At 38.2% G+C, this 72,089-nt stretch overlaps 1 protein-coding gene and 1 pseudogene across 3 annotated transcripts; one reads left to right on the forward strand and one right to left on the reverse strand.

Moving 5' to 3' along the window:
- Window positions 1-17,477: 17,477 nt before the first annotated feature.
- On the reverse strand, window positions 17,478-52,007 carry Iws1 (interacts with SUPT6H, CTD assembly factor 1). 3 transcript variants are annotated; one of them, XM_026388728.2, is made up of 15 exons: window positions 51,715-52,007; window positions 49,840-49,955; window positions 37,940-39,086; window positions 36,998-37,187; window positions 36,408-36,465; window positions 31,581-31,678; window positions 30,215-30,365; window positions 29,531-29,613; window positions 27,378-27,507; window positions 26,393-26,510; window positions 24,390-24,501; window positions 23,734-23,790; window positions 21,405-21,516; window positions 20,757-20,912; window positions 17,759-17,846 (listed from the first exon to the last, which is right to left on the reverse strand). In XM_026388728.2, exons 1-14 carry the CDS (start codon window positions 51,746-51,748, stop codon window positions 20,784-20,786), a joined length of 2,535 nt encoding a protein of 844 aa, XP_026244513.1. In that variant the 5' UTR covers window positions 51,749-52,007; the 3' UTR covers window positions 17,759-17,846; window positions 20,757-20,783. The 3 variants fall into 3 exon arrangements, with proteins under 3 accessions (XP_026244523.1, XP_026244507.1, XP_026244513.1); XM_026388738.1 differs by lacking the exon at window positions 20,757-20,912 and having other exon boundaries at window positions 17,478-17,846; window positions 36,998-37,184; XM_026388722.1 differs by lacking the exon at window positions 20,757-20,912 and having other exon boundaries at window positions 17,478-17,846.
- A 7,849-nt stretch (window positions 52,008-59,856) lies between these two features.
- LOC113182126 (transcription initiation factor TFIID subunit 13-like) lies at window positions 59,857-60,385 on the forward strand (annotated as a pseudogene).
- Window positions 60,386-72,089: the final 11,704 nt, after the last annotated feature.

Genomic DNA, 72,089 nt, shown 5'->3' on the forward strand with positions numbered 1-72,089 from the left:
AGATTATATATGGGGGAAACCAGCTCGGATCTCAGTTGATTTCTCATCCTAGACCCTCAAAGCTAGGAGGTCCTGGAATAACATACACCAAGATCTGAAAGAAAATGTATGCCAACCAAGAATCCTATAGCCAGCAAAATTAAGCTTCAGATTTAAAGTAGAAATAAAAACTTTCCAAGACAAACAAACATTAGAAGAATTCACAACCAGAAAGCCTACACTTCAGAATATTCTCAACAAAATATTCCATGAAAATGAAATGAAAAAAAAAGTGAAAATCAGCAAAGGGAGGAACTACATTAAAGGAAAAGCCAATCAAAGGAGAGACCAAAAATAAAGCAAAATGACCGGAAATATTAACTATATTTCAATAATAACCCTGAATGTTAGTGACCTAAACTAATCAATCAAAAGACTTAAACTGGCAGATTGGATTAAAAAACAAGACCCAAAAATATGCTGTCTCCAAGAGACTCACCCTATAGGCAAAACCATCCAGACTGAAGGTGACTGGATGGGAAAAAACATATCACTCACATGGATCATGTAAACAAGCAGAGGTTTCTATCCTGTAAAATAGACAAGTTATATAAGCTATATAATTGTAATTATATAATTGTAATATTACCTTAATACATTTTTAGTATCTGTAGGGTAGTTTTAATAGATCCTTTTCCATTGATATTTTTTCTTGTTTTTTTTTTCCTTGATTAGATTTGTTAGATTTTTATCAACATTTAGCTGTATTACTTCTTTTCTATTTCACATATTTATGTTCCTAGTCTTATTTTTTTCCTTCCTACTACCTAATTTGAAAATACTTTATTAATCTAGCTTTTTTCTGATACAAATATTTTAAGTCATAAGTGTTCATCTGAGTACTTTTTGTCCAGAGATTCTGATATTTTAAGCTTTTATTATCACTTAAGTTCAAAGCCCTTTTATTTACTTTTCTTGTGCTTTCTTTGATCTGTGAGATATTTATAAGTGTGCCATCTAATTTTGAAGTAGTTGAGACATGAGGGTGGGGTTCTATATATCTTAAGGTGATTGAGTTCTAATGTAATAAATCATGCAGGAAAAAAGAGTGATTGTCACTTTCCTTTGGAGCCAACACCCCTTCTTCTCAACATATCCTTTCAAATGCATTTGGCAGCTGCCCTGGAGATTTTACCTTTAAATCTGGAGGGTCCCTCAGTTCCTTGAATTCTGGGTCTTGGATAAGTTGTCTTTTTTTTTTTAAATTTATTGTTAAGATGCCCAATTGTTGTATGGTTTCCCAGCCAGAGATCTCTGCAAGCTACAGAACCATGCTGTCTCACTCTGATCCCCAGGGCTTGCCACAGGTCTGGGGTAAGTAAATGTACTCACTTTCAAACTCTGAAAAAAAAATATATATTTTTTTTTTAAAGCAAATACCAGGGGGAAATGATCTGACAGTCAGGAAATGCTTGTGGTATTCTTTGGTATGATATAGCTTAGATGCTAAATTCCTCAAAGTGCCATAGTATTTGTGAGAAACGAGTCAGAATCTTTAAAATGATGGAAATCACTTGATGTACATCCCAGAGACTCATGAGTAACTGAACCGACAGCTAAAATGAAGTAGAGGTTTGAACTTTTTAAAAAGTAAGGCTTAATTTTACAAATATTTCAGAATTCAAGCCAGCAGAGCCCTTGGTCCTGTCAGATGTCACATTTCTGTCCATGTTACCTGTGTCCAGATCTGATTGCCTGAGCTCCGAGGCCAAGGCCAGGTCATGAGTCCCAGAGCTCCTGAGCAAACCCACTTGACCACAGGCATCCAGGCAGGCTTAGCTGGGTTTTGTTGTTTGCACTGAGTTGTCATTTTTGCAGTTACCCTTGTACTATGAAAAGTTCATTCTTTTTTGCCCTTTTCTCTCCAAAAGAAGCCCAATTATTAGAACTGGCAGTAGAGGTTACAAAGTGGTTTAAAAGAGAGGCAGAAAATAGAAATTTTAGAGTCAGGAACTGAGGCAATGCTACCATAGTGTTTAAGAATCTGGGAAGTCCCAAAGCCTGCCTTGGGTACCCTGTACCTCTCTGCAGGGGGCGAAACTTCAAGAGGGCTTCATACCCTCAGGACTTTGAGTGGGAAGTGCAGAGCAGTGTGCACACCAGGCTTCTCCGTTTTTTGGCAGGTGCTGGGGATGGAACCCAGGGCCTCATGCATGCTAGGCAAGTATTCAGCCACTGAGCTACTTCCCCAGCAGCCACTTGCTTTTAAAAGGAGCCCTACAGAGCTACGTGTATGGAAACATGAGTGGAAACCTGAATTCCACTATGTGGTAGGGATATTTTTCCACTTTACCTTTTTGAACTGTTTTAACCATGAGCAGGTTCTATTTTCCAACTACATCTTCATGGGTTACAAGAAACATTGGTTTTGACCCCACAGGTAATTATCTTGATTCACTGCCTTCTTGAATCAGCAGATTTGACTCTGAATAAGTGATTCCCCACCAAACTTTCTCTTTCTTGAAAAAATAAGACCAGGTACGGTGGGGCATGCCTGTAATCCCAGCTGCTTGGGTGGCGGAGGCAGTAAGATCTCAGAGTTCAAAGCCAACCTCAACAATTAGCGGGGTGCTAAGCAACTCAGAGAGATGAGATACTGTCTCTAATATAATACAAAATAGGGCTAGGGATGTGGCTCAGTGGTTGAGTGCCCTGAGTTCAATCCCGGGTACCCCCCTCCACCAAAAAAGAAGAAAAAAGAAGTTGAAGAAGAAGAAAAAATAAAGTTGGTGGTTTTTGTTTTTGCTTTAAAAAAAAAAAAAACATTAGAGGGGCTGGGGTTGTAGCTCAGTGGTAGAGTGCTTGCCTAGCATGTATGAAGCACTGAGTTTGATCCTCAGCACCACATAAAAATAAATAAATAAAAAGTATGTGTCCATACAACTAAAAATATTTTAAAAAAACCCAAAACATTAGAGGGCTGGGGATGTGGCTCAAGCGGTAGCGTGCTTGCCTGGCATGCGTGCAGCCTGGGTTCGATCCTCAGCACCACATACAAACAAAGATGTTGTGTCTGCCAAAAACTAAAAAATAAGTATTAAAAAAATTTCTCTCTCTCTCTCTCTCTTTAAAAAAAAAAAACCAACATTAGAGACTTTCAAAGGACTTTTTTAAAGACAATGTTGAGAATTATTAAGTCAATGGAGAGCACTAAATTTGAAATAAGTACATGAGAATGTGCCCTTTCAGGGTAACCATGTTCACTAAGACAAACAACATGTTATTTAAGTGTTGACCATGTGCCAGGCAGCTCCCATGCACGACATCTTATCTGCCCATTCACTGCTGCCCCACCTTTGGTACTAGGAATTGAACCCAGGGGTGCTTTACCATTGAACTATATCCCCAGCCACTCCCCCCCTTTTAAAATAACTTTATTTATTTATTTTTATGTGGTGCTGAGGATCGAACCCAGGGCCTTGCACGTGCAAGGCGAGCGCTCTACTGCTGAGCCATAACCCCAGCCCCCCTTTTTATTTTTTATTTTGAGACAGGGTCTTGCTAAATTGTTTAGAGCCTTACTAAATTTCTGAGGCTGACCCTGAACTTGCGATCCTCTTGCCTCAGCATGCTGAGCCATCTTAAAAAGAAAATAAGATGTAGCTACTACACCCAGCTACATCTTCTTTTAACATTTCTATAAGGTGGGTGCCTTCCTCATTCCCGCAGGAATTAAACAGGAAATGGCTTATGCCAAGTCAGAGTTAAGCTGGTAGAGTCGGCATTTGTGGCTAGGTCTAGTCAAATCCCAGAGCTTGGGGACGTGATATACTATTGCTAACCATGGTGTTATGATTTAGTTATGAGTTGAACTCCCAAAGCTTCTGTGTTCATGCAGGAATGTATGGAAGTGGGATGATTGGATTATGAAAGTTGTAGCCTAATTAGTCCATCCTGGCTTGAACGAGCTGAGGGGTAACAGACAGGTAGGACATGGCTCGAAGATGTGGGTGCCAGGGGGCTGCTTTTCCCTTCCCTCTCTGTGCTTCCTGGCCATCCTGAGTTGAGCAGCATTCCTCTACCCCATCCGTCCACCATGATGCTCTGCCTCACTGTGGACCCAGAGCAATAGAGTTAGCAGACCACAGACCCTAATCTCTGAAACTGTGAGCCAATATAAACTTTCCCTCCTCTAAGCTGTTCTTGTAATATATTTTGGTCAAAGAAATAAAAAGCTAACTAACAGATATAGTAAAGGAAACACAAAGTCACACATTACCAAGTCCAGTGCCATTATAAGCAGACAGGTGGAAAACATAATGGCATTGGAAAATAATCAGTGAGATAGCTCTATTGGGTATCTACTGTGTGCTGGGCATCCTGCTGGGCACCTTTATCCCTGTGACCTTCATCCTTCTCAGGGAGGAAGAAACTGGGGCTCAGGGAGGTGAAATGACTCTTGCCCTAGGTCATAGTGTCCATAAGTGGCAGAAAGGGATTAGGATTCAGGGTCACATGACCCCCCCAAAGCACCTCTCTTGCTATTTCTATTCTTTTTCCCATTCATCCACTGACATGATCTGGACAAGTCCCTGAGTAGGAGGATGCAAAGCAGATAGCCATGAAGAATGTTCTTTCCTCTTCTCGTTACAAATGTGCCCCAGGATTTGTCTGGGACAAACATATTCTTCTGTACTGCCTTCCCAAACAGAATCTGAGACTCTGCTGAACAAAGAGGGGGACAATGATAGGAAGTAGTTGGAGCTCTCTGTCTTACCTCAGGCCTGTTTCCCACCTTCTCCTGTGTATAGATTTGCCATTTGTGAACATCTGGAAAAAGGCAACAACCCAGATCCTCACTGACAGCAAGTTTGGTGCTGGGTGCCTTCTGACATGGAAGACTCCTACAGGGGCAATGGTGGGGTCCCTAGCTGGGTTTCACCTGGACACTTAGTACTTGGTGGGGACTTTGTGCTTGGGAGAAGGTTGAGCTCAAATATATATATTTTTTTAATTGTAGATGGACACAATGCCTTTATTTTGTTTTTATATGGTGCTGAGGATCAAACCCAGTGATGTACACATGCAAGGCAAGAGATCCACCACTGAACTACAACCCCAGCCCCGACTGAAGAGATTTCTAACTCTGCCATTTTGCTCAAGCATCAATAGAAGAAAACGCTTCAAGGAGGAAAGCTCATGTTTTTAGATAATTTTGTGGGTGTGGTACTGGGGATTGAACTCAAGGGCAATCATCAAATGAACTACATCCTTAGAATTTTTTTATTTTTTATTTTCAGACAGGCTCTCACTAAATTGCTCAGACTGGCCTTGAATTTGGCAATTTTCCTGTCTTATCTTCCCAAAAAGCTGAGATTACAAGCCTATGTCACCATGCTTACCTCAGATGACTTTTGTTTTTAAACTAAGAAAATTTCCAAAAAATTCCCTTAAAGGTTTAGATAATATTTTTATCCGTTAATGATTTCACAACAGATCATCTGAAAACAATACAATGCCAGTTCACAGTTGTTAGTGCCAAGAAGATTCCTAAAACCCACAGCTGGTGTTCTCACATGTTGGGGCTCCTAAGGGTCTGACCCTGGTCTATTGCTGTGTACCTCTGGATTCTCCTGGGAAATATCTTAAATTCTGTGAGGCTGCTGTTTGTCACCTGACTCTACCCTGAGATCTCACCTTTGACATCAAGCTCATCACTGGCTAAATCCTCTCTCAATGAGCCACAGGCCCTTCACATCAAACTCACTGTTCATCTCTGGCTCCCATCAGCTTTTTCTTCATGTTCTGCTCTAGTTACAAGCACTTCTGTTCCCTCACTCAATCAGGCCAAGCCTCTTACCTCCCCAACAGCCATGTGGGGATCAGGTTCTAGCAATCCTCTCTCTGAAGATCTTTTCTGTCATCTCTCCTTCATTCTCACAGTTATTGTCCTATTCCCACCTATATGGACCACTTCAACCACATAGTGAATCACCTGCTTGAATAATGGAATTCTTTCTTCAGATCGAAGAGTAGTGAGAGCAAGTACTCTGGGAGGAGGAAGGAAGCATAGGAATAAAAAACTTGTGCTGTATTAATCCATTTTCTTTTGTTACAATAAAATACCAGAGGCTGGGTACTTTATAAAGAAAAGAGGTTTATTTAGTTGATAGTTTTGAAGGTGAAAGGACCTCCTTGTCTGTATCATCACATCATGATGGCACATAACAAGAGCAAAGGAGAGTGAGATCACATGGCAAGATGGAAGCCAGAAACGGAGTAAATCTTCCTCTTTTTACAACTTACTTTCATAAGACGTATCTTAGGTCCTGCAAGAAATATGTGAATCCCTTTCTAGGGCAGTAACCAACCCTCATGACTTAATTACCTCCCACTAGTTCCCACCTCTTAAGGTCCTACCATCTCTCACATTAGCACATTGGGGATCATTCTCCTGAGACACAAATCCTTGGGGCACACACTCAAATCATGTCAGACCACAGCATATGGCCTATAAGACTACCTATAAGAGGTATGTGTTCCCTCCTACCTCTTCTGTTTCCATATTTCCTAGAATCCCTATAGTTCCCTGCAAATACTTCATGAAATTTCAATACTTGGGATATTGTTTCTTTTGCTCAGAGTCTTCCCTTCTTGGCTGCCCAACATATAGTTAAAGAAGAGATCTAGAATCAGAAAAAAACAGGTTTGAATCTCAGCTCCAAGTAGTAGCTCTAGGACCTTGGTTATAAAACTGGAAAACTGCATTAAATGATGCATTTTTAAGCTGCTTAGCAGAGAGACAGCAAATAGTGAGCACTCAGCAAGTGTTAACAAGTCATAATTATGCTTGCCCTTCATGACCCAGCTTGATACCACCTCTTCCATGAAGCTTTCCCTCATTTCCTCCAGTAGCGTCCTCTGAACAGTGTTATAGTTAGGACATATATAAGGTGTCCCCCCAAAGCTCCTGTGCAAATGCAGGAATATTCAGAGGTAAAAAGATTGGCTCGTGAGACTATAAGCTCATCAGTCCATCCTAGTTTAAGTGGCCTGACTAGTTGGTAACTGTAGGCAGGTAGGGCACGGTTAGAGGAGGTGGGTTGCTGGGGGTGTGCTCTGGAAGAATTCATCTTCCCTGAGGCCCCTTCCCCTTTTCTCTCTCTGTTTCCTGACCACCATGAGGTGAGCAGCTTTCCTTTGCAACGTCCTTCTGCTGTGATGATGGTCTATCTCCTTGGGCCCAGGGCAATGGAGTCAGCTGACCATGGACTGAACCTCTGACCACGAGCCCAATGAACTTTTCCTCTTCAAAGTTGTTCTTGTCAGGTGTTTTGGTCACAGAGATGAAAAGCTGACTAACCCCCCACCCAACACACACACATACTGCATTTAAAGTGAGTGTTGCTTATCTGTCTCCCTCCTCACAGTGTGACCTTATCAAGGGCAGGGACTATCGGTTTTTATCTTTGGTTCTTTGCTACCCAGTAGGGCTCAGTGAATGTCCAATTAATTAGTGATGAAAGAAAATGGAAAACAAAGGCCACTCATAAATCAAATTTATTTAATGTGTACGTGTGACAATGTTTTGGTTGCTGGGGGCATATTAGTGAATAATTAGTTCCTGCCCTCACAGGCTCCTATTCTAATGCAGATAGACTCTATGAATAAATAAGTAAATATATGGTTTGTTAGACAGTATGAAGTTCTTAGGAGAAAAATGAAGCAGATTAGTGGGAGCAGTTGTTGCTCTTTTCCATAAGGTCAGGGAAGGCCTCACAGATGAGGTGACACTTCAACAGATACTGAAGGAAGCATGGGAGCAAGCTGCAAGGACATTTGAAGAGAACAGGCCAGGGGTTGGGTGGGAGAAACATCATCCATATCAAGAAAAAAGGAAAGTGCAAAGGCCCTGAGGCATGAATGTGAGGTGAGGCTGCCAGAAGGTGCTGGAGTTCACATGAGATGGGATCAGAGAAACAGTGGGGGCAGTGAGGGCTGGGGTACAGATCATGGGCTGTGTGGGACTAAATTCTTTCCTTAATAAAGAAGTAAACTATTACTTTCTTGGTCACTTTTTTTTTTTGTGGTAGAGCTGGGGATTGAACCCATGGCCTTTTGCATGTGAGGTAAGCACTCTACCAACTGAGCTATATCCCCAGCTCTACTTTCCTGGTCATCTTGAAAATACTGTCCATTTGCCTATTTTAAGATGTAGCAGAAAGGAAACTTTCCCAGCCTTAATGAGGACAAATGAAATTGTTTCATAAAAATATCTAAATCTCAATGGCTATGCAAATATAGTCCCACCTCAAGGAAAATCCTTCTTCCCCAGGTTTTTCTAGGAATCCTAAGAATATGTGCCTCAATATAAGGCTCCTACTCTGGTGAGGTGAGAAAGTTCTTTCTAGGTTCTGAAGAAGGAAAACTTTTTGAACTTCAGTATTCCATTGTCTCTTGACACACTTTTGGTTCATACCCACAGCCCTTCCTTCCCCAGGGAGTCCACCTACCTTTAAGGTAGCTGGGTCAGGATATACCTGGAACTATGGCTCACCTCCAGCATTGTACCTTCTTGGGAACCTGGGCTTGATGTCAGATTGCTCCTGCTCTTTTGGTAAGTTTCCTCTTGGGACTCCCATTACCTGTGCAAGTGGCTCACTCCAGCCTGTTTAGACCTGTTGATAAACAAATCCAAAGATAGACAAGTTTAAGATTTCCACCCAGGATGCTTAGCACAATGAAATCAATGAAGGTGATGTTCAAAGACTGCAATCATCTAACCATGTACCAGTAAGGCCAAACCCATCTCCTGCCTAGCTGTGCCCCACTGAGTCTAATCATCAGGATATTAGCTTATCAATGTTCTAACATTTTCCATTTATTATTCAATGTGATTATGTTGAGTGGTAACAGCAAAACCTGAAAAAATGAATATAAGATATTCACTTCATAGGGTAAAAGCTTCACAAGGTCCAAGAACAACTTGAGGTTCAACATGAAAACTCTTATGATATATTCAATCCTAGTATTTCGTTGGGTGCCGTGATGCACACCTGTAATACCAGCGACTTGAGAGGCTGAGGCAGGAAAGGAAGATCATAAGTTTGAGTCCATTCTGGCCAAATTAGGGAGATGCTGTCTCAAAAGAAAAAAAAAAGGCAGGGGGTAGGTGGGTGCTAGGGATGTAGCTTAATGGCAAAGTGCCCAGGTTCAATTTACAATGTCAAACAACAACAACAAAAAAATGTCTCATTAAAAAAAAAATCCTAGTATTTCATCCAGAAACCATCATATTATAATAGACAGCTTTGGGGACAGAAAATATTGACTTTAGATCCATGAATGGCTTGTTACTTACTATGTGACTATAGGTGGCCAGTCATTTGGACCTATTTTTCTCACTTATAAAAAGATAACAACTACTTTTAAAGATGAAAAAGGGTAATACATAAAAAGGTCACAGAGGAACCTAACACCTAATAGGCACAAGGCCAGTTCTAGTTCTTCTCCCTTTCCATAGATTAAGTCTATGATATTCCTTATAATGCCATTTATGCCACGGGATTGACTTATGAGGTTTTCCTTTAAAGGGTTTGAAAAAGGAAAATTGGTTGCTAGAAGATAATTTCATCCTGAATTCGTCTCTAATATGGTTAGACTGAAATTTTTATATTTGAATCCTCTGATTTGATTTTGAATATTATATTCTCAAGAAACCCTTAACTAGCTTTATCTATCTCATGGTTTTCTTCCTTCCTTGATAAAAACAAATAGCAATAATTAGGAAAGATCAGAAAATAAAAGCAGGAATGAAAACTCTGAACAATAAAAGTTACTAGATGCTCCATGTAGAAAAGATCCGGCCAATTCATTAGCCAGAGGAGCACATGGGTACATGTTTTGTTTTTTACAAAAATTGACACTTGCTCAGATCAGGAGATCTGAGCTGGAATTCTAGGTGGCATCTTGGTCTCTCTGTGCCATTTTCCTCAACTCATAGAATTACGATCTACATAAAAAATGAACTGCTAGTTCAACTCAATGAATTAAATAGAAACTATTAGATGGACCTGATCCCTGCCTCGGGAACTCACACCTCTTTGGTCTATTTCCTCCTGACTTGTTCTTCAGAGAGGGCAGCCTGGAATAGCTACACATAACTACACTGGTTGACTTCCATGAGGACCCCCAATGCTTACTGACCTCCTAACTTCTGCTGCTCTCACACAGACGCGATCTTGGGAACTCACTCAATTTCCATGCTACCTCAGCCAAAACACTTCTTAACTTCTTGCTCAAAGAGCAGAAAACAAAGAGAATTTCAAATAAACTACTCTTCCTGCAAATCTAAAGGGCTGGGAATCCTCTCTTTCCTCTCCTGACTCTCAAACAAGGAGCTTTGAATTCCCTCACTCACAAGAGATCCTCACATTTCGGAGACCAAACCCCAATCTCTTTACTGACAACTCAATGCCATTCAAACAGGTCATCATAATAAAACATTTGTGAATGTTTCTCCTAAAGCCCCACCCTTGCTCCTTTATCAAATCAGGGAAATCCAGCTGCCCTTGGGTCCTCCATCCTTGCATTCTTAACTGCAGTTAGACTATGAGAGAAATCTTCAGGTCCAGGACTCCAGGCTTTGTAAGAGCACAGGCCCAAACCCTCTTCTAGCTATTCTTCAAGCTCTGTAGTTCAAACCCTTCTTTAAAACAGCAGGAATGTTTTAAAAGAATCTTCTGATAAATTCTTTTACAAATTATCACCTCCAAGTTTTGGGAAACCTTTACTTCTATGTATTGAGCTTCCTTAAAACAAAGCAGGTAATCCTGTGACATATTCCACCATTTTCTTCAAAATCTGACAAACATGGAGTACATGTCTATCGCTAATAGTACCAAAATTAGCCAACTTGAGACCTGGACTCTACAGGAGCTCAGGTGTTTTCGCAATCCCAACAGGCAATCCTTCCTCTTAGAACTTCTCTAGCATCTCTACAATCTTTCATATATAGGCAACGAACGTTCACATCATGCAACATTACAGTCCACCTGATCCACAGTGAATCTAAGGTTGGAGGATTCTGCTATCACAATAGAAAAGCATAAAACAGAGATGGTAATGGGTTTGATGCAACCATTTCTACCTGAGAGGAATAATATGCAGGTGGGTAGGAAAAAAAATCAAGCAATGGTTAATCCAATTCCCCACCCCCACCTCCAAGTGTATAGCATTTCAGTAGTAAAGGGGTGTCCTTCTGCCTCCCAGGACATCAGCTCAGCAGAAACCTTCCAGGCAAGAAGCAACTGGATGATACATTTCAAGTAATAAAAATAGAGCATGGGAGTCTTGTCAACCAAGAATTCTGCATCTTGTAAAACTGTCCTTCAAAAATGAGGGAGAAGCTGGGCATAGTAGTGCTTGCCAGTAGTCCCATCTATTGGAGAGGCTAAGGCAGGAAAATGGCAAGTTTGAGGCCAGCATGGATAACTTAGAGAGGCCCTGTCTCAAAAAATAAGGACTTGGGATATGATGCAGGGGTAGAGTGCCCCTGGATTCAATCCCTAGTACTAATAAATAGACAAAATAAGAAACTTAAGGCATAAATAAAGAAAAATTGAAGATATTTCATTACCACTAGATCTGTCCTATAAGAGATGTTAAAGGGAGTCCTTTAAGGTTAAGGAAAGTATGTTAGATGAACCCAAAGACATATAAAATAAAGGTAAATACATAGACAAACATAAAAACCCACATGATTATAATTTTTGTTCATAACTCCACTTTTTATTCTGTTACAGGATTTAAAATAGAAAAGCATAAAAAATTATAAATTGATGCTAGTGGGTATACAATATATAAAGATGTAATTTGTGATATCAGAAACAAAAAGGGGGCAGAGCTGTAGAGTAGAAGCTTTGAATGTGATGGAAGTTATCAGTTTAAAATAGGACTGGGGATGCAGCTCAGTGGAAGAACTCTTGCCTGGCATGTGTAAGGCCCTGGATTTGATCCCCAGTACACACACACACACACACACACACACACACACACACACAGTAAATTAAATTTAAAAACAGGTTATTATAATGTTAGGATGTTGTTTTACACAAGCCCCACGATGAAAAAAAATATGTAGAATACACAAAAAGATATGAGAAGGGAATCAAACATGGCGCTATTAGAAAAATTAACTAAAGACAAAGGCAGTTTGGGAGAAAATGAGGAACAACAACAAAAAGCTGTGATATTAACAGAAAACAAACAACAAAACGGCAGAGGTAAATAAGTCCTTCCCTATCAGTGATTCCTTTATATGCAAATGGATTTAGCTCCCACATAAAATATATAGCTTTGCAGAATAGATTAAAAGCCGAGAAGATCCAACTATATACTGCCTATAATGGTAGAGATTCACTTAAGACCTAAGCACACATTAGTTGATGATAAAAGGATGAAAAAAGATATTCTATTCAAATAGTAACTAAAAGAGAGCAGGGATGGCTAATATTACACAAAAAAGACTCATGTCAAAATCTATCACAAAGACAAGAACGTTACATAATGAAATAAAGGTCAATTCATCAAGTACACATAACAATTATAAACATATATACACCGAAACACCAGAGCTCCTAAGTATATAAAAGCAAGTATTGACAGAATTGAAGGAGAAATAGACAGCTGTATAATAATAGTTGGAGGTTTCAATACTCTACTATCGATTACAGACAGAACAATAAGATGGAATATAAATAAGGAAATAAAAGATTTGAACACCACCACAGATCATCTGGATTTACCACACATAAATAGAACATACTACTCACTAATAAGTCGAATACAGACATATCTCAAGTACACAAGGAACATTCTCTGGGATATATTAGGCCATGAAACAAGTCTTAATACATTTTAAAATGTTAAAATTGTACAAAGTATATCTCTAGGCAATATATTAAAATTAGAAATTAATAGCAGACAGATATTAGAAAATCCACAAATATGTGGAAATTAAACAGTAATTGGTCTTAAACTAATTGGTCAAATAAGAAATCACAAGAGAAATTAGAAAATATCTTGAGAGAAAATAAAACAAAATATCAAATATGATGGGGTACCACAAAAGTAATGCTATGAGAGAAATTTATAACTGTAAATGCTTACATTAAAAAAATATTTTGAGCCGGGCATGGTAGTGCACACCTGTAATCCCAGCAGCTCAGGAGGCTGAGGCAGGAGGATCATGAGTTCAAAACCAGTCTCAGGACCTTAGCAAAGCCCTAAGCAACTCAGCAAAATCCCATCTCTAAATACAACATAAAAAAAGGCTGGGGATGTGGCTCAGTGATTAAGCACCACTGGTTTTAAAAAAATAAAAAACTGAAACAATAGTCTAACCTTAAGAAAACAGGAAAAGAACAAACTAAGCAAGCACAAAACAAACAAGAGTAAAAAAGAACAAAATTTAGAGTAGATATATACAAAATAGAGGACAGAAAAACAAGAGAAAAAAAAAAAGGAACCAAGAGTTAGTTCTTCAGAAAGTTTGAAAAAAAAAATGGACATTCAGAGCTAGAACTAGAAAGGAAAAAGACTCAAAAAACTGAACATGGAGAAGTTGTGACCACTTTTACAGAAATAAAAAAGGAGCATAGAATACTATGAACAATTACATGCTATCAAATTGGGATTATACAGATGAAATGGACAAAGTCCTAGAAGCACAACCTTTCAACTCTGAATCATGAAGAAATATAAATCATTAATAGATTTGTAACTAATAAGGAGACTGCATTTATTTTCCAAAATTCTTCCAACAAAAAAGTACAGGACCAGAGGGCTTTACAGGTGAACTCCATCAAACTACTTATAGACCTAATGCCAATCCTCCTCAAATTACTCCAAAAAATTGAAGAGGAAGGAAGACTTCTCTCTTCTTGAAGACAGCATTATCCTGGTACCAAAACTACACTGACATTACAAGAAAAAACAAAGACTACTGTCCTTGATAAACATTGCAAAAGTCTTCAATAAAATGCTAGCAAATAGAATTTCAACAGCACATTAAAAGGCTTAAACATGGTGACTAACAGGGATTTATTCCCAGAATGACTCAATATATAACAAATCAATTGATACCACACTAACAGAATGAAGGAAAAAAAAAAACCATCTTCTCTATTGATGCACAAAAAGCTTTTGTCAAAATTCAACACCCTTTCTTGATAAAAACACCCAAAGCCCATCATTAACATAATGAAAGACTGACAGTTTTTCTCCAATATCAGGAATAATACAAAGATGTCCACTTTCACCACTTGTATTTGACACACTACTAAAGTCTAGCCATATAAAATAGGAAAGAAAAAGAAATAAAAGATACTCACATTTGTAACGAAGAAGTAAAACTGTAGATGACACATAAAATGCAGAAATGCCTAGATATTCCACAAAACAAAGCCCCAACAAAACTTTCAGAATAAACAAATTCAGCAAAACTGTAGCACGTAAAATCAATGCACAAAAATCAGGTGCATATGTACATGCGAACAGTGAGCAACCCTAAAAGGAAATTAAGAAAACCATTCCATTTACTGTAGTATCAAAAAGTATAAAATACTTAATCAGGGACACAAAAAACTTGCATACTGAAAATGTTTTTGAAATTAAAGGCATCAATAAGTGAAAGTATTGTTTATGGATTTTAATTGTTTTTTTGGTACTAGGGATTGAACTCAGGGGCACTCGACCACTGAGCCACATCTCCTGTCCTAGTTTGTATTTTATTTAGAGACAGGGTCTTACTGAGTAGCTTAGTGACTCACCATTACTGAGGCTGGCTTTGAACTCTTAATCTTCCTGTCTCAGCCTCCCAAGCTGCTGGGATTACAGGCATGCGTCACTGCGCCAGGCAAGACTTAATATTTTTGAGATGGCAATCCTACCTAAAATAATCTACAGACTCAACACAATCAAAATCCCAACAATGCTAATTGCAGAAATTGAAAAATTCACCCTGAAGTTCACATGAAATCTCAAAGAAACCCAAATACTAAAAAAAAATCTTGGGGTTAGGGAAAACCCAACAAAGGTGGAGGACTCACATTTCCTGACTTCAGAACTTATTGCAAAGATAGTAATCCGGATAGTTTACTGGAGACGAAAGATAGAACAATATGAATGAAACAAAGCACAGGAGGTAAACCCTCACATATATGGTCAAAACATTTTTGGTAAGGGTGGCAAAAGGACGTCTCTGTCTTCTCAACTAGCAGTATTTGAAAAAAGTAGATATTCACATTCAAAAAAATGAAGCTGGATCTTTATCTTACATAACGGACAAAACTGTGTCAAAATGGATAAAGACCTAAACATAAAGGGTAAAGCTACAAACTTAGAACAAGGCAAAAGCTTTATAATAATGAATTTGGCAATGATTTTTTAATGACCCAAAAGCATGGGCATAAAAGAAAGATAAACTACATCAAAATTAAAACTGTACACCAAAGGACACAATCAACAGAATGAAAAGTCAACTTACCGAATTAGAAAAAGTATTCGCAAATCATATATTTGATAAGACATTAATACCAGAATGAAGAAAGTTATGTACATACAGTAAAAAACAGAAAATAGAATGATGTTTGCAAAGCTGGTGGGAGGGAGAATAGGACATTGTTTAATGGTACATAGTTTTATGAGATGAAAGATTTCTGGAGATGGGTGCCCAACAATGAAGTGCACTCAATGCCACTAAACTGTGCACTTAAAAGATGTGCACTTAACATGGTAAACTTCATGTTATGTATCTTTTACCACAATTACAAAATATCACAAAAAACCTGAAAGACTAAGTAACTTTGAATCATCCTAACCAAGTGATAAAAATTAACTGGGTAAATCCATGTTTTTGTAAGAAAATGCTTAAGTATTTGGGGCTCCAGAGGCGAGCTGTCAACAAGCTAGACACACACACCTGCAAAAAGCAATAGTATGTACATATAAGGTGACAAAGTTAAGTATGACAAAGTGGTAAGTATCAATGAAGGGTACATGGAGTTAACTTTACTAAATTGGAAATATTTTTAAATCAGGGGAAAAAAGTTATTCTGGTGGACTAGGTTTCAGATGCCGCCAAATAAGCCATACACCAGATCATTTATACAGAAACTAGTTAAATTTTTTTCTTTAAACTTAGTATAAGAGAATTTCTCATCATTTTTAATTCCCTGGGTGTGATTATCACTTTATTACCTGGTACCATCACTTTTACCTTCCATGTGACATTTTCAGACAACTGGAGCTTACTATAATAAAGGCCAAAATGTTAATAACTTGAAAATCTTTAACAACTTGTTTTTCTTGTTTACAACTGTCTTAATTGTCAGCATTTGGAAGGCACTGGAAACATTTTTGAGGGTAAATAAAAAGTAAAACACAGCTGAAAGGTTGTTTTGTCTCCATCTAGTGGTTAGCCATTACCTTCTAATATATACTTAATTTTTTACAATCTTGTGCTTCTGAATTTGTTGCAACTTAAATGAAGATAGGTTCTGAAAGGTTCTTGTGTTTCAGTGCATATACTTCATGTTATGTAGACCACTCAAAGGTCTTTATGAAAACCAAGGCTAATTAAAATTTTCTTGGATTTACTCAGCTTGACCCATCAGAGCTCTCATAATTAAGTCTGTAGAGACTACTAAAATAATTAGATAATCATTAACGACTTCCTGAAAATTTTCTACTGTAATTCCCTACTCTTGGAGGAAAATAATTAATATAAAATGATTAATACTAAGACGTAAGATATTGTTGGTATTATAGTACAATTCCAACTGGGGTACTCTATTTCAATTCTGATAGGTGCTGGCCACATTGAGTTCTCCAGACCACTGATACTTTGGATTGAATGTTTACAAATTTGGGGTTCTCATGAATCTCTTGTGAAGAGTTTGCTAAGATGTCTCACAGAACTAAGGAAGGTACTAATCCTATAGAGCACCATACTTGTGGTTAGTTTTATTATAAGGAATGTTAGACCTGTTAAGTCAAATGTAGATCTTCAGAAGGGGTGTTTAAGAAGGGAATGCAGAGATTCTGTGCCCCATTCTTCTGGCACATCAGTGAGTTCACCCACCAGGAAACTCTACTAAGCTTGCTTAGGTGTCTAGAGCTCTTAATGGACCTCACTATGCAGGTGTGGATGATTAAATCAAATAGGTCACATGACTGAACCTACCCTTTCCCCTAAGACTATCTAGGGCCCACAAGGAATCACTCCATCAGCATAAGACAATTTTATCACCCAGGAAACCCAAGGGTTTGAGACATTCCTTGTCAGGAATCAGGGACAAAGACCAGACAAATTCCTCATACCATAGTCAGATAGGACTGAACTTTGAAGGTGTATCTTAAGATTTTTTTCACTCAACAGGGACCAATTTTTGATCCCACAGAGAATGCATCTTCTAAGACAATAAAGAAACAGCCCCCCAAAACCAGAATGAAATTTTATTATTTAAAATTTTTAGAAGTATGACTAGTATTCTTCTGTACAAAGTACACAACAGTTTTAAATACAACTGAGAGAAATGTGAATCCTATGACAACATTTGATACAAGCCAAACCATTTACAGACACACTAAAAAAATTTTAAAATATCTTCTTTCTCCAAAGAGTCCATTGTGCATTTCTTAAAGCAGAGATGGAAGACACATCCCAGGCAAGGTCACAATGGCATTTTATTGCCCTCTATGCTGATTTTCACAGCGTGTGCAGATCTGCTTTTTTTCCTGATATCTGTGAACTTTCTCATCTGTTTATCCAGTCGACTGATACCTTTCTTGGAAGTTGCCTGAAACTAAGAGTGGGGGGAAAAATTAAAGAGCAAATTATTGTAATACCTACACTTAGTTTTATCTTTCATTTTCTTATATCTGAAAATTAGCAGTCAAAGGGAATCCCAGCTCTAGAATAATCAGAAAACACTTTGGTGACCTTAGGAACAGATCAAGTATTCACAACAGTGTTAGAACACCTCTCAATCAAAATTAAAATTGTTGTTGACTGTGTTTTAATTTTGCCGCAGTCCACAAAAATCTCCAAGATGAGAGAAAGGGAAATATTGAGACTACAATCCTCAAGGTGGACTTCTCTTTGCCCACTCTCAGGATGTTCTTTAACATCTGTACCTTCATTAATCTGTTTAGCCTCAGCATCAGGGACACTCTCAAGCCAGTGCCAAGTGACTCTTTGTTATAACATGTATGTAGCTGGCAGATGCTTAGTTACCTCACCCTAAGCCTGAAAACACAAAGAACCACCCAGCACCTAACATGACACATTCAGTGAGGTCCCTTCCTGATTTCATCACCTCTATCCCACATTTCCTCAGGATATTATAAATCTATACTGTACTGTTTTATCAGGGCGGGGAGGGGGGGGGCACAGCTTACAAAACTAGGTGGTTTTGCTTAAAAATTATGGCACAACTGTATATCAACACTATATTATATCACTGAAGAATATTTAGTCAAATGAAATTTTACCATGTCAAGTAAAAGGCAAAACAACAAAGTAAATAAAGTAGAAAAAAATTATGATCACATTGTTGCTTGAATTAAAGAAAAAAAGAACACAGTGATAATGTTTATGCATGCACACAAAAATGACCAAAAGAAATAATCAAAGTGTTAATATTAAGATGTGGCAAGATTAAGGTGACATTAATTTTACTTATTTTCTGTATTTTTAAAAGTCTACAAAAACATGCATTGCTTCTGCAATTTTAATGTTATTTTTTAAAAGCACCCTATGAAACAAACATAAAAATTAGTATAGGACAGGTTTTTGAATTATTCAAGAGTAGAAAAAAAATCAGAATCTCTAGAGAAGTGAATAAACTCATATATTCACACAATGGTCACAGACCATTCTGCAGCCATTAAAAATGATAAATCTACAAGGTGGTTTAAATGAGGGAAAATGACCAAAATTATATGCAGCACAATTTTGATTACAGTAGCCATGAAAAAAAAAAAAAGGTAACAAATATTATCAAAGTATTTTGAAATGGTTAGACTATGAGAGATTTTTCTTATTATTACCTCAAATTATTCTACAATTATAAAAACTAAGTTTTGAGGCATAACTGGAAGTACATTTAAAACCTCAAATTGTTAATAGTAGTAATGACTTAGTGAAGAGCAGAACTTTGGGAATGGAGGTTAATCTGTAGTGTTTTATATTTACTATATAACCTCAAAAATAAAAATTATATTGAATACAAAAAGTTTCATTTGAAAGTCATTTACTTACTCTAGTTTTCTTCTTGGACAATACTCATTAGTGTCTATGCAATGTGATCCTTGAGTGAATGTACAAGAAACCTTTCTGATCAGGGAAACTGGCTAGGTGGTTTAAAGACAGTAAGTAGGAAGGTTAACAAGTAACCATCCCCACCCAAAAAATGATATTTTTTGGACAGAGTTCTATAGTCTTATAGGCCAAACTGCAACCTTGATAAACACAGGCACATTATGGTCCTGTGGAGTGTCTGGGATAAGGAAGGGAGCTCTCCTAGAACATTTTCTCCTCTTGCTGTTTCTCTCCTTCCACCCCTTCCACTTAACAGGGAGGAGGGACCAGAGCCAGTACCATTAACAGGCATACAGCCCCTTGGGACACAAGGCATGCTTCCAAGGTAGGCAGACCTCTGAGAGTTTTGATTATGTTTTCTTGGCTATGCTGTAGTTTTCAATTCTCAAAAACCTAAGTGCTGGGGCAGGAAATATTAGTTTAAAAAAAAATGGCTAAAAGAGGGAAGAGACAGTGAGAAAGGAGAGAAAGATAAAGAAATGGGGGTGGGGAAGAGGAATACCAAGGAGAAGTGGCCAAGGGACACGGATATAGTATAAGTTAAAAAAGAAAGGCCAGCCAGAGGAAGAAGTCCTTGGCATGGAACTAATCCTCCCCTACCCTTTATTCATTCTCAATAAATAAGAAGGTAGGGCTGAGATTGTGGCTCAGCAGTAGAGTGCTCACCTAGCCCGTGTGAGGCCCTGGGTTTGATCCTCAGTACCACATAAAAATAAACAAATAAAATAAAGGGAAAAAAAAAAAAAAGAAACTGAGTTTTGTCTTGACAGTTGTTTAATAGCAAAGTGAGCTGACAGGAAGGTGAGTGGAGTCCTTGGAAACAGTTGCCAAAGCAGAGGTCAGGGAGAATTACAAAAGGCAGACATCACACTGGGACTCTGCACACTGTAGCAAAAGTAGTACTACTAATTTCGAAGCACAGTGGGTCAGTGAATCTGGCTTATGAACTGTTTGGTCTTTTTCCACTTCTGACTATGTACTGAATATATTTTTACCACATACATCTCTTAAATATTCAGTATAGGAATTTAGGTAATGAGTCCTCGAATGCATGTTGCTGAATGACTGACAATAGGAAATTAAGCCATTTCCCATTCATCTAGAAATCACTGCCAGTTCATGTCTGTAATGCAGACTACTATGATTCTAGGTGCTAAAAAAAGCTTTTCATAAAAATGGGTACCAGTCAGGAAGAACACAATGCTTATCATGGAAGTAAGGTCTATTAGTCTCTACTATGGAAAGTACTTGAATGCTCTAAGGGACCTGTCAGGGTCATTATTTCAAAAAGTAAGAGCAGGTGGCTTTTTCTGATTAAGAAAGCACACACATGCTTGTTTTCACTTTGATGACACTCCAAGCCCATGCACAGCCCATGCTTCCTCAGGGATACCTCTTGGATACACTGTTAGGGCCAGGATTATAAGGGCATCCTGTTGCCTTCAATGCTGAACTTGACAGCACGGTGCACTTTGCTGAGTCGTTTCTGTTCTGCAAATCGCCTCTTATGCTTTTCCAAACGGCTTAGGCCTTTTTTAAGAATACCAGGCTAGAAGAGTGGATGGATTAGAGAATAAAGATTACTGAGAAACAGTGTCCAAGTAGTGTTCACATCCATAATGGAAGAAGTGTCTACCCTAGTGATTTCACAACAGAATTGCTTAAATAGATGAAAAGAAAGGGAGGGAGAGAGATGTGGCATTAGGTAAATCCTGTTTCTGATGGTTCTTAAAAAAAAAAAAAAAAAGTCACTATGTCAGAACATTGTAGTCTTCAAAATTCACTTGAAATGAAGGGATTAGTAAGAAACTTCCTGGTTTAATGTTGCTTTAAGTCTGGAGAAAAAAATCATCAGCTTTAATCATGGGTAATACTTTTCCCTTTGTCTGATTCCTTGATTTGTGATTTTGCTAGACAAGAGACCAGGAAACAGATTTCTGTGAACAAGATAAACCTTAAAAGTTATAGGGATTATAAAACATAAGGTGAAAAATCAAGTGGCAATCTATATATGAGTTCCACTTTGCTCTTCCTTGCTTACCCTGGATGACTCCATTTCCACGTTCCACTTGGGCCTGACGACATAGTCCTTGTTTGAGGGCATTGGGACCCTTGCACGGGCACAGAATCCAGGATCTCCAGGTCTAAGAGCCCTAAGAAAAGGAAAAGGAAGAGCATACTGCTTATGTAGTCAGCCACAATAGAGACTACAGGCAATTTCACATTCCTGTTCCCAGTCCACCCTATTTAGCTCCAGTATTTCAAATTTCCTCTGTCCTCTCACATCATCAGACACACTGCTATAGGAATTCCTCATTTCCCCCCAAAGCCACCTTCTTCTGCATTTGTATAAATCCCCTTTATTCTCCTCAGCTTTAAACGTAATCATGCCTTCTCCTTTCAAAGGCTGGTCTCACCTTTCTGACCAAATCCTAACTTCTTCAGGCTAGTGGAGATACTCAGAAGTTCACTTATGAGGTGAAAAAAACCAGGTAGTCAAAAATGACCCTCACATGCTCTAAGTATGTCCATAATGTACATGGTTTTGCATGTGCAACACCCAGTAATTTCCATCAATACTTCTGTAAGTAACTTTTGGGAATAGTTTCAGTTTCACATACAGTTATAAAAAATAATACCAAGAAGAGGGCTGGGGTTGTGGCTCCATGGTAGAGCACTTGCTGGCACATGTGAGGCACTGGGTTTGATCCTCAGCACCACATAAAATAAATAAACAAAAGGTATTGTGCCCGTCTACAACTATAAACAAACAAATAAACAAATAAAATAATGCCAAGAGAGATTCATCATCTCCTGTAATGGTAACAACTTGCAAAAATACAGCACAGTACCACAACCAGGATATTGACACTGATACAATCCATCCATATTATTTACATTTCGCTAATATTACTTATACTCATTGTGTATGTCTGTTCAGTACTGCGCAAATTTGAGAGCACCCAAGTTAAACTAAAAGATCACCATCTTTCCAAAGTAAAGATTCAATATTCAATAGATTATAGACGCTCAGGCATTTAAAATCACTTAACCTTTAGGTAACTCCCTCTAGTGGTAAATGGAGAGTGGCTGTATGTACCTATTGCAGGTGGGGCAAGCAGAGTAAAAAAATTCTAAACTGTTTTTAATCCTTTGTATAGTTTGTCCCATTTTTAAACATTAAATTTCTATAACCTTCTATACCAGATTAATTGGCTAGCCAAAACAAAACCCCAAAACTCCTTAACTCTTCTTCTCCCTCTGAAGGATATTATCTCATCTTCAAACCACCTGTATATAAGTTTTACTTTGCTCCCTCTATCTCATCTCTCATTCTCTTGCAAGCCTTGAGCCAATACTGCCAGGAACAGATATTGGCAGCATCTCTCCTCACTATCCCTGGCCCCGTACCTTCTCCACTGCCCACCTCCATGTAGCCTCATTCCCTTCCCAGGTTCTGTTCCAACACTTATGTCCACATCCTCTTGTTGGCTACTCTGCCTGGCCATACCCCTTTTAAAAACTGGTTAGTTCACTTCTTACTCTACACTTTCTTGATTCAACAGTTTTTCCCCCCCTTCGAAAAATAACCATCAAATCTGTCTCTAGGCCCATGATATTCATAAGAGTATCTTATTAGGTATCTCACATTTAACTGCTTTAAACAGAACTCACCAATGCCCTCAAAACTACTCCTCCCTTAACTTTAATAGTAACACCACTGTCTCCGTACTGGTGAATATTTGGGGTAGAGCCAAATTCTCCTCCACTAAGTCACCAACTCCTGGCAGCTCTGCTTCTGCAGTGCCTTCTCAGTCTCCTGCTCCTCCATTATGGTTTTTGTTTATCTGTACCATACCTTTCAGTCAAACTGCCCTGCCTGTCCTATACAACACCATCAGCATCAACATTCCCAATCAAATTTTATGGCTTCATATCTAGGTTAAAATACATCATTTGGAGTCACAAAGAAGTGAAAATTTCTATTCTGATTTCAGCTCCTTATTGGTCCACATCTGTATTTCCAGTTTTGTCTTTTACCACCCTTGGTGCCACAATGCTGACCAATCACTTCAGTCTATTTGCCACTCCCCAAAAGGCCTTGCACACTGACCCCACATCCTTGCCTGTGCTCTCCCTTTCCCATTGCCCTTCTGGACTATTTCAAAAGCTTACCAAAGAGTCTAGCACTTAGCAAACAGCAATACAATCTTTACTGAATCAACTATTTTCTTAGTTTCAATAACTGTTAAACTGAAAATCACTCCCTGCCAACGTTAACACAACATCATTTCATTTACTGTTTTTCTTAAAGCAGCTATCAGAAATCCTCTATATATGTTAAGAAAAATTAATACAAAAGCTCTTACTTCTCCTCTCCTGTTAGCACCTTTTCCAGGTCTCTTCGGGGTGTCTGACCACCAGTGCTGGGAAAAAGGTAAACAATAAGTTACTAAGAGTCAAAAAACCTTCTAACTAAGAAAAGAGCAAATTATCAAACTTAAACCACAATTAGCTTTACATTTGGATGGGGTGGGGGCCCACAAAACACAACCCCCCCCCCCAAAAAAAAGCATAAACAACAACAAAAAAACCTGAATCATTTTAAGGACACTACTCAATTTAGTAGTATTCTTTTACCTACAGGTTTCACTCTGAGTGTGCAATAACTACCATAGTTGTAACTCCTGGACGGGACTAGATTTAGTACATTTACACAAATTGAAACAATAATATTTCCCCCCATGATTTTGGAGACAGGAAGTTGTTTCCTGTAAGTGGATGGAATCTCCAGGCCATACTTTTGGAGACTATTCCAAAAAAGGTCTTATGTGAAGGAGGAGACTCTTACCAGATGCTATCACATTTAAACTATAAGGATATTATGAACTACGTATTTTCTTTTCAAATACAACAAGCTGAAAGACAAAATCTTACAGATGACCCTAAGATCCTCATGATCTTATTTACCAGGTACTGGTAATATTAACAGTTATTCCACTTACTCATACCTGTTCCCTCATACCTGTTCATTCTTCGTCGTTGAGGCATTTGTTCTAGATCTCTTTGCTCCCTTTCTTCTCTTGTCATTCCTTTATAGTTTGAGGTAAGGCCAAATATAGGCCGAGACCATTCATCTAGAAAAAGAAAAAAAAAATTTAGTACACAAAATAACATTTTTTTCTAGTAGGCTTTCAAATAATCACACACTCATATAATTCAACAGTCTAGGTATTTGGAGTGTGAGTGTGTGTGTGTGTTGTGCTGGGAATCAAACCCAGGGCCTTGTATATGCTAGGCAGATGTTCGACCAATAAGCTATAACCTCAGCCCACAATATTCTTTTTATTTTCTTTTTTTTCTATTTCCCTTCCTATAATGGGAATTAAACCCAGGATTGCTCTAATACTAAGATACATCCCCATTTATTTATTTTGACACAGTCTTGCTAAGTTGTCCAGATTGGCCTCCAACTTGTGTTCTTCTTGCCTTAGCCTCCTGACATATGTGCTTAGCCAGAATATTCTTTTTCTTAATGATCCCATTATCCCAGACCACTTTCAGGATAAAGACTACATGATTCTAGTATTTAAACTAAGGCTGGTCAATTCAGAAAAGTAGTATAACAGGACCAGTTTATTTAGTAACCACAGAAATTAAAGAAAGGAACTGTCATTAATCACTTGGGTTGATAACAATTTTATTTCTTAAAAAATGTTTATTTTAAAAAGGCAGTCTAATTTCTAAAGTTTACTCCACTGAAAAATAGTATCTTGAAATAAGGCTCCCTTATTACCTGTCAAATGGTCTAAATATTTAAAAATTACATTCTAATATGACAGGTGTAGGTGACCATAAGAAAACTAATATATGCTCACTGCTCAGTCAGTAAATGTCCAGAGGCATCAACTGATGTTTTTGTTCTGAACATAATGTAGCTTATTGCTGCATTAGTACACTACAAAAACCAGAAAGGACCTTTTACAGACAGAATAAGTGTTGACACACTTTGAAGGAAGCAGGAATTCTCAGGGGGTTTAGATTATCTTCAGAAACTGACCCAGATACCTCATCCCTAGAAACAGAACCACTGTTGTAGTAAGTCATGGACACGAGAGGAAATATTGTGCTTCTGTCTAGGGGAAATAAAAGTCATGGATCACTGCTTAAGAGCAATCAAAAGCTTATCATTCAATAGGAAGTAAACTGTGTATTATTATTAACACAAAACAGAGTAATGTTTCTGGTTTATGAAATAAATTTGTATTTCTCTAATCCAATAATCTTTGTTAATCTTAAATTCAACAGAAACACAAATACTATATCCAAATACAGAATTACTTAAATTCCTTTCCAATGTGGAATACAGGAAGGGTTGAGAACAAAAACACACATGGACTTCAGACTTAAAATTGAAGGATTTCATACACAATATGGCACTTGATGACAAAGTGTATTTCAGTTAGCCTTTGGATTTTTCTGGCATTATAAAAATAAGAACATGGAAACAACTTTGGAGACCATTATGCAAGTAACAATAATAAAGTGGGTAGTAGTTCTTGACTATGTGCTAATCACTGGGCTTTATTTATATCTCCCCCATTTAATCTTCACAATAACTCAAAAGAAAACATAATTATCTCAATTTTACAGAGGAGGAGACCAAACTTGGAGCTGAAATCACCAGCTAAAGAAATGTAGTCAGATAGATATCGATCCATGAAATGAACCAGGTGTGGCTAACTCAAAGGCTTGCATTCAACACTCCCCTCTCTCCACACTCTTGATCCATGACTAGAAAATATATACTTTTACTTGCTGTATTTAATACTGGATAGCATATTTAAAAATACTAAGAAGGATTTTTAGTATAAGAGAAAAAAATCTAGTCCTATAAGAAGTTATTAAAAAAATTTCTATTCCACCACCTTACTGACTCATGTTAAATAAATATTGGTAAAAAAATACATAGTTACATACATGACTCTCCACATATAGACATAAAAATAAAAAGCAAAATTTACGTACTGATTAATTTCCCTGCCATGTCCTTGTTGGACCTTGATTCCTTGGGGTGTTTATAGAGATACATCACTGCTCGTCCAATCCCACTATGCTTCAGGGTCTCCTGGCTCACACTAGGTAGCTGGGGGAACATAAACACACAAAAATTAATCACGCAGAAGCTGGGAGGCTTGCTAATCTATTCTAGAGGACTTTTAAGACCTGGTTCCTTAAAACAAATAAAAAATTCTATTTTCAGGCTCCACAGGCACTGAACATAGATCCTTTGAATTCAAATCATAAGTTGGGAGTTTAGTGTTCCCACTAAGTTTAAGTAAAAATCTAACAGTGTGACAAATTATGAACTAACATACTTACAGGTTAGCTGTTTTGTATAGGAGTCAGCACAGGTCTCAGAAGCCAAGAAACAGACCTAAGACTGAATTCAAGCACAGCCACCTGCTGGGTATGTGACCTTGGACAAGTCATTTAACTTCTGAGTCTAATTTCCTCATCTGTAAAATGGAGACAATATACCTACCTTTCTGTTTATTGTTGAGAAATCAGAGCCAATACATATATAAAGCACCTTGCACAGTGTTTCACATGTAGAAGGTTTCTCGGGAATTTCTGCAGTAGTTAAGTAGCTTGCCCAAGGTGTCACAGCCACATAAGGGGGACCCAGCTTAAGAGTCCAATGCAAGTTCATATGACTCTGAATTTGGTGCTCTATTTCAAGTGCCTCTCCAGAACATGTCCATTAATGGACTACTCTTCTCATATACACCTAGGTACCTCAAGATCTTTTTCCTTCAATATAAGGTCTTTTTTTAATGTTCATTTTATTATATATGTTCCTTTTTTTCAAACCTTTTTTCTGGCAGGCTGTAGCAAAGCAAAAATAAATTCATGGTAAAATAAAGAAGTCAAGACAATACAAACCTTAGATAATTAATGAAGAACAAATAGTTTCTGCCATTAACCTCTTGGTAAATTACAGGCCACTAACCTCTTGCAAAATCTTCAACAGCTCCTCCCGAATCTTTAGTGCTGGCAAACTCTTATCTGGCAGAGGTGATAGCCATTCTTTGATGGCAGACATCACACCACTATCAATAAACGTTTCTTTAAGGTCTTGCCTGAAATAATAATGATGTTGATGATGATAATGATGGTGGTAATAGTGATAATATTAGTAATAATTCAAACCTACAAACCTCAGTTCCACTGTATCTCTCTGACTTTCCTTACATATTTAGTGATGTTTCCAAAACTTGCTTTTATATGCATATATTATTATATATTGGTATATACTGAATATATATTAAATATATAGTTTCAAAAGTAGTATGAAATTTAGTTTCTATTTCCCATAAACATACAGGCTTGACAGTAAAGATGACTTGCTAACAACAAAACAAAATAAACTCAAATTACACAAGATAGATTAATGTTGACTGAATGGTACACATAAAAGGAACAATGAACTGCAATTATTGTAACTAAAAATATAATGCTCAATCCATAAGAATAGTGATTCTCAGTTTCAGGTGATAGAGAACCTAGAATTGTGCTATTCTTTGCAGGACATAAAGGAGAATATAGTATTTCTGGCAGAAAAATTATTCCAATGACTATTGATATTTAAATTACTTTGCCGTTTCCTTTACACCTACCTACTAACGAGGCAAATTAATAGTACTTTCTTAGTTTTACAGTATTGATTTATTTTCTGTAGCCATAATTTTTAGTAACTGCAAAGAAACTTATTTTTTTTAATATAATTCCATTTCTTGTGTACAGAGAATCACGTGTGTATTCACCATGAAGAAATTGTGTGCAACACAAATAAACCCTTTTCAAACCAAAAAATTAAACATATTCCTGAACAAGTGATATTTAAATTCCATTTCATGCAACAGAATCAGTTATATTAATAGTATAACTACATTATATATAGTTATATATGTAACTATGTACATTTTATATGTAAAATCTGCCAGAGAGTTTTGTCTGCTGGAATAAAGGAAGCAGTTTTCTAGTTATAGGTGTCTTAAGGCATGTTTGTGGCTCACTGATGTATGAATGCATTTCTTCAGCCATTCAAAGCAGGCTGTGGCTTTAGTTATTCAAAGAAAAAGCTAAGCTGCTGATGACCATGAGCAAACAAACAAATTTCATAACAAGGACTTAATAAAATAAGGGCATCATTATTATAGAAAGACTCAATGACTGTGATGTATTGGACCACCCAATATATACATTATATATTATATGTGTGTGAGTATATATTTATGTGTGTGTATATAATATTATATATTGTACGTGTATAATATATGCTTTGAGTAGATTGCCCTTGATTTGCTATTTTCAATTATATTGGGAAAACAGATGCAATTTTACCAGACTCCAAACTGTCTACAGAATACATTAGTGCTTTCCAAGTTTTTCTTTCATCAACGTCAGTTTTCTATTTGTTCTGTCTGCATTAGGCAACAAGGTTTAAGATAAATTTATGAAGAAATATAATTTAGGAAATTTTATTCATTAATGTTTGCAATCTAACCGAAGGCTATCATATGTAATATTCTTAGAACACCAATAAGTAGTTTGAATATCATTCCATTAAAAGGAAAAGATTTAAAAATAATTATAAACATACATATAGTTCAAAGCCAAGCACAATGTTAGGCACAGGCATTTGATAAACAAAATATATTTTACTATATATAAAACACAGACTTTTTTTTTAGTCTTATTTCTGTGTAAACAAATTTGATATTCACTTTCATTTCATATATCAAAGTACAAATGTAAGTCAAAGCCTTGAAAAAGATATAATTCATTAGACAAAGACAGCAAGTACACACCCTGAACACAAATGTAAACTGACCAAGTGCAAAATGACTCATAACCACCACTACCTCTTAAGCTGTCCATTCTTTTTTTTTAATTATTAATATTTTTTGTAGTATTTATTTTTTAGTTTAGTTGAACACAATACGTTCATTTTATTTTTTTATTTTTTATGTGGTGCTGAGGATCGAACACAACATCTTGTGCTAGGCAAGCGCTCTACCCGCTGGAGCCACAACCCCAGCCCCAAACTGTTTATTCTTATCATTAAAAGGAAAGTTTTCAACAAGAAAATGAAACACTTACTTCTTAAGGTGCATAACCACAGTAGGCAACAAAGTTAATTTCTTAAGTGCTGGCTTTTTTTGATTGTTCAACTGTCTATCTTCCTATTCAGAAAAAAAGACAAAAAGATTTAAAAACAGCAATACTGCTAATAGTCAATTATAACACTACAATTCTAAACCTTAAAATAAAGTAGCCATCTCTCAAAGAAAACAATTTTTCATACAAGAAAGGATGCCTGAAAGACAAGGGTTTGTTTTGTTCTTGCACAACACCAAATTCCACCAGTTAGTCAAACCCACAAAACTGTTAGAATTTGTTTTTAAAATATACCACTATTTACAATAGAACATATTTTAAAAATTCAACGAGTTAGATGCAGTCTCTTAATCAAGACAAGACAATGACACATGATTTTACAACACTTTTTACATCAGCTAAAGATGAGAACAAAACCATTCCCCCAGACAACCAGTGAAGGCTATTCACCTGAAAAGGTTTAACACTTAGTCTTGTTGATTTATTCTAAACATGTGATTAAATAAAAAATTCTATTTCTATGCTTAATATTTAGGATAGTAAATTTTTATCATACAACAACAACAAAAAAATGTCTTCAATATAGTTCATACCAAAGCTAAGCATTAAATAAACAAACAAAAGCAACACGATGAATTCAGCGGAGAGAAAAAGTGACCATCTCACCTCAGCAGCCTCATTCATCTTGACAATCATGGCACTCACAACATCATCTGCGTCACTAATAAAAGTGCCACCATCGCGATTACGTCTGCGCTTGCCACTCATGCTCTTTTTCCTCTGCAACATCATCTCAAAATCTGATAGGAAGTCCATACTAAGCAGTGACGAAATCAAAAGAAATATAAAATCTTTTAATGATATATTTATCACAATCAAAAGCACCAAACTAATTCTAACTCAATGAAGTGCTACCTTTTAAAAGAAAAAAGTGCAAGTACTTATCACTTGCCATTAAAACAACAGCTGAGGGGCTAGGATTGTGGCTCTGCGAGCGGTAGAGCACTCACCTAGCACGTGCCAGGTGCTGGGTTTGATCCTCAGCACATTAAAAACAAATAAATAAAAAAAAGGTATTGTGTCCAACTACAATTAAAAAACCAAACAAAAAACAAAACAAACAAACAAACAAACAAACAAAAACTCAGCTGACCCTAGCCTTGTCCCTCTTGTTCTACCCCATTGATCACCAATAGCCCTGAACGGCATTCACACACATATTGGCCTGAGAACACTTCGAGTTCTTATCCAGAGGCTCATTTAGCTTTAGCTGCACTGCGTTTATTTGGAATCAGACAGTGTCCAATTATTTGAATGTTTTTATGTTACACAGCATGAGCAAGTAAAATAAACTGCTTTTTAGTGGTAGGTAGCCTAATTCAAAATAATGTAACTAAGATTAACTTGGAAATCTATAGGTTTATTATGAGTGTTAGACTTACAGCTCTCATTAGAATTAGTGAAAGTTAACTCACTCTCACTATTCCTATAAATTCAAATTTCTAAAAGGACTATAATATACATTCAGCTTAATTCTTATACCCAGCCTAGAATTAAAAAGGAAACTTTCTTTTTTAAAGCATTATCTTTACAACTGTAAACATTATTCTATGCTTCTATGGTACCTGTCAAGTTATCAGACTATTCTGGACATGGATCCCAATTATTAACAAAAGGGAGCAAAATACAATCAAATAATATTTTGTTAAGACTTCAGACTTACTCTCCCTGGTCCTCCAAATCAACTCTTAAAAACCTATTAGGTTAATTTTTAGAACAGTTTATGTAGCAAGCTATAAATTAAGAGTCTGGTGCCATATAAATATAAAATTAAGATATCTGAGTACAGGAAAATAATAACAGCAAGTTATTCACTGATAGCACTGTATATAGAGAAAGTAAAACAAGTAAAATAGGAATAGATTTTCTGCTAAATTTAGCAACTAAATGAAAGACAATAAGTTTAAGTCCCTACCTCCACTTTTTTTTTTTAAGCTCTCTTTAAACAAATTTCTTTAAACAAAAAACTTACTGCTTTCCTCTTTTTATGTTATCATCAGAATCTGAATCTTCTGCTTCTTTCACCTGGGTTTCACCTTTTTCTTCTTCCAAATCCTCCTGATTAAAACCCTGGAGGCAGAATGAATCACCTAGTTATCAAATCCTCCATACAGATTTTCTTCAGTATAACTGCTCTTAACTTTTTACATTTTAAAAGTATTACAACCACAAAAATAAATAAATAAATAAATAGGTACCAAACAGGATATACAGCAAAAGTTTTCTCCCTAACCACTAGTATTACTTGTTTTTTAATGTTTCCTTCCAGAATAGTCTACAATTACATATGCACTTTATACACATATATTTAGTATCTCCTTTTATTATACAAATGGCAGCATATTATTCAAAATGGATACAAGATACACTCTACATTTTCCAAATTTAACAATAGAATCTGGACAATGATCCATTTCTGCATAAAGTATCCTCATTCTTTGTAATGCTTTTGACTATTTTACCATATGATTATCACTGTAATTTATTCACATTTGCACAATAGCATGATTATGTATATATGAAAATTTGATAAGTATTTGCCAAATAGTCTTGCACAGGGGTTATATACCAATCCTCTCCTTCCAGCAAAGCACAGATTGCACCTGCTTTCCCACTTTCTCACCACTGTAACAGGTTATTAAACATTAATATTTGTCAATCTCTGGACCAAAACCCCAAAGGTAAATGGCTTTATTTGCATTCTTTCATTAGGAGTAAGTCTGGGCTCCCCCTTCCCCCCATGTTTAAAAAGTCATCTGTAATTCTTTATTCTGTGAACTCTAAATATCCTAAGCCCATTTTTTAGTTGTCGTTGCGCTATTTACCTAATAAGGGTAAAAAAAAAAAAAAAAAAATCTCTAAAAATTAAGGAAATCAGTTGTCTATGACATAAATGGCACAATATTACATTTGTACATTTCAATTTCATTTATACTAATGTTAGGCATGATTTTCATTTTTATGTAAATGAAATAACCAGTCTTCTTTTAACAGCTTCTAACTTTTTGTATCTTACTTAGATATGCCTTCCCAATGTTTTACCTTAGTATGTTGTCTTTCTTAATGAGCTAAAACTATAACAAGCTTATGTTAACTCTCCAAACTAGATTAAGCTTAACTTATACCAATATGGTGTTGAACTGACTATAAGCTCCATGAAGGTGTCCAAAGTCTCTGATATGTAGACTTTCAAATACTTGTTAAATGAATTCTTTTATTATTTTCCTTAGGTTTACTTTTTTATCATTTTAATTCTATATCCATCTATTTTCATTCTCTCTTATTTTACTAAAAATATTGATTTCTTTTTTGACCAAAGGACTATTTAATAAGGCTTTAAAATTTTTACAGGACATAGGTGTCTTGTTTGTTAATTTTGTTATTACTTTTTGGTTTACTGCATTACATACAGATATTATCTAAACTTTGGCTTTTTGGAAAAAAATGGTTCAAAATTTATGAGAATGCAAAGATCCAAGAAAAGCCAAAGCAATGTTGAATAACAAGCTTAGAGAACATAAACCAATTATCACTAGCAATGGTGCAATGAGACCAACAGATGGTAAAATAAACCTATATACTCGATATATGACTGATGGCAATAAACAGCAGTAGGAAAGGATGATTTTTTTTTTTTTCAATAAATGGTGGTAGGTCTACTATATATTCCAAATTAGGGAAAGGGGTTTGACTTCTTCATAACACACATAAAAAAGCCAATTTTAGGTGTATTGTACAATTAAATGTGAACATTTATAAAATAGTCAACTTCCTAGAAAATAACTTGGAGAAAATCTGCATAACCTTGGAGACAGGCAAAAATTTCTTAGGCAGATTTCAAAAAGTTTTCACCATAAGGAAAAGGCTGATAAATCTGATCAATATTAAAATTAAGAACTTCGTTCATGAGAAGGTTCCATCAAGAAAGTGAAAAGGCAAGCAACCAAATGGAAGAAGACATTTTTAACTTTCATAACTGCCAAATGGTTTGTATACAGATTACATACAAAAGACTTTTTTTGGTTTTTATGTCAGCTTGTTATGTCAGCTACATTCTTCTTAAGATTATGAACTCATCCATTTGTCTTTGTAGTTAATTTTTGTTTTGTGTATAGGTATAGTTGTATTTGTATTATGTATAAATAAAGCCATCTTATTAGGTGCCTTCAATTTTAAAATCTTATTGATATCAATAAGAGTAATCCTCTTCATCTCACATTTTTTTTGCCTTAAAGTCTACTTTTTTAGTCTATTTTTTGATATTAATATGGCTGCTAGTTTTCTTTTAGAGTTATCTTTTCTTATCCTTTAAATTTTTTTTAGTTGTAGATGGACACAATATCTATGATACTGAGAGTTGAACCCAGCACCTCAACTGTGAAAGCCAAGCACTCTACCACTAAGCCACAACCCCAGCCCCTTACCCTTTTATTTTCCACTTGTTTCAGATAAATTTATTAGAACCAGCATGTATCAATTATTAAAATCCAACCTGACCATCTCTGTCAATTAACTAGTATTTCTGATACTATCAAAGTTTAAATCTGTTTTATTACATTGTAATACTTTCTGATTGCTTCCAGCTCTTTTATATTTCTTTTTCTCTCTTCCTACATATTTAAAGACTGATTAGCTTTTATTATTCCCCCAATTTTCCCCTCTATTGGTTTAGAAGTTATTAGAATATGGTCAGTAGCTATTTTAGATGGCAACATGCATCCTAACTTATCAAAGTTCATTAATGTACATTTACATTCATTTGCAAAGACTTGTGAACACTTTAATTCCATATATATTCCCAAATGTGTACTGCTTTTAATTTTTATATACATTAAACCACACCAGACATAACTGTTTTGTACATTCAATATCGAAGATTATCCATATACTTTAGTTGCTCTTCTTTCCATCTCCATTTACCTAAGACCATTTTCTTTCTGCACTTATTTATTTCCTTTAGTTGGCACGTTGACAATTAATTCCCTCATTTCACCTTCATTCCCAGAAAGTACTTTTGCTGAATATAACAGAATTATAAGTTTACAGTTATTGAATTCTCTTGTTTCTGTCAAGAAATGAGTTATTAGTCTACTTATTGCTTTTCTAACTTTTTTCCTGTAGCTACTTTCTCATTTTCTGATTTCTTGCAGTTTTATTATATACTTAGGTACTTTTTAAAATCTGCTTGCAACTTGTCAAAGGTTTCTATAATTTATAGTTTAATGCATCATATTACCCTTCTCTATAGTACTCCAGTGTGTTGTTAAACTTCCTCATACAATTTTCTTTTCTTTTACATTTTCCATAATGATGTCTCTCAATGCTTCATTCTAGATATTTCCTTCTAACCTGCTTTCCAGTTCATTTTCTTTTCAAATATGCCCAATTTGTGTTCAATTTAACCACTGAATAGTTCATTTTAGTTTATATATATATATATATTTATATAAATATATATATAAATGTTATTCTATTTTTATACCTCCATTCATTTACTTTTTAAAATATTTTTTAGTTGTAGTTGGACACAATACCTTTATTTTATTTATTTATTTTTATATGGTGCTGAGGATCAAACCCAGTGTCTCACCATGCTAGGCAAGCGCCTTGCCACTTAGCTATAACTGCAGCCTCGTAGTTACTATATTATTATAGTTCTAAAATTTCTACATGGTTCTTCTCCAAATCTGTCTTGTCCTTTTAAAAATGTTTTGCTCTGGTAAAATTTTTAACCTTATTGCTTCCTGAATATATATTTTTTAAGGCATTGTCTAAAATTTCAAGAGCCCCTAGGTCTTTTTTTATTGTTTTTTGTTACTATCATTCCCTTTTAATGTTATCTTTAATTGTGCACCATGCTGCATAGAAAACCTGAATCATCATAATCAAATTTCTGACACAGGTTCTTTGAGTCATCTAAAGTTGGCCTAAATATGAACAAAGGTTGTTTTATTTTCAGTTCCACTTAAATCCTAGAGTGCTGTTCTTTAGAGCCCAAATCCAGGGCATGCAATTTTTCAGATCCCTAACCTCACTCAGCAGGCCCCGAAGTTCAAATTTTGTCCCTAAGCCTTGAGGCTGTCAAAAATATGAGCAGATTCTCAGCCTTAGAGGCAAATACCCTCAAAGAAAAAGCAGTTCTAAACACTGAGTTACCACTTGTTTAGCTTTCTGTCTTCTGGCCAAATAATTCCTTGTTACCTTGTTCCTCAGATAAGATTTTCAAATGCTTTTTTGGTTGTTTATAGCAGAAGGGTTAGTCCAAATTACCAAGTCTGATATTACTAAAAGCAGAAGTCCTATAACTATTGTGACTCTACCTTTTATCACAGGATCTTTCATTGTCTCTTAATGTGTTCCTTCATCCCATTCATTCAATTATCTGTTATTTTTCTTTTATACCTTTGTAATACACTTTTATCTCACTTTTTGAATTCTTCTAGATTTTTCCCTTAAATACATCATAGTTATTTATTCTTATATATCAGAATCATGTGTTAGAGAATCTTTGCCATAAAAACAAATAAATGCAGTTAAAACAGAAATGTTTCCAAGTCATGCATGGTGGTGCATGCCTGTAATCCCAGCAGCTCAGGAGGCTGAGACAGGAAGACTAAGAGTTCAAAGCCAACCTCAGCAAAAAGTGAGGTGCTAAGCAACTTGGTGAGACCCCGTCTCTAAATAAAATACAAAATAGGGCTGGGGATGTGGCTCAGTGGTCGAGTGCCCCCGAGTTTAATCTCTGGTACCCCCAAAATAAACAAGTAAATTAAAAAAAAAGTTTCCATCTTATACTTACTGTAAATTCTTCTTCCTCTTCATCACCAGATTCTCCAAATATATCTGCAATAAGATTTCTAGAAAAGAAAAAAATACAAAGACATTCATTTTCTTTCTTCCTATCTGTTTAAAAATCATTCTTAAAAATAGGGTATAATTTACGTACTGTAAAATATGCAGATTTTAAGTATCCAGTTCAATGGGCTTTAACAAATGTTTACACTCTTATAACCAAAACCTTAATCAAGATACAGAACAATACTGTCTCCCCACAAAGTTTCTTTATATCCCTATAGTCAGCTCCCTACCACCAACATCCGAGAGGCAATCACCACCAATTCCTATCATCATAGTTTTCCTGTTCCTAAACTTCATATAAATGGCATCATATGAAATGTTCTTTCCTTCTTTAACATATTGAGATCCATCCACATTATGCTGTGTCTATCAATAGCTTAGGAGCTAATATCCTAAATGCCCAAAGTCACTCAATTAGGTAAGGTGTATTATACCTTGCCACAAAATTCTAATACAAGTTTTAAAAACTTGAAAGACAACCCCCTTTACATTACCTAAAAAAACCCTTAAAACTCACATATTATCACTTACTCTTCTTCATTGCCTGACTCACTATCACTCCCAAATAGATCTTTCTCTTCATTTTTCTTATCAGATAATTCTTTCCCCACTTCTTCTTCACTGTCAGATGCTACAGTCTTCTCTCTTTTGCTTGACTTATCTGATATAACATCACTGTCAGAGTCATCGGCATCAGAAACAACACGACTTTTCTTTGCTGCTATTGAAAAAGAAAATCATTAATCATATTTTGTCATGGTTGTTGTACATAATATGTGCTTTAAAATGTCAGTACATAATAAAAAATTAAGAGCCCCCTAACAATTTTGAATTAAAAAACAAAACAAAACAAAACTGTCCAGGGTGTAACTCAGTGGTAGAGTACTTGGCTAGCATGCCCAGCCCCTGGGTTCAATCAGCAGCAGCAGCAGCAGCAGCAGCAGCAGCAGCAGCAGCAGCAGCAGCAGCAGCAGCAGCACCAGCACCAGCACCACCACCACCACCACCACCACCACCACACACACACACACACACACACACACACACACCCCTAAAAGGCTTCTGCAAATTCATATGACAAATTGTCTGTGGAAGCACCATTACTGTCTGAATGTATCTAGTTAATTAGCAGTCACAGAGACGCACAGCTAACTCTGGATACAGTCAGGGGGTTTCACGTTAACATAGCTCTTTGAAATATTACCCTTTCTGGTAAAGAAAACTGAAGTATTTTATACTCCCATTAACTCTTGGTCTAGGCAATCAGAAAGGTAATCAGAAATTAGCAGGTGCTGCAAGAAAAACTCAACGGAAATTTAATATTAAGTTTGGTCAATGATCCCTTGGGGAAATAAGTGTCTTAATTATCAAGCTCAATGACAGAATACAGATCTAACAAAACAGAAAGATACAGTGTTTCAAAGTTATAATGTTAGGTAATAAGGAAACCTATAGCCCCAAATAATGCCTTACATGCTTTTTCTTCATCTTCACTATCAGAAAGCACTGCAGCTTTCCGTTTTGCTACTTTTTCCTCCTCACCATCTTTTTCTTCATCTTCATCACTATCCATTTTTTGCCTTTTGGGTTCTTCCTCCTCACTCTCAGAGCTGTGAAATCTTTTTCTGTCAACATGGCTCTCCGAATGAAAGTCATTCTGCATTTCTGGATTCCCCCCCTTATTTTCCCCATCGCTGTCATCATCAGACTCTGGCTTCTGTTTGGGTCTGGAGGCATCCTCCGCTTCTGAATCACTGGCAGGTCCTTTCTGAGGCTCCTCACTCTCAGAGTCACTGACTCGGGGTTTGGGGAGCTCCTCATTTTCAGAATCACTGGCCTGATGCCTTGGGGGATCCTCACTTTCTGAGTCACTAATTCGGGGTTTGGGGAGTTCTTCATTATCTGAGTCGCTGGCCTGGTGTCTTGGGGGTTCCTCACTCTCTGAGTCACTAATTCGGGGTTTGGGGAGTTCTTCATTATCTGAGTCACTGGCCTGGTGTCTTGGGGGGTCTTCACTTTCAGAGTCACTGATACGGGGTTTGGGGAGCTCTTCATTTTCAGAGTCACTGGCCTGGTGCCTTGGGGGATCCTCACTTTCCGAGTCACTGATCCGAGGTTTAGGAAGCTCCTCGCTTTCCGAATCACTCATTTGTGGTTTAGGAGGCTCCTCATTTTCTGAGTCACTGGCCTGGTGCCTTGGTGGTTCCTCACTCTCAGAGTCACTGATTTGAGGTTTCAGAGCATCCTCGGTTTCAGAGTCACTGGAAGGACTCTTTTGGAGCTCTTCAATCTCAGAATCACTGGCAGCATGCTTTCTAACTTCTTCGTTTTCAGAGTCACTTGCATGTCCATTAAGCAGCTCCTCGTTTTCAGAGTCACTCCCAGGTAATTTCCTGGTCTCCTCACTCTCAGAGTCACTCCCATGCTGATTAACATCCTCATTTTCAGAATCACTTGCAGGAGGCTCTGCCCGCTCTTCAGATTCGGAATCACTGTCCTTTGGCCTGTGAAGCTCCTCACTTTCAGAGTCACTAGCATTAAGATGTGAGGGCTCATCATTCTCAGAGTCTGTCACATGATGTCTTTTGGTGAGGCCATCTTCTCGATCACTAGGTTCATTCTGAAAAAGCAAGAAAAAATTAGCAACATGTAAGAAAATGTAGTAATGAAATTTAAAAATATTCAACAATTATTTAAATGTGGGGATAGGTGCACTTAAATGTTGAATTCTTGTCCTTTTCCGATATAAAAATATTCCACTTTAAAGGTCAATCTGTAAAATAGCTTACTATGGCTTGGACCCCCCCAAAGGGAAAGGATAAACAAAGTGTAAAGCTTACCTCTAGATTACTATATAGGAGAAACTAACTTTGAAGAGTTGATGAGCTAAATTAAAAAGAAAGAAAGAAAACAAAAGCCTAACTTCTTTATATTCTAATTCCTGAAAAATCTAACTATTTTTCAAAGAAATACAAGCAAACATGGGTAACCAAGTTCTTTTACAAAAAAGCATTCTTAGATTTTAATATGGCTGAAATTATTTTAGGGGAAAAGCTATAAAACTTAATTTTATTTAAAGGTTCACGTAAATATATTCTCCCATGGGAATTAAACAAAAAAGGAAAGGAGATATCTCCTAAGCACCAATACCATGTTGAGCTCTCTTCTATTAAGTACACTTACTTCTCACTGCAGTATTTCTTGAGTCTTAGTATAATCATAGTCACAAATCTAGTGGCTCTAGAACAAAAGCTTAGATATTTAGGGAGACATCACTAATATCACTAATACGTATTAAGTAACTTGAAATAACTAGTTTGAAAATTTGTTCTAGGGTACAAACAATAATACATGTATAAAAATGCAGAGAAAATATAAAAATTAAACAAACCAAAAAACTTAATAAATATTTCAGGATTTAGAATACCATCTGGAATCTCACTTTTCATAATATACTAGTTTAAAAAGGCCCAAATCTTAATCATGTCAGATTAGGCCCCGACTTCCTTAATAAGACTCCTAAAGCACAAGAAATAAAATCAAGAATCAATAAATGGATGGATTCAAACTAAAATCTTCTCAGCAAAAGAAATAATCAATGAAGTGAAGACAGAACTTCCATTTGGGGAGCAAATTTTTGCCACACGCACATCAAGTAGAGCACTAATCTACAGGATATATAAAGAACTCAAAAAACTTAATACCAAAAAACAAACAACCCAATCAATTAGCTAAATGGGCTAAGGAACTAAACAGACACTTCTCAGAAGAAGATATACACACAACCAACAAATATATGAAAAAATGTTCAACATCTTCAGTAATTAGAGAAATGCAAATCAAAACTACTCTAAGATTTCATCTTACCCCAGTCAGAATGGCAGTTATCAAGAATACAAGCAATAATAAGTATTGGAAAGGATGGGGGAGGGAGGTACACTCATACATTGGGCTGGTGGTATTGCAAATTGGTGCAACCACTTGGAAAGCAGTGTGGAGATTCCTCAGAAAACTTGGAATGGAACTACCATTTGACCCAGCTATTATTTTAAATCCTTGGTCTATACCCAAAGGATTTAAAATCAGCATACTATAGTGACATAGCCACACAAATGTTTATAGCAGCTGAATTCACAATAGCTGAACTGTGGAACCAACCTAGATGCCCATCAACAGATGGATGGAGACTGTGGTATATATACACAATGGAATATTACTCAGCATTAAAAGAAATAAAATTATGGCATATGCAGGTAAATGGTTGGAGCTGGGGAACATTATGCTAAGTGAAGTAAGCCAATCTTCCCCAAAAAGGCTGAATGTTTTCTCTGATTAGTAGATGCTGGCCAATTAGGAAAAAAAAGGACAGAAATCACTGCAGTAAGAAAGTGCTGGTCAATAGACTCAAGCTAGAGAATAAACATAAGCAATGATATCATAGAATTTAGCCAGAGCATATTAGAAATTATGCAGTTAAGCTTAAAAACTATCACAACAATATTCAAATTTTTCAGACTGACTTTAGCAATTAAATTGTAAACTCAAAATGCAATTAACAGTAAAAAGTGCTATTGAAATGGCATTTTTTTAATAATGCAAGAAATTCCCTAGTTGGAACTGTCAGAGATATTGAGCACATGAGGTAGTGGGAGGCTTCAGAAATGTCTTCACACAATCATTTACACTGGTGTTCAATCATAAGGAACAGATACACACACACACACCCCAGTAACTGACACTCTTAAACTGAAAAGCAAGTAAGCTGCTATAAAGCAAATACTAGTAAGTAAATTTCATAGTACACTGTCAAACAGAAACCCTTATAAAGAACCAAAGAACCCATCAGAAGTGTCAAACTCAAAACAGTTGAACTTGCAAACTTGCAAAAATTTATCATTATAAACTGGCAAAACACTCCATAGTAATCACACTGTAAATTCCATGAAGAAAAAAACTATAGGAGTATTTTCAAAAACCATTTCAGTGGACCCCAGTTCCAGAAAATATAACTAAATCCTCATATTATATTAGTTTCAATTAGTATATAAAGAATTGGAGGGACTGAGAGTGTAGCACATGTGAAGTACTTACTGGCTTGGACTCCTAGAATCAGGAAGGAAAGAAGGAAGGAAGCAAAGATGAATGGATTCATTGACCTGAGGAACCAGCTACTAAAACAATACAATGCTGTCAATCCAGTTAATTTCTAATGAGATGCAATGCTCTGAAAACTCCCAATTTTACCATTAGCACACACATAATAAAATGAAGCTACTAATGAGTATCCCTTGTCTGGCTGATATTAGAGTAAAAAATAAAAGCTCATTGAAGAGTACTGGTAAAAAAAGATTCTGCACAAAGCTCAAGGCTTTTATGATAACAAAGCTAACTCCTGCCTATTTCCAGACTCATTTCTGCCCTCTCACTAACATCAACCATGTGTGCCACACCAGCAGTTACCAAACTTTAGTGTGCACAGGAAATCATTTGGGGATCTTTACTGAAAACCATAGAGACTTTTGTACTTCTCACCTCCACATATTAATCTAGTAGGTCTGGAAAAGGTGCCAAATAATTTGTATTTTAACATGTGATCCATATGACAAATCACATTGAAGAAATCCTTTTCCAGACATGGAACTATTTACTAACTTACCTCCATGCCTTTACAAATTCTGTTCCCTTTGCCTAGATTATCTTTGTTCGTTTGTACTTTTCATATCCCAAAACTTGACAAAAATACTCCTCTCCTGAAGTCTCTTCCATCTCTTTCTCTCTAGATAAAATGAACTTTGTACAATATAATGTATTAGTTAAGATTGCATCTCTTTATTAGTTAAGGCCTGGGGTCTAAACCTTAGTTCTGCCACTTTATATTGTTTGACATGAGGAAATGTTCTTAATCCTCAAAGCTACTATGTCCTCAATTTAATGGACTCAGGAATAATTATCTGTACCTTAGAGGGCTATTCTGGGGTTAAATGCATGTAAACAAATTAAGAACTAAATCCTACTAATTATTAATTACAAAATATTCACCCTTCCAGGGACAACCCAAATGTATCCTCTGTGAAGACCCAGCTGGTCAGCCATTCCTTCTTCCTATCCCTGTAGCATCTTCTTCCTATCCCTTGTAGCATTTCACTGAAAAGTGACAGTTTACACATTTATTTTCGTCATACACTGACCTTAAGAAACCATTTTTAAAAAATGTATCTTTCACCTGAAGAATAAAAAGACTCAAACTACATTCAACGAAATGAAAAAGAAATCACATAAGCAACACATAACAGAAAGCAATGTCCAATTCCTAACACACGGAAGGTGTAGATGGAATGAAAAGAACTAGTAAGAAATAAGATAAACAAGGACAGCAATGGCCAAGAAACTTTCCAGCTACTTTGATGTTATTCCCCAGCTTGGTAGAAATATCCAAACAAAAGCAGACTACCATCTTTACTCAATTCAAAGTGAGGCTGGAATTAAGGGAGGCTGTCTAACTTCAACAGCAGATGGATGATGGGGCCCACTGTAGCTTGATTTGCTCTTAGAAAACAGTAAGACGCCAGGTTCCATTTCCAAACAACCTCTTCCTCAATAGTCCCACATAGTTTTTTTCTGTGGGATCCTCTGCAGGGGAAAGCTCTACTTTTCTATGTAGATGAAATGTACAGGCTTCTTGAATTAAAAAGCAAAACAATAACAACAAAACCCCTGTTATTTCCTTCAATATAGTTCCCAGGAAAGAGACTCCACCTGCCCAAAACCCACACAGCTAATTTCACACTGTCCAAGAAAACATTAAAGTGAAACAATGAAAATCAGAACTGGCAACTAGTTATAACTAGATCACAAAAAAGGACTACCTCTCCATGTGGTGCTCAAAATGCTTATGGTTTAATACGGGGTGCACCCCAAAAGCTCCTGTTTTCATGCAGAAATGTTCAGGTAGATTATGACAGCTATATCAGTGTTTTAATCCACCTGATGGATTAATAATTTGGATAGGCTAACTGGGTGGTAACTATATGCAGGTGGAACATTACTGGAAGAAGGAAGATCACTGGGAGTGTGCCCTTTGGGAATATATATTTTATCCCTAGCTCCTCTCTCTCTCCCTGCTTTCTGACTGCCATGAGCTGAGCTTTCCTCTACTATGCCCTTCTGTGATAATGTTCTGCCTTGAGCCCAAAGCAATGAGGTCAGCTGCTCCTGGACTAAGACCTCTGAAACTGTGAGCCCATATTAAATTTTTCCTCCTCTAAGTTGTTCTTGTCATGTATTTTGGTCACAGGGATGAAAACAGAAATATCTACCCTATTTATTGTATAGAATAATAATAAGTAGTTTTCAAAGCTATTACATTAAGTTTTAATTTAATCCTCATTACAACCTTTTTTAGTTCACTATCAAGACAGTGAAGGGGTAGCTCACAAAGATTAAATAATTTTTCCAGGGGCTGATAATGATTAAGTGGCAAAGCTAGAATTTGAAATCAAATTCTGGCCATACTGTCCTTCACTATAAAAAGTTATGCAAATACAGAACATTTCATCATCATTCCAGAGAGATTTGGTATTACACCATCTGGTCCATACTTAATTCTTCAGCATCACCTCTCATTAAGCTACTCCATTTTCCATCCACAACAATCACTCCTGAAATACACCAAGTCCTTCCAAATTCTAGGCCTACTGTACCTGCTGCACCTCTATCTAGGATTACTACCATTGTTACCTGTAACCTTTTTCTCCAGCTGGAAATATTATACTCATTCCTTATTCAGTTGAAACATCATATCTACTGATGATATGATATCCTCCCTTCCTCCCACAGAACTTTGTATGTGTCCTTCATACAGCGATGAGTTGTACAAGTAGCCTGTTTGCATGTCTGCTACACTCATCTATAAAGGACTATAGTTCTGTAAGAACCCTGTAGTTTCAAGTTTGCATTGTTATGCCAAGTAAACAGCAAACATTTTAAAAACAAGTCTTGAAAGACATTCATAATAAATCACACATTACATACACTTTTAGTGTATTTCAAAAATATTGCAATCTGGAGCTCAGTGGTAGAGCACTTGCCTGGCATGTGTGAGGCCCTGGGTTCGATCCTCAGCACCACATATAAATAAATAAAATAAAAGATCCATTGACAACTAAAAAAATATTTTTTAAAAAAGTATTTCAATCTAAAAGTTTAATTCTTGGTTTAGAAACTATAAGACAAAAGTCAGAACAGAAAAATGCCTACAGTCTTCTGGTGCAGAGATACCAGGGCAATTGGAAATGCAGTCTTCAAAAAAAATAGGGAAGTGCAAATTTTAGTAAATTTTCTCCTACTCTTCTCTCTATCCTTCCATATAATCTATTAAGAAAACATAATTTGATATCCAAATTATATTAAAGACAATTAAAAATGGAAAAAACAACAAAATAAAAAAAAACTGCCAGTAGAAAAAGGTTTATCTTTCCAGATTTGAAAGGGTTCGTTACAAGGTTCTTCTAAAATTTTAGTACATTTTCAATCACTGCATGCATGCTCATAAAAAAGGGTGACAAAATGATGGCAGTTAATTCTACCTATTTTCTCTTCAATTTTAAAGATTAATGTGCACTATAAAATGAAAAACGAAATGTGACTCATACCACCCAAAGATTACCATCACTTTGGTACAAGTAATCTTTTCATGTATTTTCAATTTAAAAAATTAAATTAGGATCTAGAGTTACAATTTTATAGCCTATATCTTTCAAGTAACATGTTGAATTCTCCCATATCATTCAAAATTCTTTGAAAACAATTTTAAGATTGCACTGAATTCCTCATTTTCTACACTGTCAAATATTCATGGTTTCCTTTCTTATGATCACACACCTAATTATTCCATTTCAGTGTTCTCAGCCCAAGGTCAGTTCTAGCTCCTCATCCAAGTGGTATTTGGGGATTCAAGGGGTCATTTTGGTTGTCAAGTATAAAGTTGGTAATTGAGGGGTGATCATGTATATGTCACTAGTATTTCATGGGGAACCAAGATGTTAAATATCCTGTAATGCCTAGGCATGTGCTTACAGGCCCACAGCAGGTTTGGTAGAATCTTTTTTTTTTTTTTTTTTTTTTAAAGAGAGTGAGAGAGAGAGAGAATTTTTAATATTTATTTTTTAGTTCTCGGCGGACACAACATCTTTGTTGGTATGTGGTGCTGAGGATCAAACCCGGGCCGCACGCATGCCAGACGAGCGTGCTACCGCCTGAGCCACATTCCCAGCCCAGGTAGACTCTCTTGACCAGAAAAGCAACCCAAGGCTGCTCTCTGTGCAGGGTTGGCAACTGACAGGACCTGGGAACCTGATCCACACACATAAAACGAGATGAGAAAGCTCAAAGGGTCCAATGAAAACTGTAGTAACAGACAAGCAATTGAATGGGGGAAAATGGAAAGGTTTGGCCAACCAGTAAGAGATAAAAATGAAGCCAAATGAGGACTTCTGGCATAACAGCATGAGAAGTCCTGTTGACCTGCTCCCCAGTGAAACTGACAGGAAATCTTTCAAAAGTAATCATTTAAAGCCTCTGGAAATAGTCCTTAGAGCAAAAAGCAAATAAATAAAAAAATCCATAAAAATTCAGCAAGAGTATCTGGTATTTGAAAAACAGATCATTCCTTCCTTTCAACCTCACAGCTCTGCAAGACAGAGAACCTTCTCTAGACAATAACACAGGGCTCTCTCTTCTCCTTTCTCCCAGTCAGAGGATTCCTTCCTAAAGCAGGGCATTCGACTCTTAGATGCCCACTGCTAAGGATAAGGCCTAGTAGAGTGCACCTGTGAGGTGGAGAACCTCATTTTCTGCCCCACCATTACTTAATTTTAATGAAGAAGGTTCCGCCTTGGGTGAAGCACTTTGAGAATACAAGCGCTCTTCTCACCCTGGCTCTGGCTTGTGAGACTGCACTAGGAGAAGAGCTGCTGTTTCACTCCCACCTCCCACTAAACAGGTCAGTTTCTAGAGGTCGGTGAGACGAGCTCTACAGACCTGGTTCACATTTTGCCTGGAGAAAACACAGATCATAAATTAGATAGCTCCCAATCATTCCCCAAAGAAACTGACTTCATTGGCAATATGATTTGGGAAAGTTGTGGTTGGAAGGCACCTGGGACTGAGATTCAAGGTACAGTCTAAACTGTAGGATATCTAGTTTGCAGAACCAGGGACAGCTGGGAGGAAACACACTGGGGTTAAAATACTCTCAAATACTGTTCTCAGAAATCCTTTAAAGGAGCCATAATTTGATGGTATTAGTCTGAAGAGCAATTTATGTTCCAGGGCATGTTCAAAAACAACAGCACAATCAAGGGGAAACAAGGGAATTTAGTAGCCAGTTACAGTTAGAAAAAGGAAACGGTCCTGATCGTCTAAATGTCAACAATTAGGGACTCACCAAATAAGCACTCAACCAACGTCAGACCACCAATTGAAAACATTTGAAGAAATGGGCAGGCATGGTGGTGCATGCCTATCATCTTGGCAGCTAGGGACACTAGGGCAGGAGGACTACAAATTCAAAGACAGCCTCAGCAATTTAGTGAGGCTCTAAGCAACTTGGCAAGAATTTGTCTCAAAAAAATGGGTGCTGAGGATGTGGCTCAATGGTTGAATACCCGGGGTTTGATCCCTGGTACTCAAAAAAAAAAAAAAAAAAAAAAAACAATTGTTTTTTTCTTTTTTGAAAAAATAAATGTATAGTATGCAGTTAGGCCTAGAACAGACCATTTTTTTCTTGTCAATATTCCCTAACAATACAGAGTCATAACTATTTACATAGCATTTTTGTTATATTAGGTATTATAAATAATCTAGAGATGATTTATATAGGAGGATGTGTATAGGTTATACGCAAATATCATGCCATTTAAAATTTGCACATGCACGTACTGAAGACCCAGCCCAAGCTGTCTGTTCAATAAGTACATGATATACTACTGGACTATACTCCCAGTCTTCATTTCATTTTATATAAGGGATCTGGGCATCCTCTGGATTTGGTATCCACCAGGGTGGAAAAGACACCTGGAACCAATCCCCCTGGACATGGAAGGATGAGTGTAATGTCGCACCAATACTATGAAACGATTAAAATTACACTTAGTGGGGCTCTTTAACAATATCAGTAAATACTTAAGGCATAATCTTAGGTGAAGAGATAATAGGAAATACAATGTCAAAAAGTTAATAGCTATTTATGGGATTACTTATACTAATTTTAATCTTCTTTAAATTTATTGATATAATTTCCGAATTTTTAACATATCCATTTATATATTTAGAATCCATATTATTACCAAGAAGTAGCAGCAAATGCCTAAACAAGAACCTTTATCATGTTTATAACTAAATCAAGAGGCCCTGAGATAATCAAAGCTGACACCCAGGGTCAATCTCCTAACATTGTTTCCAAGGTGGAAATTTAAAATACTACACTCTAAATGTACTTTAATAATGCTGACATTATCACTTAGCCCCTACCTATTAATTTACTGGAATTTAGCCTAAATATTTAAGGGCCTACAAAGAAAAAAAAAAAAAAAACAAGAGTGTCATTGAAATAATTAAATGATGAGCCATTCCCATACCTGTATTTAGCTCCCTCTTACTACTCCACTCATCCTACATTACACTCATCCTTACTACTCACATTGGCTCCTTGAAAACTTTAAGCACACTCTCACTTTGGGGTTCTTCATGGGAGTGTTTTTTCCTTCAGACACATAAATGTGTTGCTATTCCCTCAGCTCCCTTCCTGCCTTGGCTCAAATGTCACCTTTTCTTTTCTTTTTTTGTGGTGGTGGGGGTTGAACGCTGGGCCTCCCACATGCTAGGTTAGTGAGCTACCTCTGAGCTCCATCCTCATTCCTTTTTAATTTTATTCTGAGATAGGATATTGCTAAGTTGTCCAGGCTCACTTTGAATTTATGATTCTCCTGCCTCAGCCTCTCGAGTAGCTAGGATTATAAGCATGCACACCACACCTGGCATTATTTCTTAATTTAACACAGAAATTTGCCCTCCATACTGATGTCCTTCATTACATTCTAATTTCCCCCAGATCCACAACATTTGTCACCTTCTAGCAAACTACAATTTTAAAAAACAGTACGTTGTTTTAATGTCTTTCTTCTCTCACTGAAAAATAAATCCAAGAAAAGGATTCTGGCTTTTAGTCACTGATATGTCCAAAACACCTTAAGGAAAAAAAAAGCAAACATCTAACACATATATAAAGTGCTCAATAAATGAGAAATGTATGAATATACTAATGACACAAACATATAAATAAAAAAAAAATGACATGACTCTATAATGATGGTCAATACAATTTGCAAGAACATCTAGTATGTAAAATTGGTAATTTTTTATGTGTTTAATTAAGCAAATCTATGGCACAAAAGTTCTTACAAAATCTGTTTATCTTGGAGCTGAGATGTGGGGCTAAGTGGTAGAGTGTTTTCCTAGCATGCACAAGTTCCTAGGTTCAATCCCCAGCACTGCAAACAAACAAAACAAAAAATACAAAATTAAGAATGATGGAGTGACTGAGAAGAGTTTTGGAGCATGGTGGTACATGCCTGTAATCCCAGCCACCTGTCAAACTGAGGCAGGAGGATGGCAAGTTCAAAGCCAGCCTCAGCAAATTAGTGAAAAACATCTCTCCATTTTTATCATTCCTATTTGTTTATGTCTAAGACACACTGACTCATTGAAAAATGTCCCAAATTTATTTTGTTAACACTGTATAAGACAGACTATATAACCAAGGAGGCACATTAAGTTGTTTTAAAAATATTTATGTATTAGAACGAATATTAAAATGTATAGAGAATCCAATACTATATTATTACAAAAGTAGCTTTTAAAACTACACTTGTTTTTTTTTTTTAATCATATGAATCTCAACAATTCAAAACAAGAAGGCCAATTCCTGATACAAGTTTTATTAAGTGAACATTTCCTAACTTTTTATTTCAACTTTTTTTCAGGCTGCAAATGCTCATAGCCCCTTCAAGATGATATCTGAGGATTAGGGAAGCCAAGTGAAATATCAAAGGCCTGGCTCATTATCTGATTTCATATACTTAGTTAAAACTGCCTAAATACTTGAAATTCAACACAGTCAGAACTTATTTCCCTGTTATTACATCAGTAACCAGACCATCCCTATTTATTTTTAAAGCAGTTTTCTATTACTTCATACTTTACTCTCAGAGATTAAACCCCAAGTCCTATGGCAGGGTCTCTACAATTTCTAAACTTAAAAACAGGTCTCACAAAAGTATAAGGAAAAATCTTCCCCAAAGATATTTAGCCAATACCTCTGAATGCCGTTCTATGCTTCCAGTATCTGATCCAGAGTGTTGCTCATTTACATCATCCTCACCATCAGATCCAGAATCCCGTTCATCCTGCACTGGGGTAGCACCACCATCATCTGCTTAAAAATAAAACAAAAATCCACTTACAGTTAACATGGATGACACCTGTAGCTGAAACAAACACAATGATTTAAGACTATCCAAAACAAAAGTTACTACGGACAAAGCAAAACTAATGATGGTAATATTTTGAGCAAAGCAATACAATAGTCATACAAATACCAACATCATTAACATATGGCGCATGTGGCAGCAAAAATACTCCATAAAAGGAATGTAATGCTTAAAAACCATCATTAAATACCACGTCAGTAACTTGTAAGTAAAGTGCTATTTATTTCAAATTTATGTTAAAAACTCTCTTTCTCTCCAGAGCACTTACCACCAACTTCTAATGTACTATGCGATTTTTTTCAAGTTATTCTGCTTTCAGTTCACTGCTGAATCCCTGGAACCCAGAATACTGCCTGGTACATGATATAAAGTATCTGTTTATGAATGAAAAGCACAAGGAACTCCAGTCCAGAAATAGTCAAAACTCATTAAAGCATATATTACAATATTAAAAAAAAATCAACCATAATTATGAATTGGTACCTAACTTTAAGCAATATTTTAAAAATCCAAAAAGTGATGAAATCACTCTCATATAAATGAGCTACTGTACTTAGCTAGAGTAAAGTTAAGAAGTCACAATAAAAAGAATAGTTTTTTTGGAAAAAAAAAGAATAGTTTTTTTGGGAAAAAAAAAGAATAGTTTTGAAGTTTAACAATTACACAGCATCAGTGGGAGGACAGATGAGAAGAGGGCGTTAAAAGGTTAAAATACTGTCCTGGCATAATAGGAAAGCATTACAGAACGACTAAAAATGATGCAAGAAGAGACAGCATAAGTTAGGAAGAGAGGTAAATACTAAAAGTTTAGAAATTAGGAGGAGGGGGTGTCAGGGAACTGCTATCTACTACCTCAACTTGTTACCTCTTTAAACACAACCTACCTACTATAATACATACAGCTGCCTTTTTTTAAAAAGCAACTTTAAAACACAAATGAATTGAAACTCTTTTGAAAACATCAGAAAACGTTTTAACCAAAACAGAAGTGCATGCCTGAAAAGCACTTACAATCTCTGTTATTTGCTGTCACAAGTAAGGAATTAAAAGGAAACCAAAACAGGAGAGAGCTTTAAGTCCTAACAACTAAGCACTTTTGATACAGAATGTACAAATGGCAAAGGACCCCACTAGGTCCTACCTTACTCAACTTTACATCCTGGGTGCCAGGGCTTGCCCAACGGGGATAAGTGTACATGAATAAGAAAGACAGCAGACCAAACTTGGGTGAGGAAAAAGGAAAGCTCTTAAGGTAAAGGAAAGGCAAAAAGTCAAATAACAGCCAGAGAAGCACTCCTTACAACTCAGACAAAGGTCCTGGGAAGCCAGTGTGGCAGGCGAATTAAATGAGCCCTAACTTGGAACGAAAAGTCTAGGAAGGGTCCCCAGCCTCCTACTGAACTTCCTTGGGTTCTCAAAATCCCGTAACTTCTGAAAGATCCTTAACAGGAAAAGCCTCTTCTTTCCCAACACTGTGCACACAGCAGGTGCTTGATATAGGTAGTGACTTCCCGATTTCAGCAAAAACCTTCACCTATTCGGAAGACGTCTTTCCCTCAAAGATCCCCTTTCTCCAAGGTTCTAACTTGGGCCGGCAGCTCGCTGATCCGCAGGCTCGTCTCCGGGGTTTTTCTCCCGGCTCCCGCGAGAGCGCGAGGCCAAGGCCGCCGAGGAATCGCTCGGTCCCCAACCCGAACCCACCTGACTGGTCGCCACTGTAATATTCCGAGTCCATGGCAGGCGGGCTCTCAGCGGGGAGTGTCCGCGCCCCGCGCCGCCCCCGTCACCTCCTTCCTGGTGGTGTGACCTCCGATGGTGCGACCCGGTGCTGAGGCTCCGGCCTAACCGGAGAGCTCGGAGAATATGAAAACCGCAACAGCAGAGACGAACGCTTCGACCTGGTAGCCCCAGCAGAAAAGGCCGTACCGGGAAAGCCAGCAAGCGTGCGAGTCGGCCCTCTACTTCCCAGAAGCACCTCTGAGACCAAAATGGCGTCTGCCCACGACCCTCAAAGGAATGCAGTGCGCAGGCGCTATCATGCGTCAAACCGGCCAATGAGAAGACGTAATAGTAATGACGCAACGCACCGCCGGAAAGGAGACTACTGGGAAAAATGAGCGGGAGCTTTAGTTAAATACGCCCCTCCGGAGGAGTCTGGTTTGTCCTGCGTGGGAGCGAGCTTTCTCTCTTGAGTGTGTCGGCCCCTTCTTGGAGGAACATCAGAATTACTCTTGAGAAAAATGGAGGCTCCGAAAATTACATTTTGTATCTTTAGGCCAGATAACTCTCAGTCCTGCAGCTAGGCGAAAGACTCCCGCCCTCGGTGTGTCGAAGGGATGGCGCACTGTTCTCTGGGACTTGTAGTTCCAAGTCTAGGCAGTGTTGATGCATTACTAACTGAAGTGACCAAGACCTCCTTCGAGGCATTTTTACTTCCTTTCTTTATAAAATAACTATTTAATTTCCACCTTAAGGACCCATTTGATCAACAATAAGAAGTACAGATCTTTGCCTGCAGAAAGATCACTTGATGAAACCTGAGGAGGGTCATGTTGCACCTAAGCTCTGTGCTCCTGAAAACAGGATGGTTAAGAAATGTCCTCTTCACCTGTTTGTTCCTGAAACAGCTCATTGTAACGAACCACCCTTCTCCATATGACTTAGTTAAATAAAGACCTACAGATGATCCCCTGTTCACCTGTGACAAGCCCTATATGGCCAGGGACAGACAGACCCTCTAAGTTCCTGTTCATGGTCTCAAGACTGATTAGCTGAGATTTGAACTCTGTACCCTGAAACTAGCTACACAAAACGTTTTCTGTTCATCCTACCAACAAACTTTTCCCTATAACTAAATAATCCCAGCTATTCCATCATCCTCCCATCCCTCATCACCGAACTAAAACTGTCTAAGGCAAAACCATCCTGTAAGGTCCTTGCTTAGCATCTGGATGGGCCATCTTAAGTGACATCCATCATTTTAAGAAAAGTTTCGCTTTCCCACCCAAGCCCTTTTTTGCAAAAGGCTCACCACTCCCTCATACCACCCCCACTCTGCATTAGGACCCATCCAGCTCTAATCCCTGAGCCTGCCCCATAAAAGTCCCGGAACCCAAGCCAGTATTGCCTCTCTCCGTCTATGGACAGATGTGCCTTTGTCAGCTCTGACAAATAAACTGTTGTGTGTATCTCTGCCTGATCTCCATCTTTTATTTCTTGCTTGCCCGGTTCCTTGCTTTCCTTTTACACCCGACCAAGACCATACATATCTGGGGTTTCCCCTTATAGCAATAACCTGAGTAAAGTCCATTATCTTGTTTATTTTTGTCTTAGCCCAGTAAGAGCACTTTGCCTCTTGATTGGAGGAGGGTCCATGGTGGGTATGAGCAAAGATCCTTCAGAAGATGTAGACTTGTAGAATGGGGCCTTTTCTTACTACTAGAGAGTTATGACCCCTTTGATAGCCAGTCAGAGTATGCTGGCAGCACCCAGTTCCAGGCTTGAAAAGGAAGAAAGGGGGAGGGTTATTTCTCTCTGGTGTGGTGGGAAAAGCCTTAAAATCCAAGTTTTGCACCTTCTGCTGTGGTAATGACATTTTCTGAGGCTGTCATGAGAATCAGAAGAGCAAAGAATTAACAGAGTCTAGAATCAGAGATGCAAAATTTAAATATTTGCCTCTTTCTCTTTGATAAAGAGATCCAGGCTCTGAGCTCTCTTCTAAAGAGTGGGCAAGATTGTACCTACATAAATAGAGCAGGAGAAATAAGAAGACCAAGAGGAGACTTAATGGCAGGGAACCCAGCACAAATTCTGCCTTAAGACCTTTGAGTTTCACTAGAGATATAAGACTAAAAGACAGGAAAGTGATTGGGTTATAGCCAATGCAATTGAAAGAGGAAAAAGAGGAATTTCGACATAACTAACTTTCCTGGTGGTTTGGAGAATGGAGAGATTGAAGTGGAGAGAAAATTCAACAATGTGCTGAGCCCCCAGAAGGCTGCAAAGAAGCATCAGGTCCAGCTTTTACTCAGAAAGCCAACAAGTAAGTTCGTGAAATAGGATACCCCTTTCAAAGAAACATAGTGCGGAGCTCCTTTTTACCAACTGTCCATCCTCTGCAGCCCCCTGGCAGAGAAGTTCTTGAATGGCACAGAGATGCTTTCTGGGTCTTGGATATCTCAAATTTTGACAACTGCCATCTTCCCACCCCACAGGCCTCACTCTAAAATTAGCCAGTTGGCTCATAGTGGTTATGATAGTGAGATGCCCAGGAGGAAAACTCTCCCTTAACTGATAACCCAGAAACACTGAGTTCCTTACATGAATATAAGATCTATTCAGCCAGACTCTTAAGATATTGTGACCTGCTGAACATGTCAGGGAGTGAAAGTCCATATAATCTAAGGATCAGCCTCATACTGGCAGAGCTGCAGACTGGGGAAAAAGAGAATTAGTGTTACAGAGTTTGGGCTTTCCTGGAAACTGAGGCAGTGCAAAGACCTCCTCTTTAAACGCCAGTTCTTTTTTTTAAAATTTTCTTTTAGTTGTAGATGGACACAATATCTTTATTTTTATTTATTTATTTTTATGTGGTGCTGAGGATCAAACCCGGTGCCTCACGCTTACAAGATACACGCTCAACCACTGAGCTTCAACCCCAGCCCCAAACCCTAGTTCTTATAATCAAGTCAGAAAAAGATTTCAGACATGTTATTAAGAATAGGAGGAATATATTTATTGAAGGGATAGGAAAAGGGAAAGGTGACACTCTCTAGAGAGAGAATGGGTTCTCTCAGAGAAGAGACAATGTGCCTCTCCTGCACTCCAGTTTTATTGGGGGAGCCCATGGAAGTTTCCAGAGAGTTCTGTCCAGGTCTACCTCTTGATTTTTGACTGACAACAGGGTGACATCAGACTTTCATGTACCAATTGGCATGGCAATGCTAGGTTCCCTTGGCCCATGTTGAGCAGTTCGAATTGGATTTTTAATCATTTTTACAGGTTTTGTGGTTAGAAGTAATTATCCTTATCTTCCAGAATCTGGCCTGTGAAAAGATCAAATGTCTCTTCCTTCAAAGTAACTTGGGTTCCTCATTTCAACCTTATTGCCTGCCTACATTTCCTTGCATATAACAGGTAGTTTGCTGAGGAATGTGACATATCCTGTCCACTTAGGCCAGGCAGGGCTGCAAGTAAATTGCTTTTTGGCAAATAAAGTGCATGGGGGTCAGCACAGTGGGCTCATTTTATATAATTATTCTGTTAACCTCGTTTTCCCACTGTTCTCATCTAACTATCCCCTAACACTAGGTTTTGGGCCTAGCGCTAAGCCTTCCTGTGCTTGGTGAGTTGGAACAAGCTACCATCTTTATCTAAGCCTCAGTTTCCCCATGTGTCAAATGAGAGTGTTGAATCAGAGGACTGCAAAGACCCACTGAGTTCATTGATTCAATGTCAGAAAAACCAGGTCTCCAAATCTGGCCCTGTTTCCTGCGTTTGACAAGCCACTAGGGGGCCGTACAAGAGAAGAAACAAACAAAATGAGTACACTGTAAGCCTGAAGGTTTGGCTGTGTGCCTCTCAGGGTTCCCAGCCTCATAACTCAGTATGACAAAGTTGCAAGATTTGTCCCACCAATATTGTTCATGATACTGAAAAATAGGGACCCATTTGAAAGCTCATTGATAGTGAATAATAAATAAACATCAGTTACCGTGGCACATCTTGCAGTTATCAACACAATTGAAGTGGATCTTTATCTGCTTATATGGAAGGGTGTCCAGAAAATATTAGTAAGTGTAAAAAAAAGTCACCATAGAATAATATCAATATTATAATTTTATTTATGTGACCCACCAAACTGCAAACAAATAAAAATGCAACCTAAGAATTTCTTAATAAATATGGAGGGAAAAAGACTTTCCAACTATGACAGGAGCCCAAAAGCTGTAAAACAAAAGGCTGAAAAATCTGACAACATAAAATTTAAAACTTCTAAAAATTAAAACAAAAAAACTTACACACTCAAAACAATACCCCATTTGTAAAGTCAAGAGATAAATTATTAGAAAATATTTTTAAATTTTTACAATTTATATCAGATCAAGAGCTGATCTCCTTATGCATATAGAGCCCCTAGAAATCAATAAGAAAACCAATAACAGAAAAATGGGCAAATGATATGACAGTTCCCAGAAGAGAAAATGCTTATAGCTCTAAGATAATTAAAATATATCCACCCTAAAATGAGAGAATAGCACATCAAAATCATATTGAGACACTACTTGTCACTCCTCAAATGGTAAAAATTGGATAACCTTTTTTTGGAGAAGGAGGCTCTTCCATGAGGTGTGGTGTGAGTATATTGGTGCAGTCCTTCAAAGACAGCAACTTGGAAATGTTTATAAAGATTACAAATGCAGCTGGGCACTGTGGTGCACGACTATAGTTCCAGCGACTTGGTAGGCTGAAGTAGGATGATCACAAGTTCAAGGACAGCCTCAGCAACTCAGTGAGACCCTCAGCAACTTAGCAAAACCCTGTCTCAAAAGAAAAAATAATACAACTCATTAGTAGAGTGCCCCTAGGTATAATCCCCAATGTAAGGTCCTTGCTTAACTTCTGAATGGCCATCTTAAGTGACAGCTGACATCTTAAGAAAAAGTTTTGCTTTTCTGTCCAAGGGCATTTCTGCATTAGGACCCACCTGGCTCTAATCCCTGAGCCTGCCCCATAAAAGTCCCAGAACCCAAGCCTGTATTGCCTCTCTCCATCTATGGAAACATGTGCCTTTATTTGTCAGCTCTGACAAATAAACTCTCTGTGTATCTCTGCCTGATCTCCGTCTTTCATTTCTCACTCACCTGCCTCTGGGTTCCTCGCTTTCCTTTCACCCAGTACGAAAAAATTAAAAATTGACCTTTGACTTAGCAATACATTTGTCTGTTGACTTAACAATTTCACTTCAGAAAACGTATTCCCCAAATATACCTAACTACATGCAAAATGATGTATTTCAAAATTATTTATTGTGGCACTATTTGTAATAGCAAAAGATTGTAGATAATTTTAATGTCCAGATAGTAATGATCACGAAATTATGATATATCTATATGATGGAATGTTTTCTAACTGTAACAAAAAAAATGAGCTGTTTTATATACTGATTTGGGAAGAATCAGTATATAAAGCTGAATCCAGTGGAAAAAATATAAAACGAAGAACAGTGTTATAATATGCCACTTACTGTGAAAAGGAGGCCTGGTTTAGGTCTTAAGTGTTCTCCAAAGGCCCATGCATTAAAGATTTGGTCCCCAGCCTGTGGCACTATTTCGAGATGGTGCAACCTTAAAGAGGCAGGACCCAGTGGAAGGAAGTTGGGTCACTGGATGTGGGCGCTTGAAGGATATTGGGTTCCTGGCCCCTTCCTCTTTCTCTTTACTCCCTGGTGAGCACGAGACAAACAACCCCCTCTACCATGCAGTCCCCACTATGACATACTGCACTGCCACAGACCCAAAGCAGTGTGGCCAAGCACCCATGGGCTGAAACCATGACTAGGACACCGGGAAGGGGAGTGCGGGGGAGGGTGGCGAGGGGATAATATATATTTGTTGTGACTTATAACTTATTAACTATTTTTTTAAATCTGAAAATTATAAAACAAGTATTGACTGTTGGAAGAAGGAAAAAAGAAGAAGCCTTTAGTTTTTTTGTAACACATAATACTTTTGCCCCAAAGGACATCTTCTATTTGATTCTAAATGGTGTGATTATGATGGCTAATTTTAGGTGACAATTAAAATGGATTAGGGGATACCTAGAAACCTGTTAAAGAGTTAGTTGGGGTGTGTCTTTGAGGGTGTTTCCAGAGAAGATTAGCATGTGAGTCTGAGTGGACTAAGTGGGGAAAATCCCCCAACATGGGTGGGTACCATCCAATTGGCCAGCGGCCCAGAAAGAAGAATGCACAGAGTGGATAGGTCTCTTCTCTGGGAGCTGGCATAGAATTTCTCTGCTGCATTGGACATCAGAACTCCAGGCTTTCCAGCTTTGGAGCCCAGGTCTTGCACCAGCAGCCTCTTGATTCTCAGGCTTTTAGCATCGGATTCTTACACCATCAGCTTCTCTGGTTCTAAAGTCTCCAGACTTGGACTGAGCCACTTTACTATTATCCCAAGGTCTTCAGCTTGCAGAAGCTAAGAACTTAGCCTCCATACTCATATGATCCAATCTCCCTAGTAAATCTCCTATCATCTGTTTGTCTTTCTGTCCATCCATCCATCCTATTGGTTATCTCTCTGGAGAACTGTGACTATATTAGTATCAAATTAATTTCACAGCCCACTGATTGGTTAATATCATAGTCTGAAAACTTTGGCAGTACCAGTCTTCAGTTGCTATGGTATAGAAGCTCCTTGAGCCATTTTGGCATGATGGGGCTACTTCTTTAGGCTTAATCTACACAGCAATGTCTCTGTTTTGTTTGTTTTTGTTTTTTGGGTACAGGGATGGAACTCAGGGGCGCTCAACCACTGAGCCAAAACCCCAGCCCTATTTTCGTATTTTATTTAGAGACAGGGTCTCAGTGAATTGCTTAGCACCTCACTTTTTGCTGAGGCTGACTTTGAACTCATGATCCTACTGCCTCAGCCTCTCGAGCCACTGGGATTACAGGCATGCACCACCGTGTCTGGCGTTTTTTGTTTTTTTCAATGCTCTCTTCTTATACAGCAACCACGGATGTGTACCCTTCCCTTAGAAAAGCCCCATTTCAACACACACTTGTGTATGATAAATAATGACTCAAATTACAATAGAATTTTTTGTTTTTGTTTCAGTTTTGGTTTGTGATGAGCTCTACATCACAGAGAGCATGGGAACAAGGATGCAGGTGTGTCCTAGATTAAGCTTTGGAACCGTGGTTGGACCATGTGAACTTCAAAGCATTTTTTAAACTAGTATTTCATTGTGGTAAGATTGATATATAACAAAATTTGTCATTTTAACCTTTATAAGTAAATAATAATTGTCATTCATTATATTCATATACAATGCAACCATCACCACTATTTTCAAAATTTTCCATCACCGTTAACAGAAATTCTTTACTTATTAAGCAATAACTTCCCATTTCCCCTTTCCCATGGTTTAAGCCAGCTCTCCATCACTGTGACAAAATAACTGGATAATCAACTTATAAGAAAGAAAGATTTATTTTGTCTCACGGTTTTAGAGATTCTAGCTCATCCCTGGTCAGTCAGCTCCATTCCTTTTGGGCCTGTGGAGGGGCAGTATATCCTGGTGGGAAGCATGTGTTGGAGCAAAGTTGCTCACCTCATGGTGGCAGACAAGGGGAGGGAGGGATAGGGGGAGGTGGTGAGAAGCTGATGTGACTCCATTTTTGAGAAACCAGCCTCTACCTCAGAGCAAAGCCTGTCCAAGGAAGGGGGCGTGACCCTTGTCCTTGGAAAGATCCACAGAGCACTCCTAGGCACATACCCATCCTGTTGAGTTGTTTTATCTACAAATAACAGGAGAGATCTGCTGCGCCAGGTGTCCCTGACTCAGTCAGGCTAGGTGAGGACCCATAGCAACCCCTAGCAACCAACAATCAGCATGAGACAGGAAAAATACCTGGGATGCCAGATGACCCCCAGTAGTTTATGGTGGTTGATAACATGTTGGGAAACCATATAGTTTTGCGCGTACACCCCTCATGGCTTAAACCAATCAGTTCAAACAAATCCCCCCTCTTGTACTAACCAATCACCCTTACCCAACTTGTTCCCACCAGTGAATGTGCTAACCAATGTTAAGGGTTGTTGTTTGGAGGCTAGTGGGATGGCAGATGAGGAAGAAGACCCGACTGTGAGTGAACGCCTCGGTCTCAACGTTCTGCTTTTCTCCTTCCTTTAGGCTCCATAGCGGAAAAAGAGTCTATTTTCCTTAGCGAATTCTGCCGAGAGAATGCAAGGACTTTGCTTTACTTGCCTTTTTCATCGGATTTGTCATTTTATTTGAGGAAGAAAATGAAGAAATTGGAGGAGGTGCAGAAGGTGGACAGGGTAAAAGAAAGAAACTTTTTTCTAAAGAATTATGATGTATGATGTATGATGTATGGGTTGGGGATGACCAGAATCCTTACACTGAGTCAGTGGATATTCCTGAAGACCTTGTCATAGAGTTCATCACTGAAATGACTCACAAGGCAATGTCAATTGAAAGACAAGGTTGAGTACAAGTTGAAGATATCGTCTTCTTAATTCAAAAGGACCCAAGGAAGTTTGCTAGGGTTAAAGACTGGCTTACCATGAATGAAGAATTGATACCAGCTAGGAAAGCATTTGATGAAGCAAACAACGGATCTTGATAATTTTTGTACTTCATGAAATTTCATTATCTTCTGTGGAAATCATATATAATAATAGTGTATTTTGTTCAGTAATGTCCTAATATCTAGGCATGTAAATGAAAGATGGAGAAACAAAGTTTTCAGCCTTTATTTTCATGTCTTTGATTTTAGAGTGATCCTTGAGCCTTTAATTGCCTACCTTTACATGACTATACTTGAATTACTTACTGAGTTTTAATGACTACGCGTAAGTTAAAGTACCTTACAAATTATGCAGTTCCTTCTGATTTTTGACTATCTAAAGGATGAAATAGTATTTATATGTTAGGTATATTTGTGCCATTATAATCTATTCTATAGCTGTTTAATATGTGAAATCTAAGTGTCATTTTGACTATGACAGCTGAGACATATGCCTTACATATTCTGAAGTTTTTAGACAACAGTGTTGGGAAATGTTATTAAAGATAGTGAATTAGTTTTTCTTTTTAAGGAGATGATATTTGAAACTACAAGTTTTTGTAAGAATGTTTATGTGTCTTAAATGATAATTTGTTTTAATATTTTCTAAAGAGTGATTTTTTTTTAATTTTTTAGAAACTTAAAGTTTCATGTTGATGCTTCCATGTTGAAAGACTTTTTTGATTTAAAACCTTTTGGGACTTAGGTTACTTTTTAATTTTTAGAACTCATTTTCCCAATCATCTACTTTCAGTAGCAGGAATGGCAATGTTTAATGAGCTAATGATAGGATAAGCATTTGGGGTAATGTTATTTTAGCATATTTGTAAGTACTTGTGGAAATGTGTAGTTGACTAAAACCGTATGTAGCTACAAAAAACACTTTTATAGTTCAGAGTATACAGATTTTGTGTGAATTTAGCTTACTGCATTAAATTATTGCCCTTAGCTTAAAATAAGGATTAAAATTTGATTTAAAAAGATCACTGAATGTTACTGTTTGTGAAACTGAACTTTTTGAACTTTGTACTTATAAATAGTATCTATAAATCAGTACCTGGGAAAATTTTACTTTCTTAACCTATTGATACAAGGAATAAAGTATAAAAAAATTAAACAGAAGAAAAAAAAAGAGTGGTTGTTTGACTTTCCCACGGTATGGAATGATTTGCTGTGTGATGTTGTGATACATAGAGTATCCCCCCAAAAAACCTATAAAATCTCACTGAACAAAGGACCGGGACTCACTCCCTGGAACTGCTGCATTGGGAACGGTTGTGAGTCCAGGCTCAAGCTTGCAATAAAGACTCTTGTATGATTACATCAGATTTGGCTCCTGGAGGTCTATTGGGGTCCCATGAATCTGGCATTACAGTGGTTGCAGAAGTTACCTAAACAAGAGCAGTAGTGGCACCCGGAGCAGAGATTGCCAGTCAACACTCGTCTGCAGCAGCTCAAACACCTGGAGTACTTCTATGAAAAACCTCCTTCTGGGCTTATCCAGGAAGATGAGACTGCGTTAGAAGGCTGTAAGCCAGGTCTGAGTGGACTAAGTGAGGAAAAGCCAGGGGTATCAGACAATGAACATGCCAGGGGATTTCTGGTTTACATGTCAACTAATGAATTTTATAACCTTTAGGGAACAAAGGCAAAAAGTTATGTAGTGTTGGCATTGCAAATGGTATGCTCACTGAACAAGAGACAAAGAATATTCTTTCTTCACCGAAGGCAACCAAAAGTTAGAACAGTTCAGAGCAGCACATAAAGGTCTCATGTATGTCATCATTCAAGAGAATAAGGGACATGAAAATAATGTGAGCATATAGGAGTTAAACATCTCTAGTAATTAGAGAAATGCAAATCAAAACTACTCTAAGATTTCATCTCACTCCAGTCAGAATGGCAATCATCAAGAATACAGGTAACAATAAATGTTAATGAGGATGTGGGGGAGAAAGATACTCTCATACATTGCTGGTTAGGACTGCAAATTGGTGCAACCACCCCAGAAAGTAACAATATGGAGATTCCTCAGAAAATTGGGAATGGAACCACCATTTGATCCAGCTATCCCTCTCCTTAGTTTATACCCAGAGAACTTAAAATCAGCATACTATAGTGGCACAGCCACATCAATGTTTATAGCAGCTCAATTCACAATAGCTAGACTATGGAACCAACCTAGGTGTCCCTCAATAGATAAATGAATAAAGAAAATGTGGGTGGGGACAGGAAAGATAGTAGAATGAAACAGACATTATTATTGTATGTATATATGTGACTGCATGACCAATGTGATTCTGCAACATGAACACTGAGAAAAATGAGAAATCATATCCCATCTGTGTGTGATATATCAAAGTGCATAAATGCATTCTACTGCCCTGTATAACTAATTAAAACAAATAAAAGATTAAAAAATAAAGCCTAGAGGTTTATAGAGACTTAAAAAAAAAACCAGTTACTATAGGATTCCATTTCAGATGAGGATGAGAGCAAGTCCAGTTCCTTGAAATGCAAAGGGAAACAGAAAAAGAAGAAATAAAAGCATAAGAAAAGGAAAGAAGAAAAAATGTAAGTATGTCTTCCAAATCAAGTCAGAATTAAGACTCAGACTAAGACCTTTATGTTATGGTTTAGATATGAGGTGTTCTCCAAAAGCTCATGTGTGAGACGATACAAGAAAGTTTAGAAGTAAATTATTTGGGTTCCAAGAGCCTTAACATAATCAGTGTATTAATCTACTGATATGGATTAGCTAGTGGCAACTATGGGCAGGTAGGTTATGGTTGGAGAAGATAGGTCACCGGGAGGCAATATGGGTTTATATTTTGTCCCTGGTGAGCAAGTTCTCTTTCTGCTTCCTGATTACCATGTCCTGAACTGCTTTCTTCTGCCATGATGTTTCTGCTTCACCTCAGGCCCAGAGTAATGGAGTGGGTGGTGTATGTGCTGAGACCTTGGAAACCATGAGCCCCAAATAAACTTTCCCTCCAATATGTTGTTCTTGTAAGATGTTTTGGTCACATGGATGAAAACGCTGACTAAAGCAGAGTGACAAGGACTTGCCTTGCTCAGCATTATCTTCTCAAAAATAAAAATATGGTGGTCAAAGAACAGAGGGAGGTGTAATCAGAGAGTAACAGATCATAGAAGCATGAGAGAGGAGGATGTTTGGCAGCCCAGTTGTGGTTTCTCCCCTCTGATGAACTGACCCACAGGAAAGTGCATTGTCTTTGCCCAGGTGCTAGCTCAGGACAGGGGCTAGCTCAGGACAGGGGTTGAGGTGAGCCAGGAAACTCATATTCAGTATCCTCCTCCTTGCATTTCAGTTGAGTCTGTGATTCCTTTGAAGTGTCTCCCACAGGGTGGCAGGACAAAGGAAATCTCTATGGCAGCACTTCTGGGCTCTCCCACAAGCTTTTGGCCTCCATGGTGAGTCAACTCTGTTCTCATGGACTTCAGGCTTAACTCTCCTCCATTGATAAAGATAATATAAAGTGGGCTGGGGATGTGGCTCAAGCAGTAGCGTGCTCACCTGGCATACGTGCAGTCCAGGTTCGATCCTCAGCACCACATACAAACAAAGATGTTGTGTCCGCCGAAAACTAAAAAATAAATATTTAAAAAAAAATTCTCTCTCTCACTCTCTAAAAAAAAAATAAGGTTATATTTATTTTAAAAGGGAACCTAATTCAGAAATGGGAAAGGGACTTGAGTAGACATTTCTCAAAGAAGATGAACGAATAGCTAATAAACACAAGAAACTGTTGTCAGCATCCTTAGTGATTAGGTAAATACGAATCAAAACCACAATAGGACACTACTTCCTACCAACTTGAATATCCACAAGCAAAATAATAAAAACGGGCAAGTGTTGATAAATGTTAAGGTCTGTAAATAAGTCAAAAATAACACCTGGTATTTTGCCAGACAAATGTTAGAGTTCGTAAACAAGTCTGGATGGTGCCTGGCAAAATGTCAGAGGGAGTGGTTTGAGAAGTAACAAAAGCGAGCCATTAAGTGTGGAGATTCCTTATTGGTTGATTGATGTATCTAGTTTATGCTAATTAAGATAAGCTGTGCAAAATGTATAAATAGCTCTGTTGTCCTACAATAAATGGCTCCCATTCCTGCTGCATCAATCTACAGAAGTTATTCGTCACCCCCCGGTTATTTTGCTGCAGCCGGACTGCGGCAGATAAAGACATGGAAAAATGGGATTTCCATACATTGGCTAGTTTAAAAAACATGTTAAATGGCACAGGCACTGTGAAATACAGTTTGGTGATCCCTCAAAAAGTTAAACATAGGGTCTGGGGATGTGGCTCAAAAGTGGTAGCGCGCTCACCTGGCATTCACGTCCGGGACGCTGGGTTCCATCCTCAGCACCACATAAAAATAAAATAAAAAGATGTGTCCACCGAAAAACTAAAAAATAAATGTTAAAAAATTCTCTCTCTCTCTCTCTTAAAAAAAAAGTTAAACATAGAATTATCATAGTAATCAAGAATTCTTACTCCTGTAGGCCCAAAACAATTGAAAACTGGGGTTCAAAAACATTTTTTTAATATGCTTGTATTTTGGAATGATTTTAGATTTACAGAAAATCTGCTAAGATATTACAATGTCCACATGTAATTCGCCTAATTTCTCCTTATATTGACTTCTTACCTTACCATTTATCATTATATTACATTTTTCAAAATCGAGAAACCAACATTTAGTGTATATTCATAAGAAAATTCTATAATTTATTTAAATTTCAGCAGTTTTTTCTACTTAAAATCTATGTTATGTCCCACGACCCTTTCTAAGATCTCACACTGGATTTAATTGTCATATCTCCTTAGTCGCTTCTTCTTCATGACAGTTTCTCAAACTTCCCCTGTTTTTCATGATCTTGTCAGTTCTGAGGAGTACTGTTCAGATTTTTATAGAATGTTCCTCAATTTGGTTTTGTCTGATGCTTTTCTCTTGATTAGACTGGGACAATGAGTTTTTTGGGAAAAGACCACAGGGGTCAGTGCTCTTCTTGTCACAGAATATGAGTATGACCTATCACAGGTGACATAAATCATTTGGTTATGTTAGTCTGCAGTGCTGTCATAAGAAATGCTACAGACTGGGTGGCTGCAACAACGGAAATTTATTTCCTCACCGTTCTGGAGAATGGAAGTTCAAGATGAGGGTGTGGGTAGGGTTGGTTTCTTCTGAGGCCTCTCCTTGGTGTGTAGAGTGCCATTTCCTCCCTCACATGGTCTTCTCTTTGCACGTGTCTGTGTCCTAATCTCTTTTTATAAGGACATCAGTGAAATTGGATTTGGGTCCATTCTCATAAACTCATTTTGCCTTAATGGCCTCTTTAAAGGTCTAACCTCCAAATGCAGTCACCTTCTGAGGTCTTGGAAGTTAGGACTTCAATATATTAATTTAGCCCGTAGCATTTAGCTTAAATACCTGGTGATGTTTTCTAGATTTCTCTTGTAAAAGCTACTATTTTTTTTCTCTTTCCATATTCTATTCTTTGCAAGTAAATAAGTTCAGCCCACAAAAATAGGAAAGATGCAGAATTCTCTGCTTAAAAAACAATCCAACAAATAAGCAAGTAGAGGATTCCCTAGGAAATTCTTCCCATGTACCCTGTATGTATGGGCACAAAGTACAGGGACTGCATGTGAGTCTTCCCTGACTCCTGCTACCCAGAATCGTGTGCAATGGAGCAGGTCTGGGAATGTGGCTAGTTAAGGTAGAGCTGTCCTGGCTTCAATCCTCAGTGCTTCCACAAAAACATGTGTGATCACTGGAAGCTCATTTATTATGCAATTTTATGGTTCAAATCCTGGCTCTGGTTCCTCAGAAAACTGGGAATGGAACCACCATTTGACCCAGCTATCCCACTCCTTGGTCTATATCCAAAGGACTTAAAATCAGCATACTACAGAGACACAGCCACATCAATGTTTACAGCAGCTCAATTCACAATAGCTAAACTATGGAACCAACCTAGATGCCCTTCAATAGATGAATGGACAAAGAAAATGTGTTATATATACATGATGGACTATTACTCAGCCTTAAAGAAGAATGAAATGATGGCATTTGCAGGTGAATGGATGGAACTAGAGAATATCATGCTAAGTGAAATAAGCCAATCTCCCCAAAACCAAAGGCCTAATGTTTTCTCTGATAAGCAGCTACTGGTGGGAATAGGGAAGAATGAAGAAACTTTGGATTGTGCAGAGGGGACTGAGGGGAGGGGTGGGGCGGTGGGGATGGGAAGGACAGTTGAATGAGACAGACATTATTACTTTATATACATGTATGATTACACTACCGGTGTGATTCAGCCCCATGTACAGCCAGAGGAATGAGAAATTATGCTCCATTTGTGTACTACGTGTAAAAATGCATTCTACTATCAATGTATAACTAATTAGAGCAAATTTTTAAAAATAAAATAAATTTTAAAACCTTGTGTGTGTGTGGCTCTGTTACTTATAGCTGTGTGACCTTGGACACACCAGTTATTTAACCTCTCTGTGCTTCAACTTCCTCTCTGTCAGTGGGAATAACAGTGCCATTTATTTCATATAGTTGTGATGAGAACTAAAATCCATTTATACACATGAGTAGTTATACCTAGGACACAATATGAGTTAGTCATTATCATTATATTTTAGGCACTGTGAAGATACAAAGAATCTGATGCAAAATTCTTGTATTAGTCTATTTTTCTTTGCTATAATAAAATACCTGAGACTGAGTACTTTTTAAAGAAAAGAGTTTTCCTTATTTTACAGTGTTGGAGGTTCAAAGGCAGGGCTCTGGCATCAGTCTGGCACTGGTGAGGGCCTCATGGGGGGGGATGGAATGACAGAGCAAGAGTGAGAGATCACACGGCAAGATAGGACACCACAAAGTACAGGAAATGGTCAGTCTTACATTTTTATAACAATGCTCTCATGAGACCTAACCAAGGTCCAGTGGCATCCACCTCCAGGGACCTAACAACCTCCTACTAACTTGTCATCACCATACTGGGGACGAAGCCTCCAACTCATACCCTTGGAGGGTATGGTTTGGATGGAGCTCATTCAAACCATAGAAATTCCTGTCTCAGGAAACTTAGAATCCACCCGGAAGTCCAAATCTGAATGAAGTACCTGCTGAGAGGTGAATTATGTGACCCGGGCTACGTGGACCTTAAAAATTAAAAGGGGCCTGAGGCTGGAGGGAACTAGGGAGTCAAGGCAGATTTCCTGGGAGGAGTGTTTGAGCCAGGGTTTGAAGGACAGAGGCAGATTTGGATAGAAGAAGAATTGGATTTTGTTATGATTTGGATCTGAAATCATCACAATCATGTGTTATTTTTTTATTTAATGATTTTTATTTTATTGTTATTTTCTGAAATCACGTGTTGACGCTTGGTCCCCAGTGCAGCAGGGTCCAGATCTGGAACCTTCGGGAGGTGACTGGGTCGTGAGGGCTCTGACCTTGTGAATAAATTAATCCGTTTATGGATCCATGATTTGATGGATTTGGGGTGAAGGCTTTTGTTATGAAATCAACCTCTGTCTCCATGTCTGTCTGTCTGTCTGTCCCCCCACCCTGCCCAGGTTCTTGGCTGCCATAAGTTGAGCAGGTTTCCTCCACAGTACACCTCTGTCCCCGTGTGCCACCTCCCTACAGACCTAAAAGCCACCAGGCCAAGCGACCATAGACTGAAACCTCAGAAACCATGAGCCAAAAAAAAAAAAAAAAACTTCCCTCCTTTAAATTGATTTTCTCGGGTATTTTTTCATAGTCACAAAAAGCTGAACGTGTATTTTAATCTCCGTAGGTCAACCAGCCACCATGTAGTTATATTGCTGTTATTAGAACAATAACAAGTTTCAGTGTCTGAACACAATAAAATTTTATTTCTTGTTTTCTATCCATAGGTGCCCGTGCCCACAGCAGGGTGGAGGTGGCACTCTGCTGCCTGCAGAGTGCTCTGGCTCCACCTTCCCCAAGAGACTCAGGACCCACTGCTGGGCTCTCTGCAGCCACCAGTCGGTGGGAGGAGAGAACGGCGGGCTGGCACAGGACTGGAAGTAAGATGTTTGCTTGTTTTGAATACACTTTGCCCCTCTGAAACTCATATTAAAATTTGCCATTGTAGTGATAGTGGGAGGTGGGACCATAGAAGGGATTAATGTCTTTCCTGCCATGACAAGGTATTATAAAGCCAGGCCATCCTTCATTGTTTGAATCTTCTCCATATGCTGGCTTGCTGCCCTTCCTTTTTTTTTGTGGCTGTGCTAGGGACAGAACCCGGGACCTCATGCATACGAGGTAAGCACTCTATCCCTGAGCCAAATGCCAAGCCCTTGCTTGCCCTCTTGCTTTCCACCATGTTATGAAACTCTGGTCAGACGCCATCACTCTGCCGTTGGACTTCCCAGTCTCCAGAACTGTGAGCTAAGATAAACTTTTTCTTTTATGAATTACCCAGCCTCAGATATTTAGTTATAGCAACAGAAAACAGACTAAAACAGAACTATGTCCCTTACCCTCATTTCATATCCACTCCTAATGGTGAATGAGGCTGGGAAGAATATCACAGCTGTTGAACCAGAAGAAAAAGGACACTGATCTTGCTCCATACTGAGCATTCCAGGCAAGGGTAAGAATTCAATCCCAGGGCCTCTTTTATCAGAAATGGAACTCTTAGAAGTGAGCCCAAGCTTCTCACTGCCACCCTAGTCCAAGAGCTAGGTGATTGTTATTGTTGCTGTTGTTATCATCACTACCACCATCTGATATCTTAATCAGCATCATTTAACTAGCTTATTAAGTGGCCACATAATCAAGTTTCTTTTCAAAATACCTTAATGTCCCCAGGGCCATACGATTAGTCATCAGGATGCTGTGGATCCTGGTCACGGGGCAAAGGTCCCCTGTTTATGACTAGTAGTCTTGTCTGACACGTAAGGGCCCAAGACAGAATTATTCACTAGGTTGTCCAAAGCTCTCTGGAGAAAGCCACCCTTTCATTCTGTGCCCCTCCCTTTCCTCTCCTGCTCCTTGGACAAACCTCTGGGTGGGTTCCCCAGAAGATTTTGTGGTCATAAAGCACCGTCAGGAAATGAGCTCTCTCCTCCAGGGCTGAGACCATGGATGTACCTGGCCCATCAGGACTTTGAATCCCAGGTCCACCCAGCGCAGGAATGACTCTCAGAGCTGCTGACCCAGGAGGACGAAACCCTCAGCTGGCCTGAGTCGTTTCCTCAGTAAGTTGGAATTGAGATCTCCTAAGAAGCACAGACCCCAAACCCCCTTCCTTGCACTTTCCCTCTTGGCCATTTCTTCTGGCCATTTAGGAAACCAGCAAGAGCAGGGTCACCTCTTTCAGGAGGACAGTTATTCTGGACTTGGCTGGCCTGCTCTTCTTCCACCCTCAATTGCACCTGGGTATATCCCCTATACATTAGTTTCCATTTAAGAGAACCTTTGTCAGGGGACATTTGGCAATAACCTCTGGAGACATTTTTATGTGTCATCACTGGGTCGGACACACTAGTAAGGGGGAAGCCAAGGAAGTCGCTAAATATCTCACAGTGCACAGGACAGCTCCTCCATCTCACTGACAAAGAACAACCTCCTCCCAAATGCCAGTGTTGAGAAACCCTGCACTACCTGGGTAGACGGTACCCTGCCACTGACACTCTTGTACTGGGCGTAACTGTGATTTCAGGGGAGCATTTAGCTCATCTCTTCCCAGATAGTCCTTGGCCTTATATCTCAGAGACCAAGGGAACAAAATGGGAAATACCCTTCCGTCTCTGGACCAGGACAAGCAAGTTGGGGAAACACCTTCTCTGAAAGTCTCTACAGTGGAATGTTTCCTTCATCATCGGTCACGTAGGATCGGGGAGTTGAGACTCAGGTGAGGGTTGGTGTGGTGTGACAGTGCAATTGAAGTGGCACCCCCTTTCTCCACAGAAAAGCCCTCTTCACCATGGCTGATTTTAAGACTGTCAGCAAAAGAGTCCATTGTAGATAAACTTCCTATGTTCATGTCACCCTGTTTACTTGGCCACTGGCCGAGAAGATACCAGCACTCCAGGTGCTGGACACCCCCTTACTAGTTTTTCACAAACGTATCAGTATAGTACTTTGAAGAAATGTGCAAACAAGGCCTCTGGCCTTAAGCTGGGGCTTCACAGAGATGTCCATATTTTTAAGATAAGTTACAATTGGGCTCCATGGTAACAGCTGGCAGGGGGAGGAAAGAAAGGGGAGAAGAAGCTCTCCCCTTCTCAGGTGTTGTCCTTGAAGAGTTAACTTGCCCAAAACAGTGAGATAAAAAGCTGCTTTTATGTGAACTTCTGCAGACTGAACTTCTGAGCCCCTCCCCTTACATGCTGGGTATAAAACCCTGAAACTCCCTGAACTCGGGGTTCAGGAGATTAATTGATAACAGCAAAGGCTGTGCCCTCTGAACCTGGCTGCAGCCAAATAAAACTGTTTCCTGCTATCTTCGGTGCCTTGCCTCGTTTGTCCCTACAACACAATAAGCGATGAGTCGACCCAGGCCGACCTTGGTTCTCATCTCATCTTTGCACTTTTGGTCATGTGACCCATGCCAGTTTTTTAACCTCTTTGACTTTAACTATCTTACTATGAAATGAAGACAAGTTTTGATGAGGATTGAGGGAGATGGCACATGCAAAGAGCCCCAGTACAAAGAATGTATTTGTGAACCTAAGTCACCTCATCATCATAATCTCAAGTGTTATCAAAGAGGCTCAACGTAACTAAAGACTGTGCACCCACTCAGGAAGTTCTAAAGGTTTTAGGAGATCTGCTATGTATTCCAGGGCCAAAGACAAAATATATTTTATACTATAATACAAAATATATATTTATATTATTATTATATTTTGTATTATAATACAAAATATATTTTATAGTATAATACAATCAGCGCTTGGATGCTTGGGAATATAACTCCTACCCTGTGCTTACTTGGCATTCTCATGATACCTGGAGAGATGCTGATCCCCTGGATTATCCCCTGACTGGCCCCCTTCTGGATTTGGGGTCCAGAAGCAGGGATGCAGAGTGCAGGCCCAGATGGCCTCCAGGGAAGCCAGCATCCACTGCTTTGCTGAAGAACAGATCATTGTGAGGCCCTGCGCAGGCTGGGGTTGCAGGAGGCGTGTGGGAGTGGAAGTGCCAAGAGACAGAGGACAAAGTCCTGTAATAAATTACGTGAGCCCAGAGTGCTCGGCCATTTCCTCTTGGGGCCCTTCCGCCTCTTCCTCTATCCTTACTCTATGACACCCCTGGAACTCGGGCACTCTCCTTTCCCGGCTCTTTCAGGTTGCCCAGGGTGGAGGGCCAGGGAGTGCACTGACCCCAGTCCTGACAAGGTAAGCCCCCCCCACATCCTCTCCTGGTGTGGACTCCCAGCTGGGGGAAAGGGAGGAGGGGCTCAGCTCCGCAGCACCCTGGAGGAGGGTCCCTAGTCAGGAGCTGGGTTCTGAGGCCCAGAATGGAAGCAGGGTGGGGCAGGTCTGTGGGGTAGAGGACTGGAAACCGGAAACTTTATTCAGGGGACTCCGGTCCACTGAGCTGCAAGGCTAAACTGGGAGGCCAAAGAGGAGGAGGAAGAAGAGAAGGAGGAGGAGGGAGAAGAGATGAAGCTGTACTGGCCCTCTGCTAAAGGACAGCAGGCACTGGTGCAGGGGGAATGGCCGGTGCTGGGCTGCCC

The sequence above is a fragment of the Urocitellus parryii genome, chromosome 1 (assembly GCF_045843805.1).
Source record: "Urocitellus parryii isolate mUroPar1 chromosome 1, mUroPar1.hap1, whole genome shotgun sequence".
Taxonomy (NCBI): Eukaryota; Metazoa; Chordata; class Mammalia; order Rodentia; family Sciuridae; genus Urocitellus; species Urocitellus parryii.

Bases quoted from the DNA above. Each gene is read 5' to 3' on its own strand.
- Iws1 (XM_026388722.1), bottom strand. From the start codon at position 51,748: ATGGACTCGGAATATTACAGTGGCGACCAGTCAG. The intron at 30,366-31,580 runs GTAAGTTTTTTG...GTCACTGCTTAG, and splicing joins AACATAAAAAGAGGAAAGCA to TATGGACTTCCTATCAGATT. The intron at 23,791-24,389 runs GTATGAGGGAAC...CCTTTTTCCCAG, and splicing joins CAACGACGAAGAATGAACAG to CACTGGTGGTCAGACACCCC.